We start from the raw sequence: 72089 nt of genomic DNA on the forward strand, positions 1-72089 counted from the left end.
TTGCATGATGTTAACAAAAAGAAAAGGTTTTGTATGTAAAATATCTTCTCAGACTGAGAGCATTTATTTTTCGAGTACCAATTAATTCAATTTCATATCTAGTTAGTAGCAGTTTTATTTTTATGATTCTCAAAGTGCAAGTTTATAGTTCTTTGAGATATGGAAGCCATTTATAAGCTTACTAGACTGCTCCTCTGAGAATACTGTGACTGCTCTATTAGAGTATATCAATCTTTTTGCCCGATTTTGTGCTAACAATGATTGTGGATGTTCCTTTACGAATTTTTCTGCGATACTACACGAAAAATGTGTGAATTCCAATTGATTATTCCTGAAGATCAATTATTCCGGAATTATTCCTGATTCTTTTTACCACCGATTATTCCAAAAATTATTCCGGCATAATGTACGCATGTCTACACAACACACATGCAAACTTTGTAGCTAGTCTATTAAACACTCTTAACTAGGTATGCCGAAGTGAATAGACAAACCGGGCACTTCCTTGCACCATGTGCGGACCACGTGGCCATTCTACGAAATAATACGCATGCAAAAAAATTACACGAGGAATTTCCGGAACACGAGGACGATCCTCGTCCTGTCAAAAAGCCGAGTTCGCGGTTCCTCCTTGGCATATGGGAATAGCTACTTGATTTAGTGGTGACTCGAATGATGATGAAAGAAAAAGAAGTGCTAAAGCTTACCTTTTCAAAGCTTTACGAAGAAATCGACGATGTCACTTACGACTGTGAGGACCTTCTCAAAAAAATTCATCAGAGTGGGTTGATAAGTGGAAAAAGCTATCAAGACATCACGAAGAAACACGAAACTTGTGAAAAGAATAGGTAGGCATATACTGAGACTCAGAGACCACAAGGTGTCGGGGGTGACTCAGTAGCTAATGCCACAGATAGCTATTATGCCAATACTGAGTAATACTGTGTCTGACTCCAAGAAAATATTCATTGTTTCCCATTTCCCGCCCGCATGCAGATTCTCTTCCCGCATGATTATTCATTATTGCTGTCAACTGAACATTAGGCCACTATGACTCCAATTGGCATAGCGGTTTCTGGTCCTATTCACTCTGAAAGGGGCATGCAGGCGGGCGAATTTTTTCATTATGTCATTCTTATTATATTGTTAAAATCACTATATTAAAACTCTACTAGATACCGCTACATGACTATAGTACATACACTAGCATGAATTATTTATATACATTCAACAAAGCAAAACCTGACATTTAGACACCAATCACAAAATATGAACTAAATGGCTTCTAAAAACAAACTTAAAAAGCCAAAAGCTATGTTACTAAGGTTCTCACCAACAATAACACTTACTAGAAAGCAATCATTATGCAACATGTGCAAACAAGCAGGATAAACATTAAGTAGAGTATGCGCATGCATGCGTAACGAGCATCAAAATTGTAATAATAGCAATAATGACTAATCTAGAGATTTCTGATATTCTGGTGCGGGGGGGACCAGAAACCGGTATACCAATTGGAGTGGCCTTATTTATCCTGTGATTGCATAGCAGTAACTAGTTTAGCCTAGCTTTTCACTGTTCAGGTTCTTAGTTTAAATATTTCTATTGTATTCTTACCTGTAAGTTAGTTATGAATTTCGAAAATTAGTGTATAATGAATAATGGATAATGAACCACCCACTCGCATGTATTTTTGAGGTCAATGAAATGGAAAACAAGGAAGTGACCTAATCTATGACTATATGTGTGTGTATTATAATATGCATGCAGGTATGAGGCTGTAGTTTGGCCAGTAACACGACCACATTGGCTATTGCATGGCAAGAACTGTGTTTGTAACTGCAGTTTCACATAAAGGAGGTCAAGATGTTTCAGTCTGGTTTTGAAGCCATTCAGGCACCAACCTATTTAACTACATTGGGCTATTACATCATGACTGCATTATTACACACAGGTACAAGGAATTTTAAGGATCATAAAAATAAAAAATGGTGAAGAAAGAAAAGATTACATGCCTGCACCTGAAGATATACTAGTGGACATTAAATCACTATATACCCACAGCTGAATTAGAGATTAAATTTATGTCCACTAGTTTATCTTCGATCAGGTATAGTCAACTTCCCTTATGTCACTACAAAAATCACCTCTGCAGTATACAGAAAACTCAAATGATTCCCATTGCAAATGTGTGGAAGCCATCACATAGTACTGTTAATCAGCACCTTGAGCTGTCTTCAATGAGAAATGGGACACAGAAGGACCATGATGCATTCATTGGAACGTATTGTGGTATGCCAAAATTACCTGTCAGGCTTAAGCGACATTGAAAAATCCTGTAGCGTTGGCCATTATTCAGTTATGCTTGTCTGAAAACATCAGTTAATCAGTCAGTAGAAAATTCCACTAAATAATTTTATAAGTTTCATATCAGCCAATAGGGGTGTACACTGAAAGTACTATTAGGCATTATTATACCTAACCAATAGTACCATGGTGCCATGAAGGTATTGTGAAGTTGTCAGTATATTTTGCAAACTTCAATGTATGATCCCTAATAGGCAATACTATCGTACTGTGTGACACTCTAAGTATCTGTGTTAAAGCAGTTGTGTTTTGTGCCAAAGATCATGAAAAAGAACAGATGTATTGCTGAGAAATCACATTATCTGATAGTGCAAGAATTGCACTATTATAATTGAAGCAGCACAACTCCAAGGAACTACAAATTAGTTGTATAATGAGATAAGTGCATGAGATAATGTGTGCCAGCCAACTTTTACTATAGTTACATTTTGTGACAAGTCATAGTGACATCATAATGACTTTGCAGAGTGTAGATCACCAACACAACCTTCCCCATGGTGTCCGGAGTGTTTATAGGTGTTATCATAATAATATGTATGTATACTATGAACTTTTGGAATCATGTAATCCTGTGCCAGGTATCCATGGGGCTTCAGCCATAAATTTGTGACCAGTTTGCAAAAAGTGGTTTCCATACATATCCAGTTTACCAACTTTTACAATTCATAACTTCAGATTGAATAAAGCTATTGCCTTGAATTATGGTCAGGAGTGAGCGCCAACATAAGCTTAATATGGATGGTGAAAATTTCAGATTTGTGTATATATGTCTTGGTAAGTTATGATCTTCCAAATTTGTAGAACTGGATGTGTTTGGAAGACCCCTTTTCCATCACATTAATGTTTGTTTGCTCCCTTGAAAGGATTCCTCTTAAACAAGTTCCGCTATATGAATGTATGGGAAAGTTTTTTTCATCAGCTCAGACATTTGAAGAGCTTATGCTGTCTTTGCTCAAAGGAAGTTTTCAATTAATAACATAAACCAACCAGTTTAGGTCATGGCTGTTGCATCACTGCTGGAGTACTACAATGCGTGGCAGATCTATTTTTGGCCTATGCTTTGCCACAAGCTTATTAAACTAGTTTATTAACACACTTATGGTCTGGGATAATTGATAAGGCCTTACCCATATCTTGTATGGGTGCACTCAGTGATAATGGTTTGTAAACATGCTTTATTACCATGATATGGGATTCTAAGGCACTCATTAATACTGTTTTACTAAAGTAAATCACTGAACATGTATATAGCAGTAATGTATTCATAGTGCTATGATCATTTTAATCTGAAAACCAGCCATTGAGTAGCTGTGTTCATATTGTGCAATGACTTTTGATAAACTTCAACCTATGAAAGCATCGCCATAGTAGACCACTCAGGTTCAGTGGAATTTCAGACCCAAACACACTACCTAGTAACAGATTGTGGTAAAGCAATCGACTGACCTTTACTACACTGTCATTAAGGCTTGATTCTGGTCACTTTACATTGTAAAACAAGATGCTAAAACCATTGTTTTCTATGACTTGCATTCTTATTCTTCACCATGGCATGTAAAAGATCCTTGAAGCCATATCTTTACCTATGAATATACTCTTTGTGCCATTCTTGATGATAGTGATGTTTACACATGTGAAAAACATGTAGTTTAAAAAAATACTGTGCTCCAAACATTGCCAATAAATTCCTCATGTCTATTAAAGTAACTGTTTAATGACACAAGTAAATGTTTGTGTGCCAACATGTGTTCATACCTTATGTGTGTTGGTAGCTTGTATTTTCCTGCTCAAGTAAAGAATAGCCTATTCATTGTGAGCAAAGTAAGGCCATACTTATACTCTACCTCGTATTGGAAATATTTCTAGCAAAAGTAAGCAACTCAATCACAAGAGGAGGTTTGTTATGTATCATAGCCCTATGACACTTGATTACACAACCAAGGATGGCACCAGATGTTAAATGTTTGTTATGTATCATAGTCCTATGACACTTGAATACATACACAACCAAGGATGTTATGCCTAGTTGGGGTTGTGCTGCAAGAAGCACCCCAGCAGATAGTTACTATCTTCTGCATATTCCTCACTCTTTGACTGCTTTTAATGTTATGATGCTAAAAAGTAGTTGGTTATGTTTCAATCAGTGTTGTAAGTTACATATCCTTATCTGGGTCGTTTGGGTCACATTTTGATCAAGTGTAGTGGGTCTTACCCACTTTTGTGAATATCTTGATCTAACCTGGATTAGATCATGTGTGATTATAAAAATATTAACAAGCATTGTACTGATAGAAAAGCAGTTCTACTGTATAGCCTTCTCACAGTTCCCTACTGGGATAACATTCACAGAGGTATAGAAACTTGAGTGGAGCTACTTACACTTATCAGGAATATGTACTATGTTACTGTCTGTAGGATACTGGAGCTACGTCCACCCATAAAGATTGTACAGTACTGTCTATAGACACATGTGCATGGTACCATGTTTACTTATTGGGATTTAGTGCTATGACATGCTTACAATTGTAGGTTGCTGAAGCTGTCTGCAGATTTATTTGTGACTAGCCTGCGAAAATAGGGCAAGTGGGCACATAACTTTTGCAAACTTCAGCTTTCACTCATAACGTTTTATACTATTATGCCATGGCCATGCAATTTTCAGTTCTTAGTAAGCATTTCCGTGGCATCATGATGCAAGTTACAGAATGCAAATAGTCTGATCCAATACTGAGATATGACCTGAAGTGTGATAAGATGTAGTCATGCCCTGTTTTTGCAGGCTCGGTCACATTTGTAGAACCACCCAATCTTTGATCATGTGTGTTTAAAAATACTCTTTGGTAGCTACTCTTTTGTTTTGCAGACAATCCTTCCTGTAATTTAACAATCTGTATAATCTGTGCCATAACTAGTGGAGCTTGGGACTTGCAGACAATTAGATTGTGCCCAAAAACACACTATCTCCTGTCTGTGGAAAATCTACGTAATTTTAATTTGCTTGTAGATGTCTCTTTTCCATGTTTTATGTACTGTTTCTCCCTTCAATTCTCTTGGACACCCAGTAGCACTTAACAAAGCAGTGGTGTAGCAAATGGGATTGCACATTTGTTCTAAATCAATGCCATATTTATACAAAGTGCTGGGATATTACCTTAAATAACACAGATCTCTTTTTTTGCAGATTCCACCTTGTTGACCGGTGGGTTTCAGGTGTCCGACTGCAAACATATTTGCGTACAGTATGTAAATTCATGAGTCCATTTTTTACTTTATGGACTTTTCCTTTCAAGATTGATACAGGTGCTAAGGTAACAGTAACATCTGAACAGACGTTATCTTCTACAGCACTATGCAAATTATCAAGGATTTACCAAGTATGGGCTTACAGTCAAGTTATACATGCATGTATAGCACATTCTAAAAAGCTGCAGTTCGTTTTTGTGCACATAAAATTTTTATTGTGTAAAAATAAGACGGGACTAGGTACTCTGTATTACGCTAGTTCTGCAACCATCAATACTAACTTGAAAAAAAGTAGAGCAGGGCGTATTGCATCTTTTGCAGGGCAGAAAGAGTGTGGGGATACGTACATGTCTATAGATCGGGTGCAAATTAACTTATACGATTTATGTTTTTATCTCATTCCATGTAAGTGACAGGAGAGCAATCGTGTCTTATATAGTAAAGCCTGTAAGTTTAGAAACAGACCAAAAGTATCCTGACTTTTAAGACATCCTGATTTTCTAGTTCAGTTTAGTGTTTACATGCTGCTAAGGGATACTTTTAAGACCATTGTCAAGTGTCCAGGTTATTCAGGTGTCTTCAGTTTTGATTAGCAAATTCCACTGTATAGACTTTTCTGTCAGGAATCGTTAGAGCTTTGCTTTGTTAGGGTCCACGGAAAAAAAAAGATATTCTCTAATTAACTACCTCAGTATACCTATCTTTTTTCATGTGTTTGGCTGAGTGTAACTTAAAAATTAATCACATAATTTTTTTAACTGCAGCATTTCGTAGCTTTCTTCCGATGCCTTGATATTCAGTCTACTTTGAAATATAAGTGCTTTGATTTTATTGGTCAGCTTCTAGTGACAGTACAATTATATTTTGTGTGGCTTCATAATAAATAACTACCAGCATTGCTTCATCAATGTAGCACCATCATAATGTAGCCAGCAGTATCAATGCAAGGATTCAGACATTCATGGTAAGTGTAACTGTAATCCTACTAGGGTAAAAGCAGGGATACAATGCAAAATTTTCATGGAGCTGAATATAGAGTCACCTATAAAAGCTAATAGCAGTAGTTATAAACTGAATTGTATTGCTGTGTAGTATGTTTCAAAAGAATCAAGGTGCATGAGGTCACAGGTGCAGTCGGACTACTTTCTGTGAGATATAAGAGCTTAATAGAATCTAATGACACAGAAATTGTACCAATTGCAAACTGAAAGAATGACTATTCACTTGGCTAGCCAACTAAAAACACCAAGTTCTTTTAAAATTATCTCACTGCTCTATTAGACTTTAGACTCTATTTAGGCTGTTTTGGGTGGGTAATAAATCTCATATACTCCACCTTGTTTTCTAACATACTTCATGCTTTCAGGCTTATTTATTTATTTATTATTACTGAGCAACCAGCTCTGCTGATGTGCTCAGGAAAAAAAAATCAGGCTCAATATAACATATGCTCAAAACTAGGTTTATCCAATCAGTACGCATTTTTCATGTGCAGTGATGTAACAAGTGCGGCTAATTTAACCACTTGAAACTTTGTTATACTGCACAAATACATATAATAACGGTGCTGCCTTTTTGTGCTGTGATCTTAGTACGACAGAGCAATGGCGCCTCTTGTTAATTCTACTGTACACATTTACAGGAAAATTAGCTACAGCATAGTAAACTACATGACATGTATAGTACTTACTGTATCGTGGCTCATGAAGTCTCTGCTGCACTAGTTTCTTGGGCTGCACATCACACTGCCACATAGCTATCTTGCAGCCAAGGAAGCCGGCATGCTACACCATGAGTATATTGACAGGAAGAAAGAAAACAATACTTTCATGTGTGCATAACTGGCCTACTTCACAGCATTGTACTGTCTGCCAGCTACGGTAGGCCACACAGCAAATTTGATTAAATTTGCACCAGCCGTGGGAATTCAAAGTTTCAATTTAGTTTCTTCATTTTTTCTTGGTGGGGGGTACAAGGGATTTTGACTTATTTAGTACACTTTGCAAAACTGCTATAAAACACAAGCATATAACTCGATTGTCTCGATCTTTGGCATAAAAATGAGGAGCGTGTAACGTTGAATTCATGTACCAAGTTTGCTATGAATCTGATGAATATCCAAGGTGTTAAGAGCAGTTATTCACATAAAAAAGATCAACTCACAGCTACAGGATAAACCGAGTATGGGAATAACTTAAAATTTGGTGTGTACATAGTCAGATTATCGTAGCAGAGCCTTTTGATTGTTTGAAAAGCAATAGAGTAAAAGGTTATACCAAACAAGACTAAAATAGAGCAGTCACCATGGGGTAAAATGGTGCACAAAATAGTCGAAAAAACTAACCAGAGCTTGAACCAGATACTCCATACCTAACACCTGCATCCTTAACCGCTGAACTGCTGCTATCATTACTGATCACCTCACTTAATTTCTGCTTTATAAATGAAACTTCTAACTTACATAATAAGGTTTATAATTTCATAGATCTACCAATATATAGAAGTACTAAATTTTCTAGAACATTGTATGAATGCTCCAGTAGATTCTGAAGTCCTCAAAAATGTGTATTCTACTACTAAGAGCATTACAATAATATTACCAAATATTGAAGTGAAGCAAACAATACATTTATAAGTCTTTCTTCAAATATCATTATTGTGTCTGTGTAGAAAAGAAGAAATATGAGCAAAACCAAACCATCAAGTCAGCCATATAGGCTGATTTTTGGGCTTTATAAAATACAAAAGAAGTGAAATCCACACAAAAACAACCAAGCTGGTGTGGCCTTAAAATGCCTGGGTGAAAAAGCTGTGAATAGGTGGCAGCCAACAAATGGCTGCAATGATAATATTGATGTGCACGGATTAGCATTAACATCATTGCAGCTGATTCTTGGCTGAAACCTTTGATTCACAACTTTTTTTCACCCTGGCTACACCATTTTTTCACAGCTTGGCTGCTTTTGTGTGAATATTTACCAAAATCCATTGTCTTACATATTATTATGGAATTTGTGTATCTTGCTGTTTAGGCTTATGGTTGATGCTTTATTGAAGGGAATACATAACACTGGTCATTTTGAAATGCTGCTTAAAATTTTATTTGCGGACAGAAATTTTTATGAGGTAGCTGAAAGTATCATGATGGTTTACTGTGTTTTTAAAAACAAGGAAACTATTATTAACACTCTCAACTTTGAAGACCTACTTGCATGTTTAAAGCAAAAACATTTCCTGACAGAAAAGGAAGAAAGAATCCTGTCTGAAAGAGGAAAGAATGTCAGTGATATTATAGAAATGTTAAAGGACAAGGATTTGGATTCTTTTAAAGTGTTCTCATTATCTCTCAAAGAGTTGAAGCAGGAAAGTGTGATCACTTTAGACGGGAGTTACTCAAATTGTTCACTCAATAATTTCCAATGCTCTTTACAAAAACAGTATACCAATCATTCCTTCACAGAAACTTCACATATTGATTTTAATCTTCCGATATCAGATGACCTTAATATTGCACTGATAGAGGTTAGTGAAGAGGATCACAAAAAAGAGTCTGCGTTCTTTGACTACTACAGTTTACTTCTCAATCATCAACCTAACTATACTAGAACAATGCTTTGCTCTTATTCTGATATAGTTGTTGAGAATTGCAGAGTGGTCTTAATTCAAGGATATCCTGGAAGTGGCAAGACTTTTTTAGCTAAACGTATGTGTACAAAATGGGCAAAACGAGAACTACTGCAACAATTTACCTGTGTTATCTTTTTGCAACTGAGAGATGAAGAAATTGCTAATGCCGACTCTTTAAAACGACTAGTAGAATTACATATTGGAACATTGACCAAAATGACTGTGGATGATATTCATGAATGCCGTGGTAAGAATTTACTGATTATTTTAGAGGGATGGGATGAACTACCAGAAGCCAAACAACGTAGCAGCTTATTCACTAGACTTATATCTGGTGTTCTTCTTCCTGAAGCAGTAATTGTGATCACGAGTCGTCCGTCTGCTCTTAGAAGCCTAGATTACAAGCATATTCAACGAAGAATTGAAATTCTTGGATTCACAGAACAGCAAGTTAAGCAAAACATAACACATTACTTTCATGAGCATAACAATGCTTCAGAACCTGTGGAAAAATTTTGTTCTGAATTAGAACGCCTTCCACTTTTAAAATGTTTTGTTTTTGTTCCTATAAACTTAAACATTTCTCTTTATATTTTTAACACATGTGGTTATAAACTACCTGAAACGTTTACAGGTATGTATAAAAATTTGGTGCTGATTCAGCTACGACGCTATCAAACTAGGACTTCATATGGCAGTGCATCTATCAGTGATCTAGACAGTTTACCTCCTGAAATTGATGACATGTTGCTTAGACTAAGTAAAATGGCTTATGACCACTTAAATAATGATATCACCTTAATTTTTTCTGAGGCTAAGATAAAAGAATACTGCTTTGATTCAACTGATAAAAGCCTTGACAATTTTGATGGGATGGGATTACTACAAGTTACCAACCACAGACATTTTGAGTCTATTAGCAAATCATATGAATTTATTCATCGCACTCTTCAGGAATTACTGGCAGCTTGGTACTTATCTCGACAAGAACCATCATTTCAGCAAAAACATTTACAAAGTATTTTTAACAAGAAAGAATTTGAAATGGTTTGGATATTCTTTGCAGGTTTGACAAAGTTTTCGAAGGTCTCCTTCAAAGAATTCTTTCCAGAGAATTGCATGTTTAGGATTAAAATGTCAAGCTACAGAGCACTCAGTTGGTATTTGAAGACTCTTGCAAGGAACGTTTTTATTAGACATCCTGATGTAAGTGAACTATGTGAAGATTTTTTCTATGGAAAACACTATTCCTATAATATGTCCAACTGCATTTCAACAGAGTTTCAGACTACATTAATTGCAGCAGTTATGGAAGCACAAAACCCTCAGTTGTGTAAAGAAATGTGCGACAGTTATCTGTTCTATGGTGAACCTTGTTGGTTTTCTGTTCCAGAATCTGCTTCAACACCTCAGATTTTATCTGCATTGTCTTACTGTATAGCTCACAGTGAAAAGAAGTGGATGGTTCAGTGCAAAGTATTTGATGAGAACAGGGCAGGCAATTTTCTGAAATATTTGACCAATCCTAATAATAACCACAGTGATAGTAGAATTTGTCTCTTTGATGTTGATTGCAGCCAAAATAAAATCAATGGCATACCAAGACTCGTGCGCACTCATAAACATCTTCAGTGGTTACTTTTGTCGTGTTGTAAACAAGCAGATGACAAACTGATAATTGAAGTTGCAGAAGCCCTAGAAAACAACACCTATTTAAAAATGCTTCATCTAGTTGGCTGCAATGTAACTAGTGTTGGCATTAAAGCTATTGCTCATATGTTGAAGAAAAACACTACTTTAAAATGGATCGGATTGAAAGATAATATGGCAACTTTGAAAGAGGAAGATATAGTAACACTGCTACAAATAGTACATGACCATAATGATACTATAGTTATGGTATTCCTAGACAATATACTATACACATCCCAGAAAATTCAAGAACAACTGAAAATTGTCAATGATAAAAGAAAATTGAGAGGAAAGCAAAAGTTGAACCTCTCTCTTTTTGGCAGTTTCAAGCATTATGAATTCTTTCAGCATTTATTTTCAAGTTTACCATTTGTTAGAAAAGACATAGTGAGTTGAATAATTGCTTTATTTGTTATGACTTGTTCTGTACTGTGAATCTTCACCAAAACTTCATAAATGCTAAGGCTAGTGGTTCAGTTTTTAATTATAGCATGTGCTCTAAAGAGATGAATCAATGGCAGTGTTTTAGAATTGGCTGCAATAGTGATAATGATTATACATGTAACCATGGTGTTTTTTATTTAGTGCATTCAAGGAAAGCATTTTGCCTCTAGTAAATTAAAATTATCTATTGCCCTCAGGTTATTGGGAAATTCTTAGCATCATACAGTACTACCGTACTATACAGTATATTAGGGATCATGTATGTTTTGGGCTTTTATGGCCAAAAATATCATCCTAAAACTAGCCTCACAATACCATCTTGGCAGTGTTGGTGGAGGTATAAGCAAGCCCAAAAGTGTCTACAGAGCAGTCAAAATTAAGTTGCTATTAAAAATCATTAAGCAGAATTTTCTACTCACTGACTGACTATCTGTTTAGCTGGCTAACTACCTGATTCCTTCAGACAAATGTAACTTGACAACTGCTATGGCTACGGGACTGATTGTTTCACTGTTAGACTGTGATTTTCACTGTGATTTTTTCCCATTTGTATTATTTTGTTAACAGCACAAGGTGTCGATTCGTGGTAGCGCCACCAGATGGCTTCCGTACATTTGTAATACGAGTTTCCGTTGTGACTGGATTGATTGGCGATTGCATTCTTCTCGTAGTGTTTCTTTGTTTGTAGTACATGTAACAGGCTGAAAACATAGCATGATAGCACTTTGCAGAAATTGTTGTTGTGGTGCACGCATTTAGATACAAAATTAATTTTGGTATGCCTGGCATAATCCTTCCTTTGATGCAGTATGCGTGGGTTCATTAGTCATGATTATGTTTAAACAAACCAGTAAGTAGATGCTACCTGCCACCAGGAAATAGATTGGCTATGCCTAATCATATTCATGTAAGGTCTATAGAGGACTAATTTTTTGACTACTACTATGTATCATTGACTCCTTTGGCCCTTAGGCAAGTTACAATGTACTCTAGTATCTGTGCAAAGGACATAAGCTATGTATATTTGCTCTACTTACCATAAAAGTGCTACTTACCACCTAGGGGTAGAAGGGAAGGGGTAACTGGAACAATTTTCCCTGCCCTGGGGCCTCAGTAAAAGTGAATTTGGTATACTGTAACTTATTTTCTACCCCTTGGCCCTGCTAGTGCTCTCAGACAGATGAAATAATCTCATGAAATAAATATGCCTAGTTGACTCCAACCTTATTCCACAAACCACGCTGGTAGGGCCACCAATACAAGAGGGTCCCTGTACAAATTATTACACCAAATACATTTTTACTGAAGCCCCAAACAGACCAGGCGAGGAAGGATTGCTTCAGTTTCCCCCACCCTTTTTAGGTGGTCCTGCACACTGGTAGTACTCTAATATAATTATGGTGAGTAGTTCAAATCTGCATAGCAGATATCCTTTACACAGATTCTATGATGCATTGTCATTTCTAAGGACCCAAGGACACAGAGTGAAGACTCTCAAAAATAGATGATCACTCTATAGACCTTACATGAATATGATTAAGCATAGCCAATTTATTAGTCAAATTCTTTTATCAAAGGAACATACCACCATTTCATTCCATTCCACATTCTATGTTTTACAACATCCCACTACTATCTGAACTAGTGTGTACAGGTGTAAGTGGTCTGTATAAATAGTACGGTGGGTGCTGAATGTAAGTGGATGGCCCTTGTGGTTCTATGAATATCATTATATTATTAGATCCATGATTGCTACAGGTCATGACCTCACTCATGAATATGATTGTGATGTGTATATGTGAGGGTATTAGTGGTCATGAATCTACAAAAAATGTTCACAAATAAGCAGCCACATGTAAAATTAGGAATTTTAAACTAGAGTAGGGTAGTGCCCCAATAAAAAGTACTTAAACAAGCTGGATCGGAGTAGTGTGTAATGGCTAAGAAGCAAATATCCCTAGTATGCATTAGAATCCCCACAGCACAGTGGGGATATTTGCTTCTGGTGTGTTTTACAGTAATTGGACACTACTGCAATCCAGCTTGTTTCAGTACTTTTATTGAGGTGCTACACTGTCCCTACTCTAGTTTAAAATTCTTTTTTTTTTGTATACAGGCCTGCGTAATATTCCAGCATAATTAATAAAAGCATAATAGGCTGGAGTGCTATGCCAGCATAATGCTAGCATATTAAGTGAATATTTCAAACTATGGAGCTTAATTTCATGAAAATAGATTGATACTCCCTAATAGAGCATTTAGTGGAAACTGCAAACCGCAATAGAGCACTCAAAAATAATGCATTGTAAATAGCTCCTTAGATTGATACTCTCTAATAGAACAGTCACTCTGTAGTGAAATACTCTAATAGATAATTCACTGATTAAAATATTCCAAGGTAATAGTAAGAAATGTTGCTAACCTAGGATCATAATTGCAAGCATAATGGGAACACTGAAGAGTATAATAGGTGAAACTTTAGGGAAATTCCTGAAAGTGTTTTGGACAAAATGTTTAGTATAACTCGGGCCTATTCATATAATTATGCTAACCTCTTTCTATTGTACTGACCGTTACACCTGTTACCACTTTGAACAATATGAATCACACATTAGTGACATTACGTAATATGCCAAAGTGTAATCACTTCCAATCTTTCCTTGGAGCACCCCTTTGACTCCTTGACATGATCATGTTTATTGCTTAATATTTTTGCTGCTGCATCAAAGTACCTTTTAATAGTTCACTCCAAAGTTTTATTTTTTCAATGACTGAACTTATGCCATGTTTTATACTGACAGGTGTGAACTAGCATTGCACTTGGTTACCATATACATACATACATACATACATACATAGTACATACATACTGACTACATACAGTATGTTATTAAACTATTCATGTAGTGATTTAAAACTACACATGATTATATTGTTGAAAATAATAGTGATACACCGATACCACTCTTTCACTGTCGATCCAATACCGTGGTAGAAATGGCCACACTGACCTGATACTGATGTACTTTGCCACAGTGATATTATGCACAAGAAACAGCTAGTAATTTCAAAAATATAATAAACTAGCTTACTAAGCACATTTGCTAATCTCATCAACTGTAGTTTGCTTGTTTGGTGGCGACCAACCACAAGAATGATAACTTTTATGGCTTCAATGATTCTTATTTTGTGGCTTATTGCCATTTCTACTGTACTAATAATGCTGGTGGTTGGCTTCCTGCAAAGAATTTATGGCTTATACGCATCAGCTCTTGCTCAACTCTATTCAATGCGCTTAGTATTCCACTATCTTGAAAAGCAATTTAATGACATATATTATACAAAGTATAGGTTGGTGTTAGGTATTTATAGCTTAGTCTGTTATGGCCAAAATAGGGCTAATGCTGATACTACTATTGTGCAGTGCTTCACTAGGCAATTATCATTAACCATGGTGATAAGAATAATTTTGAATTTTTTTTTGTAAAAAAACACAAGTTCTGTAATTTTTTATTGTGCCAATGCATTTAACAATACCTACAGTACAATTAATGCACAGTAAGAGCTACATATTGTATGTGACCAAATTTGACAAAACAAGGCTTCCACACACATTCAATTTTCTGACTTTAACTGTAACTTGACTACTCAGTAAGCTATTGATCTAAAATTTTCACGCTATTCTTCCTTAGCATTGTAAAACACCACTCAGTCCAGGTCAAAATTTGAAACATACTCTCTACATTGAGTTATGGTGCTTCAAATTCATAAAAGTGGATGTGTGTGGAAGTCTTGTTTTGTCAAATTTGGTCACATACCTTATGTACATACCTTAACATAGTCGAGACCTTGTATGTGCTCTCTAGCCAGTCATTAAGTATTTTCTGAGCATCAATCCAAAATAATGTATGCCAATACTCATTCCACAAGATCATGTAGTGGACATACCAATGTTCTGGTTCATTTCAAGGATTTTGATATTTGATGAAAATTAATTTGGGTAAATTCTTACCTACTGTATTTAGTGTTATGTAATAAACTAAATGATTCAAATGACAGCTGTTACAAATCATGTATATGTGACCAGGTTTATCAGTCCAAAACTGTACAAAACCAACCAACATCCCCAATGAGTAGCTACATTATCATACAGTAATTGGTATTAAGCCTCTTTAACAACACAAGGCTAGTTAGAGAGCTACTATTTCTACATGCTTGAATGGTGACTTCTGGCCTTGTTGTATGTGCCTGCAGCTGGCTTGATGGAAAGCTGGGTACAAAGGTCATTGGTCTTGTTCATGCACAGCTGGCCAAATTTTGTCTGTGTTAAATTTGCTGCGTATTAGCTTTTAAGACTCCAGAGCAGCCCTATAATATTGTCTCTAGCCTTCTATGTACTTGTCCATATTGCAATCTAGTTGGTACCCTCTCCACCAGCCACTTTATCATCCACCCCAATGTAATTGCTTATGATCTTACAAAGTTTTTATCTTAAGCTCAACAAGTACAGTGTAGTGATACTAGTACAGGGAATTCCCTGCTAAGTTGTACTGATTCAGAAGTGAAATTTTCATACACATACATGCTCACCATTGGTGAGTTACAATGGTACTTAAGACTGTTCATCTCAAAACTACTGATGTACAACTTGGATGGTATACTTATATCACATTTTTAGATGCATAACTGTAATACAAAGGTACACTGTGTTTTGTAATTTTTCAGTCACCATCGAGTGTAATCACCAGAGATATACAGTCACCACAACAGATAGTTGTTAACCTTGGAGAGTACCCCATAAGAATGGTGTGTCCGGAATGCCATGAAGAAATGGAAACTAAACTTGCAACCAAAATTGGGACATTTGCATGGATATTGGCTTTACTACTTTTCTTCTCTTTCTTTTTGTGGCTGTGAGTACATGCAACTTTATTATGTACATTGAATGAATATTATTTTATCTTTTTCTTTAGGATTTGCATATTGCCTCTTGCAATTCCCTTATGCAAAGATGTATCTCACTCATGCTCAAAATGTAAAGCTCATCTTGGGGTGTATCAGAGAATGTGAAGCAAAACTGACAGAAGGGAATTAACATTCAAATACGTACTGTGTAATGAGTAGCCTAAGGTGTATTATGTGTAAATCTATTCATGTTGTACTTCACTTAGCCCACCAAACTTTATACGGTGTGCTTTAAAGTTCAAGATAATAATAATTATTATGTACAGTAGCAGTGTAGTTGACTATGTAGTAAAATACTGTTATATGTGATACTTGAATGTATTGATTATACAGTTTTTATTTTCTTCACTGTGTGCACCAAACAGTTATGAATCACTTTTGGTGTATGAATCACTATTTGGTGGTCGATACATATTAACACTCAAGCGAAGTTTCCACCCTTAAAATGTGGTGATAATTAGCAGCATTCTCTGGACATAATACTTCAATGTTATCAAGAGACTGTGTAATAGTACACCTTTCTTTCGGTAATACTTTATGGAAATTTGAATAGCTGAAATTCTGATGATATGATTCACTTAAGCTTGGTGAATGTATGTGTAAGAATTAGGAGAAATATTGTTATAATTGCAGTTTTCTCCCATAAAATGAATGGCCAGATTATGCATTGCCATTATTGTGGTTGAATCGAAGTGCATTGATTTGTAATTCAGAGTGCATTTCAGCTTTAACCCTTTGTTTCCCACCAATAGTTTTTGCCATACATTTTTTGACTTCATGATAATGTTTATTTTTAGATGAATAGAAACAGCTTTAATAATAACATACATTTTTATTGTATCAATAACCTCTAAGCAAACTTTAGAAATAAAAATTTCCTTATAAGGATCTAGTACAACAAGGTATTGATATATATTCTTATATATTCCCGCATCTATGTCACGACAGTATTTTCTTTGTAAAACCATCATAGAATAATCTTTTGCGCTGAATTTTTTTCTGCTAGTGCCTAAATGGTGTAGCTACCCAGCAAACTTGTAAAAGTTGTAAATAAACAGAGTGAATCTATTGTAATAAATTCTTATACATTTATTTCCCCCTTTTGCAAATTTAATTACATCATTCTTCTGATTAGATTATTCAATCACCATCCCGGCCATTTACACCACTAGTGCATAATTATGTAGAGAAGTGCTACTAAAAATTTGGTGATGATACCTGCAACTATACAGGAGTTATAAGGTTATAAAGCAAGGAGTGTAATTGTTTGGTTACAGGAATTTGGGAAATGAAAGGTTAAATTAAACCAACGCAAAAGTACAAGGAAAATAGTGATATGAACTGATTTTTGTGATATACTGTGTAACATGTCACATGAAAATGGAATATTATTTAGACAGACAGGATTACTGATATGTCCAGGGGACCAAAATCACTGTTAAACAATAGTTACAGTACAGTAGACCCTCAGTTATCTCACCCTCGTTTATCCGCATCCTCGTTTACTCAAAATTGAAAATGACTATTCTATTAAAGTACTTTGAGTACACATGTATGTTCTATTAGAGTATTCTCTGTATATAAATGTATGGGCTTCAAACCGTTCACTTATCTGAACACGTTTTGAGATACATTGGGGTTCAGATAATCGAGGGTCCACTAAATCTGATCAACAGTGGGATTGGAGAAAAGCAGTTTTTACTGAAGGAGTGATGAAATGAAGTGGATGGTGGTGATATGTAGGATAGGAGGTGGTGAAGAAGTATGGAGGAATCTTCGAGGTCAAGAGAGCTAGATCATTAATAGAACTATATATACTAGAAAATTTTTAGTCTTGAAATCGTGATTCAATGTGATAAAGTGGACCACTGCAAGCATATAGTGTTACTATTCCAATCATAGATGTGGGACCATAGAGGTTCTTTACTTCTTTCTATTTTGATCATGAGTGGTTTTTGTTATTTTATATAAAGCCATACTTTATGTGATCAGTTACAGCGTAAACCATTATGCAGTATATTATAACAATGTGACTGCTCTATTAGAGTATTTCATATAGCTGAAGTCTAAATAAAATAAATTATACAATTATGTTTTTGCTATATAAAAGATTTACACTGTTAATTTTACTGAATCAGTAGTCAGTAGATGTCTAGTTACCCTGACATCATTAAATTATCTACTTACATACATGCCAGAGTCTTTGATTCCAGCCTTCCAATTGACCTTTACAGAGGAGAAAATTAAACAATGTGTGTGTGTTTGTGTGCGTGCGTGCATGCATGTGGGTGTGTGTGTGTGAAGAGGGTCAATGGTCTTAATGCATTCGTATTCTGAACAATGGCTATTAGCCAGCTAACAGGTCCAAATGATCTGGTACTGCAGGTCTGTAGCTATTAGGCCTATGCCAGCATAATAGGATGGAATGCTATGCCAGCACAATGCTAGCATATTTAATAGATGGATGTTTCAAACTATGGAGCTTAATTCCATGAATATAGATCAATATTCCCAATAGAGCACTGTGGTGGATCTAGAAATTTTCAGAGGGGGTTTCAGGTTGAGTAAGTTTTCAATAACTGTCAGGGCGAATCCAGACTTTTTGAAATTCGACTCTGGAATTGCAATTTCAGCCTAGCTTTAAGTCGAAGACCAAAAAAAAAAAAGGGTCAAGGCTTCCTGTTGAACGACGTAACGCTGATTCAAAGGCAAAAGTACGAAGTTTGACCAATAGAAAAAGTCCTAATATAATACATTATGTATAACTCTTGGCGACGTTATCACCCACGTAATTGAAAATAGGATTGTAAATAATTTTGGGGTGTGCGCTGTTTTTAGAGGGGGTTTCAGCTGAAACCATTGCAACCCCCCTGTATCTGCCACTGGAGCAGTCAGTGGAAACTGCAAACTGCAATAGAGCGCTGTACATAGCTCCTTAGATCAATATTCTAATATAGATCAGTCACTTTGCAGTGAAATACTCTATTCACTGATTAAAATGTTATTTGTTCAAAGATTATTATAAGAAACGTTGCTAACCTAGGAGCATAATGAGAACACTGAAGAGCATAATAAGTGAACATTTTGTGTAATTTCTGAAAGCACATGCATTTTGAGCATATTTGACTCAGGCCTAGTAGCTGTGTTGTTTAACCCAGTCACCTTTTCTGCCTTAGATTCATCTGAATGGACAAATTTCATAATAAGGTTTTATAGCATATAATAATAACTGTTGCCCGTAGCAACCTGAATTTCCCATTATTTTTAGGCGATAATGTCTAAAGTAACTTCTCCAAATTTTGAAAGATAGCATATATATGTCATAAGATATGACATTTTGAAATTTGTGATTTTCCCATACATTATCTATGTGTGAGGGCTACATTGCCCCTTCTGGGCAATCACAAAAATGAGGTATTTCAACATATGCAAAACCAAAAATTCAAAAGTACATATATCTCAATTTTACATAATTTGTAGGTGTGAATGTCAACAATAATCTCTCCAAGTTTTAAGTGGATAGCGTGTATAGGTCATAAGATATGACATTATTTGAATCCCATGATTTGTGTGATTACTGAGAAGGGGCAACTGTTGCCCCTCTCATTGACAATGTATGGGAAAATTGTAACTTCAAAATGTCATATCTCATGACTTATATATGCTATCCTTTCAAAACTTGGAGAGGTGACTTAAAACATTGACACCTACAAACAATGTAAAATTTAGGTTGCTAGGGGCAACAGTTGATTTTTTCGTTATTATGAAATTTGTCTATTATTGCTAACTCTGGGGGGAAAATTTGTACTATAAATTCAGTACATTTACCAAAACAAATAATGCCACATTTCACATCTGATACTGATCACGATAATATTTTGTCTTATGCCTATACAGGATTTGTTTATGAACAGACAAACAAAAATACTGGAACTGTAGCTAACCGATACCACACTTGCTTTGTTTTAACAATAAAAAAGTGCTACTAAGAAAGGTGTTCTTCATGTAATACAAGATGTAGAGCCCAAATTAAACCTCTGGATTCCAATCATCTTCTTGCTCCTTTTATTACTCTTATATTAAGCCCCTATTGCTACCAGCTGTGATTACCTGCACAAGAAAACCTGCACAAAAAAGGGCATATTTTGGGTATCAGAAACAATAAATAGATGAATAATTGGTGCAAATTTTGTTTACACAGCTTAGGCACTGTAAAGTTACTACACAATGGCTTGACATAGATTTGCTGGGTTTAACAAATTCAGTTGCATATATTAAATTGTACTGAATTGTAGTACAGGCAATGGTAATATAAAAATACTTGTGTGAATCCTGTATCTTGAATAGTTGGATATTGTGCGCCGGGGTGATCAGATGTGAGATGAATGGTGCATCGCATATAAACAGTGAACAAAAGTAAACCACAAGCTTACTTAAAACAACTTTTCTCGGCCTGTTTGGAGACTGTTCTTTAAATCATCATTTCAGACAGCATTTTAGCTATGTCGTATATAGGCGTGGTACCATAACAATAAAGCAGGGAATAGCCTCGAGCTCTTTTGAATGTAATTTAAGCACCTGCTGCCTGCACGAGCACCTGTGATGGATGGGAAACTAGCGGGTACATGGGCGCTTTTATTGATACTAGGCTTGAGTCTAATATGCTCCAAAATTTGCCTATTATGCTTTTTGGCATTTCCCCAATTTTCTACCTATTATGCTTGTTTTTATGCTTTTCAGAAATGCATTATGCTTTTATTTTCTAAGTTCTTCATACGATAGAACGTGAATGAAAAGTGTCACTTCAACTTCAACATACAAAAATTAGCAATAGTTTGTGCTCCAGAGTTTGTAGAGCAAGGGATCTGGGGCAAATCTATAGTCCCTTAGAAGCTATGGACATTTTATTGTCTAATATCTCTTTAGTTTTGTATGCAAATAATTATTGATAAAAATAATAATTATGATAGATCTTCTGAGTTTTAGCAATTGGTATTCAAAGGACAGCAACTGCTCAGTATAATATTATGCAACTTGCATTTGCACCATCATGCTAAGAACATATTAGCCTCCCGGGGTAAACACTTAATGGTTCTTATTCTTTCTGTTGCATGCAATGACTGTTCTATTAGAGTGCTTGACTGTTCTATTTTAGAGAATCTCAATCTTATTGAAATATTTTCCTGGTTTGATATTAACCTCAGCCTCACTGCAGACCTGAATGCAGATACTTCACTATTTTCAATGTCCAGACATTTACTAGCTACACTGACTCAGTGACTCATCACTAACCTTATTATCATCAGAGCTTCTATATGTAGCTATTGTCTTCCAATCGAGCTTCCAATAATCATAATCATCATATCACATGTTATTCAAAATCATATGATGAGACACGTTAGATGTAGGTATGCATATAAACTGCTTTTCCATGCCTTGGTACTAGTTGGCACATGGCTGCACGTGTGCTATAAAACTCAAGCACACAATGAAGAGCACTGAGTCGTTCCGTCGAGAGTAAGAAGACTGTAGTGCATTTTAGTACTCGTTGTCAGGAATTGTTTCAACATTCAAAACGGTTGACTTTGTGACTGTTATAGCAGAAGTTATACTTATGGTGGCAGAAATTTGCTCATTATGCTCCTGATTATGCTTCATTATTCCAGCATTTTGCTTTACCTATGCTTTTCATCCCCTATTATGCCAAAAATTATGCCGGCATAATCGACGCAAGCCCAGCCTAAACAATTATGTCAAGGGAGAAAAATTGACAGTGAAAATTTTATCCTTAGACCACTAGATATGTGGTGTAATACAGTTGAGTTTGTATGCAAATCTGCGAAATTTTAAATTAGGTAACATTGCTCAACTCCAATGCCCCACAAAATATTTAGGCTATAGCTACGGTATTATGGAAATTGTTTGCAAATCCGTTAATTTTATATTGCTCAAAGTCGAAAATATTGCCTCAGGAAATAATTTGGCCACAGCACAATTGAATAAGTGGAGAAAGAATTAAATTTTGTTAAAGAGCATTCTCTGGTTTGGCATCCTGGAACTTTGTGTGAAATCGTGGCCTTGAGTATGCGACTGGCATACCACACTCGGCATGGTGTGATGTGTCAGCTGTACGATACACTACTAATGTGTCTTGTTGCTAACAAACATTTGCAATGAACACATCACACAAGTAATACTATTACATGTTTGTGTGTAGAAGTTGTATTAAACAAACAATACCTATACAATTAGGTCATAACTTATAATGTCAAGTGGGAATAACTTGAAGACGGTGATTACCAAACTCTGCAACTAAAATAGTACCAACACTGTTGACTGCTATACCCTTGATGTTGTCGAATTGTCCTCTTTGACTTCCTTGTCGTCCAAACTTAGAAATCACCTGGTGGGTGGGGCTGAACACTGTGAGGCTATCATACTGACTAATTATTATATAATCATCACGAGTAAGACAAATGGCCCATGGATAGTTACAATTTATCTTCTTAACAAAGTGACCGTCTTTACTAAATACACTTATTCCTCCGCTATTACTATAGTCAGTCACATACGCTTGGTCACTGCTGTCCAGGGCAACGTAGCATGGATACTGAAACTGTCCTGGATTAGAACCTTCGGAGCCACATTTAAATAAATATTTGTTATTTTTATCAAATACTTGAACTCTCCTGTTATTATAGTCCACCACGTATAGTAAACCTTTACTATTAAATGCTAGTCCTTGAGGATTTTTGAACCGACCATTTCCACTGCCATAAGAGCCAAACTTTGATAGGTAGTCTCCTTGTGGAGTAAACGTCTTCACCAAATGATTATCATACTCACTGACAGCTATTACAGTGTCACATACAGCTATATCTACAGGATAGCACAGTTTACTATCTCCACTTCCTTGACCAAATGCACTGATCATATTCATATCTTTATCCATTACTACTATATCTTTATTAGTACTGTCTACCACAACAACATCATCATTAACGGTGATGGCAACATCATGAGGCCACTCAAACTTCTTCCTTCCATATTGCATGATCAGTTGACAATTTTCTACATTAACATTAACTGTAGTGTACTCTCTCGATGTTGCTGTCACTCTAAAACAGTACACAATTGTGATAGTCAATTAATGTTACAACTGTATGACCAGACCTACAAGAACCCCACAAATTTTTGAGATTCTATTTTATTACATTTCCTTTATATAGGTAGTTGAGGAATGATCAACTCAAATTTCAGCACTAATAGGTGAAGCTATAGCACTACTTATAGAACTTTGCATGGGCAAGATCAAAGGAAAAAGTGTACTTCAAATTTCATAAAGTACACTTTAGGACAAACTGTTTTATTGCCCACAAAGAGTGCTTTATATATATTGCACTGCAAAGTGTGCTTTATTATATAGTTATACAACGGCCATGAGTGCTCTGCCTGATATAAACGCACGAGCCTGAGGGCCGTTAGGCCCGAAGGCAAGTGCGTTTATACAGGCAGAGCACGAGTGAACGTTGTATAACTGTTATGTACCACTCACCTAATAGGTGGGGAGAGTCTCACAAGACAGCTGTAACACTTATAAAGGCCAGGTTTCTAACATCGATTGTGGGTAACCAAGCCGGACGTTGCGATGACGTTCCCCCTGCAGCCACCTGAGATATTGAAAACTAGTACGCTATGCGTTATATCACTAACCTGCATTCGCTGTTTGACTCTCATCATGTAGTGCTCAGCATGCCAGCGTGATCACTCAATCGCCATATAGACTAAGCGCCAGACTAATCGCCATAGTGATTCTCTCGAGCGAAAAAAAGCAGCTAAATAGACGGTTTAAGTAAACAAAACCTAACTACTAAACGATACTAGTCTAATTCTTACTATTCACACTGGCTAAACTCGAATCTGGTGGCATGACAAAACTGGTTACCACAATCGAACGTAAAGGTTAGTATTATTTAGAATATATTTGTTTTATTGAGTCATTGTCGAAGTGGACTACAGTTTAATCTGGGCTAAGATGGCACCAGACTAGTAAGGTGTATAAGTACGTTTATATATATGTAGACTAGAGTTGTGGCCACCCGTGTTGGCTTTTTCGATCGCCATTGGCTGCTTGTAAACATTATACGTATTGGTGACGTTATGGCCCACAATCGACCTTTACATGTCAGGCTATAAAAGAATTCCAGTGATCTGTGAAGTGTCTTTCCACCTATTAGGTGAGGTGTCGTAGTGGTCATCGCCACCGGCACTTGTGCTATGCTGCACAAAACCACAGCCAGTGCAATATCTGTATATTGCACTGCGGTCGGTGCATTATAACTTATAATGCACTCGTTGTGGTCTACAAAACCGCAACCAGTGTGTTATAAGTTATAATGCACTCGCTGCGGTCTGCAGCAGTGCAATATACAAATTATGGCACTGGCGGTGCCTTTGAACTGCCCACGCAGAGTGGTACATTACAATAATAAAGCACTTTTTGTGGGCAATAAGGCACAGTTTCCCACGTGCTTTAGTGCAGGTTAATAGCCTGCGGCACTCACGCCAGTACGACTAATCACCCAAACCGGTGAAGGCTGATAGCCCTCGCCACGCTGAGTGGTCAATCACCCAGCCAATACAAGCTCAACCACTGGATTGTTTTTATAGACATACCTAAATCCTTCGATGATGGGTGGGAGAAGGTAACATTGCTGATACGTTTGTTCATGTAAACAGACAAGTCCTGGAGATATCATGGAAATACTTCACCATGTGTCACATAGAATCAATTGTGAGTTGTTACCAAAATCTGCCAAAATACGCGATAAATGTCTACTATGCCAAACTATGGTGAACTACACGTGAGTTACTTTGTTACACTACATTTAGGCCGCTAATAATTCGTGCAATGCATGCTAATTACCAGTCCTAGTGTACGGTGAAGCTACACGACTAGAAAGGTCCATATATCATTTAAAGCATTGCCTTGCTCGTGCTATAAGAAAAACAAAGCGCTCAGTGCTTGGCCTCAATGCTAATAAAACACTTGGCTTCACCTCATGCTTTATTAGCATCTTGGCCACGCGCCTCGTGCTTTATTTTTCATATAGTACTTGCGGCAATGCTTTAACATAAACAAAGTGGTAACAGCAGAAAGATTCATTTGTATAGTGATAATAAAACTAAAGGCACTTCATTAATGTGTGTTAATCTTATACAGAGATATAATGCGCACAACCACATTCTCCATGAACAGACAATCCATTGCTTTGCAAGTTATGTCTAACAAGCCCTTTCTATGACCAGAAACTGTGAGAAATGATAAGAGTTAACTGCACTTTCAATAGGAGTTAAACAAACACTCATATCTTGGGAGCGCTAACATGAAAAAAAAATTTTCGATCTCTAGTTTTAGGAAATATGATGATACCTGCTGTTATCACCTTTCTTTATTGTAAAACAAGTTTTCAAAACTTTTATAGTTTGGAAATATTTCACCCCATTGTGTTTAATGCATTCTACTGTAAATCAGGCTTGTGTGAACTAGTTGTTGTTCCAGTATCAGCTAGTTATTACAGTTCTAGTTCCAGTTTTGGAACCATAATCTTTAAAATTACAGTTATAGTTCTGGAACCATAACCTTTAGAATTACAGTTCTAGTTCCAGTTCTGGAACCATAATCTTTAGAATCACGGTTCTAGTTCCAGTTCTGGAACCATAATTTTTAGAATTACAGTTCTAGTTCCAGTTCAGGAACCATGACATTTACTTGATATTCTAGAACAACACTTATTTTAACTTAAGTATTACCAAAAGCCCATAATGAAATATGGAGACTCACTATTAAGTTATATAAGCTAATATGCTACAGGTTTACTTGTTTCATATATGTAGCTAATACTGTATAGTATGTAGCCAATACTGTATAGTAGTTATCAGCATTATTACACTAACAACTATAACCCTAACACTCTATAGGGTGGAACTAAAAGACTTGTAGCTACATGTAATTATCAAACACTGAACCAGACATAGCATGTGACTGAGCCAGCATTTTTCATTCTGTTCTAATATTATAGCTAATCAGTTGTTTCAAGCACATTGATGTATACATAGTTGTAATACATACATCTTTTATGAAGTTATATACTACATTAAGTGCTTTTGTCTGCAGATAAATTCTGGTCTTATAAGAACATAAAATCTCATTGGCAAAAGCTGTATGGTTATGACCAATTCCAGTTCCAGTATTAGTTCCAGTACTTGATAAAATTTCTTTATAGTTCTAGTTCTAGTTCCAGCCTTGAAGAAAGTAAAATTATAGTTCTAGTTCCAGTTCCAGTCTTAAGAAAAGCAAACTTATTGTTCCAGTTCCAGTTCTAGTTCTAGAACTGGAACTGGAATAAAAAGGGCAGAAACTGGAATTATTTTAGTTCCAGTACTGAGAACTGGAACAACACTAGTGTGAACATGTGGGATTCTTGCTGATCTAGCCACATATGTGACCAGATTTGTGAATAGGGGTCTTTCACATACATTTACCAACTTTTGACGATTCATAACTTCAGATTGAAAAAGGGTATTGGCTTGAAATTTGACATAGTGTAATAGATGGAGAAAATTTCAGGAATTTCATGTTACTTGAACACTAAATTATGGCCACCCAAGTTCATAGAATAGGATGTCTGTGGAAGACCCTTTTTTGTAAATACGGTCACATACTACATTTCCACTAGTATATCTGCAGGTGTATAGGCAATCACCCTTATTTCACTTTAAATTCCTTGCACTTGAATCTTTTTCTGTAAAATAATTATAACTGGTGAACCCATGCATACCCCGCATCAAAAGAATTGTAATTATAATTAGTTTTGTGTCTGAATGTGTGCCCCAACCATCAATTAAAGAAAAGTGAGTGTTCATGATGCTTTTTAAGGTATGTTAATTCAGTGCATTACACAGCACTAAAGAAACACAGACTACAAGCAATCCAGTTACTATGAAATATAGTATAGTCAGCCACAGAGAAGCCATTTTGTGCTACCGCAAATTGATGATACCTTGGCCTTCCAATGGAATACAAAGGAGGACAAAGGTAAGTCTATGATGTGTGAATCATAGATTTGCAATGATACAGTATTTGGGCATATTGCTACGTATATTGTCTCCATGCATTACATTACAATACAGTGATATATCACACGATACAAAGTGGTGTTAACATAGGTGTTAGTTACTTTTTGGAAATGGAGGAATCCTTCAGAACACTAAAATTAATAATCATTTAGACGTGCAGTATTAACCTGGCAGTAAAAAATACAATAATTTGATTCATGAGAATGTATGGGCATTAGAAACGTACCACATTTTACATTTCTAATGTCCTTATACCTTGATACATCAACCAAATCACAATACATGATATATTAACTACATATTAACTTCGTATCAATATGTATCATGGCTTCAACGTATCACCGATTACTTCACTCTTCACATCTAGTTTAAACACAGTTCACGTCTGGCTCATCCACACTTTAAGCAAACTTCAAGCATAGCTTACTCAGCTCTCAAACAGTTAACCTACAGAGTTCACCCGTTTACAGGGCTGGAGGAGGGAAAATTGAGTTGATCAGGCCATTGTAAATGTTGAAATTGCTATTATATACATGGTGCTGCCAATGAAAGGAGTTGTTGCACAGTGTGTGAAACACACTTGCAAAGTGCGAAGCACACTCTGCGAAGTGCGAAGCACAAGCATTCTAGGGGAGTCTGGGGGCATGCCCCCACAGGAAACTTTTGAAAATTAGACACTCAGATATGCAATTTGATATTTTAATGCTAGCTAATTATATAAATATGCTCTAACCTATACCTTGTTGTTCTTTAGACTTTCTATACTACGTATAATAGGTAAGTAATTGTAGACTTGACATACAGGGGACACAGCATGAAACTTGCTATATGGCTGTACACTTAGTTATAGCAATTAGAAGTTCAAGGGGGTCTGGGGTGCAATTCCCAGGAACTGCTGAATTTTGTAATTCAAAGACTTGAAAATGCCTTAAAATTGATGCTAAATGACCAAGTAAAACTAGCAATGACTTACAACCTTTCCCCCAAATTTCACAGGGAGCTCGGAACCCATGCAGCATGGCCCCTTTATAGAATAGTCTATAATTAATGTATTATTTACGATTAGGCAGCTAGCTGTATACAGTGAATTCACACAGCTACAATAAAATGGCTGCACAGCTACAATGCTATACTGGTTTGTCTGCAAGAGTGTGAACGGATCATCATGTAAATATACGAGACCAATCACTATTCGAAAATGGCATGATGTGGGGTCAGACTGAGAGTTTGCTCAGTATCTCGACCGGACAAGTGGGTAGTTGAAGAGGACTGATTTCTACTCAAAATCTCACCCAGATGGCCGCCATGTAATGTATGGGTGTACAGCTTCCTGCCGTGGAATGAGGCATGCACCTAGCTTGTCACTGCCAGTAAAAGAAGCCAAGAGTGACAAGCCAATTAGTTGTGCCATGTATTTCCAACAACATCTGTAAAATGTACATGTAGATATGATCGTCCATACATTGCGTGCATAGTGCTGTGCATGAATTTCATAGATTGTGTTCAAGTTGGTCCAGCTCCATGCAGATTATTGGTTCGGCTCAGGCCGGACCAACCGGACTGTCTCCTCTGGCCTTGGTTCACCCGAAATTCATGCACAGCACAATACACACATTGTTGGCTTGCAGAACACCTAATAATTATATCAATATGTGACCCGATTTTGGAAATCAGTCTAAATGTCACATTTGACACCTCAAATGTTTCTGACCATTTCAAGATCCATTAGCTTTACAGTGATTACAATAATTAGTTAATAACCTTAATTACAACAAATTCTGTGAAATATTCCAGCAGGTGCATAACTGTTGTAATGGTGACGCAAGGTTCTACTTGTTTCTTGAGTGACATTAAGATCAGAATTTTCCTAAATCCATCTACTTTTTCCTACCCACACATACAAAAAGTAGTAGTCTGGCCGAGGGATGCAACACCTTCACAAATCTGTATGTGATTTGAAACTAACTGATTTGTGATTTGAAATTGGTTGAAACTTGATTTTGAAAAGTCACGCATGATTGCCATAGTGTGATTTGAATTGTTACTGGGTTCTGAAAGACATTAGTTCATGATTAAGAACTAGTATTGTATAACTGTGAGCTTGTATTGCTTATAAATAGGTATTCGAGACTTGTTTTCATGCAGTATTAATTACTTGCATAGGCGAATCGCTCGAGATTTGTTGATTTGTGGTTTTTATTTATTTATTTATTTTAGGCTTTATGGTGTAAAAAAAAAACCACCAAAAGTCTGTTGGTAGTGACCAACAGCCACAAAATACGTACAATTAAATACTAACTACTTAAGTAATTACATAGTTACATAATTAAGATTATAAGTGATTAAAATTGGTAGTTGGAGGTTTAGTTTGGTGACTTCTGAAGCATGGACACAAGTAATGTAGAGTGCAGTTGTTGTTCTCATCAAAGTTAGTCAGGAAATGGTCCCACAGATATGATTTCAGCAAACAAACTGACATGTTTAGGTCTAGAATTGGTATGGCATTCCACAAGGATGGTAAACGAAGAAAATATGAATGTCGCGATATGTTGTTAAGATGTTGAGGTAACAAGAGTTTGTTGCTGGAGCCTGATCTAGTATTGGTAGAGTTGCAAGTGATGTAATTATTGATGTTGAACTGATTAGTTGGTGATTTGATAGATTTATTAGCAAACAGTATGTCTTGAAGTTTAAATACATACATTAAAGGAAGGGGCCTCAGATTTATCAAACGGTCTTTGTAACAACTAGTGTAATCATTCAAGATGTATTTAGTGGCACGGCGTTGAATTCTTTCAAGGTTTAAAATGTCTTTCATTAAGTGAGGACGCTAAACTTGAGTACAGTAGAGTAACTGTGATCTTACCAATGCCGGATACATACAGTCCAACCAATGTAGAAGGTGAATGGGTGGGGGCAAAAGTACGGCGAATTAGTCCAACCATTTGTATGCACGAGCAGTGATGTTTTTGTAATGTTTAACTTAGGTCTTCAGACAATATTAATCCGAGATTTGGCAGCTGAAGGGCGTACGTGATTTGTAGGTGTTAGTCCGTGTTACTACTCCCCCCGGGTCTGTAAATTATGTTGTTGTATCTGGCACTAGTCAGGCTGAAGCAAGTACACTTCACGAATCCTATTGAGTTTAGTGCATCAGTGGGACACACGACTAAACTAGTATATAGTATCACATCAGTGGGACATCACATAGAGTAAGCGATCTATTGTCGGACACCTTTTCTCAGAAACTACCAGGCCGAATCTTCTGAATTTTGCCACGAATAAACTTCACACTTAGCCTAGCAATGTACCAAAATTTGGGCTGGAAAGCTTTTGTGGTTGCTTTGCTGCAGCCGATTAAAGTGACTGTCCGAAAACCTCTAATATCGGAAGTTTACCTCTTTTATCGGACACCGCCCAGCAATCCTCTACTAAAAGATGAAATTCCTCACAACCACCACTGACTGTTAGGGGAATACATGTACTTTCTAAGCAGCCATAGTTTGTTTCATTCCTCCACTCGTAAGCGGAGCTACAACCATTAATATTCGGGTGTGTCACGACCTCTATAATCGGACAGAGCAGAATTTCATTTCACGTGGTTTTATCAGTTCAGAGCTACCTTTTAGGTATAATTAGCCATGAAAATGAAAGGTGTGGTACAAAGTCTAATTGGATTTCCAAGGAGTCGTAAAATGTTACCATTTTAGCGATCAGTATGCTACTGTGGGACTCTACAAAATGACTTATGGACTGTTCCAAAGACCTTTTAGCACTGAAACGCATGGGTGTAGCACAAAGGGGAGGGGCTAAAGTCCTTCCACCCCTCCACTTCCAATTATCAAGATATACTCTAATAGAACAGTAAGCTACTCTAATAGAGCAGTCATGTGTCCAAACAAACATTTAGATTCAGGCATTAGTAAAATTCAGTCACCTTTGTTACCAAAATCAATTTTAGAAGACTAAACTCTTCAACTTTCCTGTTGGAGGTATTCCCCCAGACTCCCTTGATAGAGCATGCTTTGCATGGTAAGAATGCTTCTCACTCTCAACCAGCCATGCTACTTAAGCCCTTCATGCACCTAATTAACTTTTGCTATCTGCTCTTAAGGCCATGTATGTCACACATGCTTTGCAGCACGCTAAACAAAAGGTAGTTTGTATGAAATAAACAACTCACCCACTGTGATATAGCTATACAACTAGTAATTAGCTAGAAGATATTAGCTACAGATTTTTAAAATGAACCAAAGAAAGGTATGACATGTACACATATAGATATAGCTGTGACAAGTGTATAATGTAGGTTAAAAGCACACAATTAGCTCCAATCTGGATCATAATTAATTTAACTGCTGGAATGGTTGTTTGCAGAAATGGCAAATATAATTATAGTGATAATCATCCTTGCTGGTTGTTACTCCAGGACATGAACATGTGATGTCATTCTTTGCATCTCTTATATGTGACCCAATTTCTTGACTGGATGATAGGAGTTCTTAGCAATGTACAAGTTTTGTTTTCCACCTGCAAATTAGCTATATACACATGCATGCATGTCTTATTTTTAATTAAGTGAAATCATACCTTTCATTGAGCACATTGTATAGTATGTGTGACATGCATGGCTTAAGGGATATAGCAGAACATAAGGTGCATAAGGGATTTACAAGCTAGAATGGTAGCTGGTTCATACAGTTCGCAGTGTGATAAGTATACACTTATCATCATCTAAAGCATGCACTATCAAGAGGGTCTGGGAGCATGACTCCCCAAGAAAGCTTTGAAAATTAGCCTTCTGAATTCATTTTGATGTACCAAGGTTGAAATTTTATTCAAAAAATGCATCTAAATACTTATTTGAATACATGACTGTTTCTATTAGAGTAGCTGACTGCTCTATTAGAGTATATCTTGATAATTGGAAGTGAGGGTAGAAGGACTTTAGCCCTCCCCTTTGTGCTACACCCATGCATTTCAGTGCTAAAAGTTCTTCGGAACAGTCCATAAGTCATTTTGTGGAGTCCCACAGTAGCATACTAATCGCTAAATGGTGAAAATTTACGACTCCTTGGAAATCCAATTAGAATTTGTACCACACTTTTTATTTTCATGGCTAATTATACCTAAAAGGTAGCTTTGAACTGATAAAACCACGTGAAATGAAATTCTGCTCTGTCCGATTATAGAGGTCGCAAACACATCCGAATATTAATGGTTGTAGCTCCGCTTACGAGTGGAGGAATGAAACAAACTATGGCTGTTTAGAAGTACATGTATTCCCCTAACGGTCAGTGGTGGTTGTGAGGAATTTCATCTCTTAGTGGAGGATTGCTGGGGCGGTGTCCGATAAAAGAGGTAAACTTCCGATATTAGAGGTCTTCGGACAGTCACATTAATCGGCTGCAGCAAAGCAACCACAAAAGCTTTCCAGCCCAAATTTTGGTACATTGCTAGGCTAAGTGTGAAGTTTATTCGTGCAAACTTCAGAAGATTCGGCCTGGTAGTTTCTGAGAAAAAGTGTCCGATTATAGATGGTGTCCGATAATAGATCGCTTACTCTATGTACGCGCGCACTCACAGTATAGTCTCGCGTATTATAACACACACGACCGACTAAACTAGTACACTACTAAGTTAAACTTACGCTGCCATGGGTAGTCGATGAGTATATATCTTAGTACGCCCTGTTTTAAAATTTGCTCCGCCTCACCCTTTGTCCTTAAGCGCGTAATTAACCTAAAGATCGCGCATCTTCTTTGCAGGCGCTTACCAGAGGAGCTCGCAGAGAAGTATGGCGAGGACTTTTTTATTTATTTATTTATTTATTTTTTATTTATTTATTTTCCAAAAATGTGCAGCCTCAGTTTGAGGATTAACGCACATATGAAACATGCATACAAAATGTTTTACAATATGATTGATTATGGGATTACTGATTGGTAGGGGAAAGTAATAATAATTTCAGTTGGTACTTAAAAAATTGTAATGATTGTTGTTGGATTAGGTCAGGTGGGAGTGAATTCCACAGTCTAATTGATCTAGGGAAGAATGAATTACTGTACTGATTGGTCCTTGCATAGATATGATGAAATCTTTGGACTTGTAGCTTGTTTTCCGGGAAGAGGAGCGACAGCCGAATCCTGATGAGGAGCTACGTGCAGTTCAGTATTGATTGCAAGCGTGTGTGTGTGTGTGTGTGTGTGTGTGTGTGTGTGTGTGTGTGTGTTTCAAAGTAATTTTTTATGTAGCTATCTAGCCGGATATAAAAAGTAATCGTGTTGTGTCTGCTCATAGGGTCTATGATCAGCTAGATAGCTGCTAACTAGATAGCTAGCTAGTTTCGGTTGTTTTTACGTTGATTTGTCTATACTTATATGCATATGTATTGCTGATATGTTCCTCTGGGCAAGGAAGAATGGCTGTAGCGAATGTAACTGATTGCCTCAGTGGAGCTAGATCATATAAGTTAGCTAGCTATTATATGAAGAGATGCTTGGAGATAAGCATACAGTAGACAATTTTAATGGAACACACTTGACAAGTACAGAAATCTCAGCTTTTATTATAGCACATGTACAAAGGTGATTTTGATGCACTATACTACAATAAAATTACTTATTGTTCAAGCACTTCTTCTCAATTTGTGACTGAAATTAACAAAATAAGGCAAAATAAGGATTCCACATACATCCACTTTTATGACTTTGACTCACCATAAGTCAACGTAAGAATATGCCATTAGTTTCAAATTTTGATCTGGTATTTTACAATGCTATTTTGAATTGTTTAGGTTACTGAATAGCCAAGTTACAGTCAGAAAATTGGATGTGTGTGGAAGCCATCAAATTTTGTCACATTTAATGTGCATTGGTTTTTCTATGTACAGTATTTCTATACACATTGGCCTGATTTCAGGATAGTACCATAGACTGGCACAAGGTTATACTATACACAATGGTGGATCCAGGATGGGGCATTTAGGGCAAATGCCCCCCCCCCCCCTCAAGAAATTGCATACAAGATCGAGATACTCTAATAGAGCAGTCAATTACTCTAATAAAGCAGTCACAATGTTCATGAGCTTACCTATGAAGCTATAAATAAGGATTTTATTTCTCTTTCCAAACTCTGGATCCGCCCCTGATACATATTAAGTAAATTGGAGCCATTGCAGTTGTTCATAACAGTTAATTTGTTTATGTATTAGAGGTTTTAGATTAATGTATTAAAATTTTTAACAGTGCTGTTACAGTATTAAAATTAATTCAAGGCCAGTCAATGGAATACCCGGATACTAGTCATTCCAATTGATAGATTATCATGAAACGAAACAGTTGACGTAGGGCATTGTTTGTGTTAATTAAGTCTCTCCACATACAAGTGGTAAAAACAGGGCTGGCCTTAAGGTTACGGAATAGTTTTAAAATGCGTGGGCGGAACAAATTACAAAACCTGCTTTAACCCAAGCAGGGATAAATAATTTCAACAACTGTGTTGTGTTAGCAATACAACTAATTGTGCTTGTTTGTTTTTACTACAGAACAACGACTGTTCTTGGGTGTGTGGTCCACAGCAGAGCGATGTTTTATAAAAATGCGCCGCCAAAAACCAGACTAACAGATTACCGAATCCTTATAATTTCACCACAAGTGATTAAACAACTAAAATATCTAGGTCCTGTGGAAGCGATTTTTTAAGTTACTGGTTGTATAGACGTTTTATTGAAGTTTTAGTAGTTTTTCGAGTGAAACAAGCTCTTTGAAGGCTTGTATCTGAGTCACTGGGAAGAAACACACCAAAAACGCTTCCACAGGACCTAATAAATTTAATATACAGTATCACTATGCCCTAGAAATACCAATACAGCCTACAGCTTTTGCTGTATTTGGCGGCGGAAAAACATGGTAGTGACAGCTGGAACTGAGCGATGTACGGGCTGGCTTACTTGTGTTACTACAACAATTGTAGTGTTCCACCTGCCTCAAACTAAACTGTAGCACCATAAAAGCATTAAATATGAAGGGCTTCACCTTCATTTGAAACTTTTCATGCTGCTAGACTGGTTTTATGGTCTTCTCAAAAAGAATCGATAGGCATTCAAAATTTTGAATGATTGCCCGTGACTAGCTACAAAGAAACCATCATGTAGAGAATTCAGCCGCAAACAAATCATGTGTAGAGAGTTCAGCTACAAACAAATCTCCCTGTAGAGAGATCAGCTAGAAGAAGTTTCCTTGTAGAGAGTTCTGCTACAAACAAATCACCCTGTAGAAAGATCAGCTAGAAGAAATCACCTTGTAGAGAGTTCAGCTTCAAAGAAACAATCGTGTGAGAGTTCAGGTACAAACAAATTGTCCTGTAGAGAGATCAGCTAGAAGAAGTTACCTTGTAGAGAGTTCAGCTACAAAGAAACCATCATGTAGATAGTTCAGGTACAAACAAATCACCCTGTAGAAAGATCAGCTATAGAAGAAATCACCTTGTAGAGAGTTCAGCTACAAAGAAACTATCATGTAGAGAGTTCAACTACAAACAAATCACCCTGTAGAAAGATCAGCTATAGAAGAAATCACCTTGTAGAGAGTTCAGCTACAAAGAAACCATCATGTAGAGAGTTCAACTACAAACAAATCGGCCTGTAGAGAGATCAGCTAGAAGAAATTACCTTGTAGAGAGTTCAGCTACAAAGAAACCATCATGTAGAGAGTTCAGCTGCAAACAAATCACCTGTAGAGAGTTAAGCTACAAACAAATCTCCCTGTAGAGAGATCAGCCAGAAGAAGTCACCTTGCAGGGAGTTCAGTTACAAAGAAATATACCATGTAGAGAGTTCAGCTGCAAACAAATCACCTGTAGAGAGTTCAGCTAGAAACAAGTCACCCTGTAGAGAGATCAGCTAAAAACAAGTCACCTTGTAGAGAGTTCAGCTAGAAGAAGTCACATTGTAGAGCTACAAAGAAACTACCATGTAGAGTTCAGCTGCAAACAAATCACCCTGTAGAGAACTCAGCTACAAACAAATCGCCCTGTAGAAAGATTAACTAGAAGAAGTTACCTTATAGGGAGTTCAGCTACGAACAGATCACCCTGTAGAGAGTTCAGCTACAAACAAATCACCCTGTAGAGAGTTCAGTTACAAAGAAACCACCATGTAAAGAGTTCAGCTGCAAAAAAAATCAATCACTCTGTAGAGAGTTCAGCTGCAAATAAATCACCCTGCAGAGAATTCAGCTACAAACAAATCACCCTGTAGAAAGATCAGCTAGAAGAAGTTACCTTGTAGAGAGTTCAGCTACAAAGAAACCACCATGTAGAGAGTTCAGCTGCAAACAAATCACCTGTAGAGAGTTCAGCTAAAAACAAGTCACCCTGTAGAGAAATCAGCTAAAAACAAGTCACCCTGTAGAGAGTTCAGCTAGAAGAAGTCACATTATAGAGAGTTTAGCTACAAAGAAACTACCACGTAGAGAGTTCAGCTGCAAACAAATCATCCTGTAGAGAGTTCAGCTAGAAGAAGTCACCTTTTAGAGAGTTCAGCTACAAAGCAACCACCATGTAAAGAGTTCAGCTGCAAAAAACTCAATCACCTTGTAGAAAGATCGGCTAGAAGAAGTTACCTTGTAGAGAGTTCAGCTACAAATAAACCACCATGTAGAGAGTTCAGCTGCAAACAAATCACCTGTAGAGAGTTCAGCTAGAAACAAGTCACCCTGTAGAGAGTTCAGCTAGAAGAAGTCACATTGTAGAGAGTTCAGCTACAATGAAACTCCCATGTAGAGAGTTCAGCTGCAAACAAATCACCCTGTAGAGAACTCAGCTACAAATTAAACAAATATGCAGTGTAAAAAGATCAGCTAGAAGAAGTTACCTTGTAGAGAGTTCAGCTACAACGAAACCACCATGTAGAGAGTTCAGCTACAAACAAATCACCTGTAGAGAGTTCAGCTAGAAACAAGTCACCCTGTAGAGAGATCAGCTAGAAACAAGTCACCTTGTAGAGAGAGTTCAGCTAGAAGAAGTCACATTGTAGAGAGTTCAGCCACAAAGAAACCACCATTTAGAGAGTTCAGCTGCAAACAAATCACCCAGTAGAAAGTTCAGCTATGAACAGATCACCCTGTTGAGAGTTCAGTTAGAAACAAGGAATCCTGTAGAGAGATCACCTAGAAGTAACGCCTTGTAGAGAGTTCAGCTACAAACAAATCACCTATAGAGAGTTCAGTTACAAACAAATCACCCTGTAGAGAGATCAGCTAGAAGAAGTCACCTTGTAGAGAGTTCAGCTATAAAGAAACCACCATGTAGAGAATTCAGCTGCAAACAAACACCCTGTAGAGAACTCAGCTACAAACAAATCACCCTGTAGAAAGATCAGCTAGAAGAAGTTCCTTGTAGGGATTTCAGCTACAAACAAATCACCCTGTAGAGAGTTCAGCTACAAAGAAACCATTCTGTAAAGAGCTCAGCTGCAAACAAATCACCTGTACAGAATTCAGCTACAAACAAATCACCCTGTAGAGAGATCAGCTAGAAGAAATTACCTTGTAGATAGTTCAGCTACAAACAAATCACCCTGTAGAAAGATCAGTTAGAAGAAGTTACCTTGGAGAAAGTTCAGCTACAAAGAAACCATTTTGTAAAGAGCTCAGCTGCAAACAAATCACCTGTACAGAATTTAACTACGAACAAATCACCCTGTAGAGAGATCAGCTATAAGAAGTTACCTTGTAGATAGTTCAGCTACAAACAAATCTCCCTGTAGAGAGATCAGCTAGAAGAAATTACCTTGTAGAGAGTTCAGCTACAAAGAAACCACCATGTAGAGAGTTCAGCTGCAAAGAAATCACCCTGTAGAAAATTCTGCCAGAAACAAATTGCCCTGTAGAAAGATCAGTTAGAAGAAGTTACCTTTTAGAGAGTTCAGCTACAAAGAAACCATTCTGTAAAGAGCTCAGCTGCAAACAAATCACCTATACAGAATTCAGCCACAAACACATCACCCTGTAGAGAGATCAGCTAGAAGAAGTTACCTTGTAGATCGTTCAGCTACAAACAATTCACCCTGTAGAGAGAGCAATTAGAAGAAGTCACCTTGTAGAGTGTTCAGTTACAAAGAAACCACCATGGAGATTTCTGTAATCAATGTATGTGACCGGATTTGCGAAAAGGGGTCTTCCACACACATCCAATTCCGTAAACGTTGAAGACCATAACTCAGTGTTCAAGTAACATATTAATCTGAAAATTTCACCATGTATTCAGCTATAGTGGTGCTCACCACTGCCCAAATTGCAAGGCAATAGCTCTTTCCAATCTGAAGTTATCAATTGTCAAAGTTGGCAAATTGGATGTGTGTGGAAGACCCCTTTTCGCAAATCCGGTCACATATGTATTATATATATAATTTGTACATTTACTGATAAAATATTTAAAGTACATCTACTTCATCTTTTCTTCTTCCTGTAGTAAAGAAAAAAACATAGGTTAAAAAAGTCCCAAAGCTGGCCATAGGCCGGCTTTGGGGTATACAAATACAAAAAGAAATGAAATCTAATCCAAAACAGCCAAGCTGTAAAAAAAGTGTGTGCGGCCCTCAGAAAGGCTATGGTGAAAAAAGATGTGAAATCCAAGGAGGCGGCCAAGAAATGGCTATGATGGTAGGTTAATGGTAAAAATTTTAATAACGACAATTCAGGTAAATTTTGTGAAGCGGCAAAAAAATTCACCTGAATTGTCGTTATTAAAATTTTTACCATTAACCTACCATCACAGCCATTTCTTGGCCGCCACCTTGGATTTCACATCTTTTTTCACCCTAGCCTTTCTGAGGGCCGCACACTTTTTTTACAGCTTGGCTGTTTTGGATTAGATATATATATCAAGACACACGGTAGTGTGTCGTGCGGCCCAAGAAGCCGGCGCGTAACACCCGTGAGTATATTGACAGGAAGAAAGAAAACGCAATTTTCGCAACTCTGTAGCTCTGTGTTGCCTAAATGAAACAAGATGAATTTTGCTGTGGACACTCCCTCCACCTTCAGCACTCCACATTCCAAATTAGAGCGAAATCGCTTCAAGCGTTCCCGAGATATGCGACTTCAAAAATTGGCTTAGTTTCTTCGTTTTTTTCCCTTCTTATTTTTCTTCCTCTTTTCGCACACTTACAAAAACTGCTATAAAACGCGAACGCTATATCCGATTCCTTGAAATTTGGCACACAGAAGGGAGATATAAAGGCGCAGCTCTGTACCAACTTTGGCTAGGATACGATAAACAGGAAAAGAGTTATGATCGATTATTCACGACACATAACACCAATATGTTGTCACGCCTACAGGGTAAACCGCGTATGGGAAGACGCAGAAAATCGGTGGGTGAATAAGTTAACTATTGAACCTCAAACCTTTTGTGGTTTGAAAGAAATCTAGCTAAAAACCAGGAAGATATAACGAAAAAACCAACAGTGTGTAACAATTACGCAATCGAGATTAGCTAATAAAAAAGGGGGTGTCTATTTTACGGACCGGACCGGACCGTCGGACCGGAAGTTTCTGCTTAGCAAGCTAGGTGTTTAGCAGGTCTATTTTACGGACCAGACCTGAAGAGTTATAATTAAGGCATGCGTGCACGTGGATCGATATTTCCATGATCGTGCGTGTTTTTTAAATCCCGTGTGCAAAGCTCTAAAGGCTGAAAGCTTGTGAGAGCTGATGTTTTCGCGGGTTTTCGGGCCTCATCAGAGCTAGTGGAGTTCGGTAGCTATCTCAGCATAATGTAGTGTGTCATTGTTTCGAAGTAGACAAGAGTGAAGATTTAGCCGCACACGAAGTCGTAAGACTGGTTAATTTAAAGCTTTAGTGCAGGCGAGTGTAAGTGATTCGGGGACAGAGATTGCAGATTATAGCCATGTAGATTTAAGATCAGATAGCTACTGGAAAGTCAGCTCAGCTGGTTTTCCCAGGGGTGAAAATCCCCAAAAGGTACAATCACATGCATACTGTACATTCTATTAAACTAATAATTAAGATTAATTAAGTAAGTGTGCAAGGCCATGTGTGACTTCTCTGGGGAGGCATATTTTTTAAGCCTATAAGAGTGTAATCCACGAAAGTAAACTCCCACTGTAGTTATTTGTTGCTAGTTGTGTGTCACTGAGCTGCTGAGCAGTCTGAGGAAGAAATTTTTCAGAAGGACAGTTAGTTATTGCTGCATGCCAGAGCCAAAACATTGTTGCAGTGTGTAACCAATGGCAGACTGATCCAGCATTGATTAGCACTTTTTCTTCTGATACAGATCAAGGAAAATTGGTCAGTCAAAAATAATAGCTATGGCCTTTTTTATAATACTTGCAATTGTGTTTTACGTACGTAGCTATAGCATGCTAGCCTATAAAACACTGCTGTAATATTACACAGTAACCTATACTGCCGGTAACATTTTCATGTGACATTGATTTGTATAATTCTACACAGAGGACTGGAAATCTGACCATGCGGCATTGCATACTGGTATATCAAAATGAAACAAAAGAATTTTCTGGCAGAGCTCAAGATGGTTCACAATGTGCGTGTAACACCAGATGGAAAGGACATGTGTGCAAGTCTTTTAAATGTTTGACTTGTTAAATATTACCTAAGTCTGATTCATGCACAATACCACAGTGTACATACATATAATATCATTAATATAAGCATCAACACGGTTTCAGGCCTTCTCATTCCTGTCAAAGTCAGCTACTGCTACTAACCGATGACATTCTTAAAGCTATGGACGAAAAGAAACAAGTAGATCTGATCTTTTTAGATTTTTGCAAAGCCTTTGATAAAGTGCGGCTATTAAACAAACTAAAGCACTATGGAATTACTGGTAACCTTGTTAAATGGATAGAGCAATGGCTGACTAAAAGAAACTAACAAGTAACTCTAGAAAATGTCAAGTAAACTACCTGTAAAGCCTGAAGTTCCACAAGGAACCGTATTGGGACCTCTCATGGTTTTGTTGTACATGAATGACATTGATGAAAATATTTCCTCAACTGTTCGGCTATGTGCTGATGATTGCGTTATGTATAGGATAATTGATTCCTTAGAAGATTCACTGTGCCTTCAAAGAGACCTCAGTACCATTCTTAACTGGACTAAAAAGTGGCAGATGCAATTGAACATTGACAAATGTGTAGTATTAAGGTGTACAAGATCAACATCTCCCATTAATTATGACTATAATTTAAATGACGAAACTCTTCAAGTAACAGAACAACATCGATACCTGGGACTTATTTTTCATGAAAGCATGCAATGGTCGCATCATATTCAAGCTATGTGCATTAAAGCAAACAGATCCTTACATTTTCTTCGGCGCAACTTAAGTAAATGTAGTAGTAATGTCAAGCAAAATGCCTACATTACCGTTATAAGGCCATTGTTATAGAGTATGCAGCTTGTGTCTGGGACCCTTATCATGAATACTTAATATATGACATAGAAAAATCCAATGACGTGCTGCAAGATGGGTCCTTTCTGATTTTAGTTGGTACAGTAGTGTGACAGATATGTTGAACTTCCTTGAATGGTCAACCCTACAAGAGAGAAGACACATTAATAGGTTAAGCCAATTTCACAAAATTGTTCATCAGCTTACTCCTTCTATACAGCTACCATCTTATTTCTTACCAACTCAGTATCCAACTAGACAGCTTCATCAACATCGATTTATCATCCCAGTCAGTTCCACTGTATCATATCAGAAAAGTTTCTTTCCGAATACTTTAAGAGAATGGAACACTTTACCTAACAACTTTATTGAAGAGCAATCCACAGAAATTTTTACCAACCACCTTGTCATCACACAATAAATAATTTTATGTATGCATGTATGTGTTAAATGTTTTCTTTTGTTTGTAATTACCTGGGTCAATTATCAGCTATGCTGTCTCGACCCAGTATATAATCATAATCATAATCATAATCAGCAAAACGTTTGCTGCTGCCAGGTAGCTAAGGGCATTAGCTAGCAAGATTGCTAAGATAACCGTCGTCTCTGATATGAACGAGCAAGCTTCACCCGTGAACAGTTGCTATCGAGGTTGCTATTTACTGTAAGCTATAGTTACTGTAGTTAAAATGGCTTTTGCAGGACTATACAGGTAGCTAGCTATAGATACGTACACCCAGCACGAGAGTGACCAGACCAATGCAAAGCTACAATCATCCGGGCACGACAGAGCTGGCAAAATGCTCGTGGGCTGGCACACAGACTATTTCTAGTCTAGATCTGGTCCGTAAAATAGACTTGAACGTATTAAACACTTGGCTTGCTAAACAGGAACTTCCGGTCCGACGGTCCGGTCCGGTCCGTAAAATAGACACTCCCAATAATTAATTGCCACGCCTACCAGATAAACCGCTAAGGGGAATGCTTTGAAAATCGCTGTATAGAAGGAGTAATCATCTTAGAAAGGCTCTTCAATGTTGTAGAAGAATCAGATTTAAAGCCACGGAGTTATAACACGAAATCCAACTTGGTGCAGCAAGTGCGAGATCGAGATACTCTAACAGAGCAGTCATCCTAATAGAGCAGTCATCCTAATAGAGCAGTCACCCTGAAGAGAATTCAAGAGATCAGTTAGAAACAACCTGTATAGAGATCAGCTAGAAACAAGTCACCCTGTAGAGAGATCAGCTACAAACAATTCAACCTGTAGAGAGATCAGCTAGAAAAATTTACCTTATAGGGAGTTCATGCAACTATAGAAAGGGATAGTTCAGCTAGAAGAAATCACCTTGTAGAGTTCAGCTACAAAGAAACTACCATGTAGAGAGTTCAACTACAAATAAAAACGCCCTGTGGAGAGATCAATAGAAGAAGTTACCTTGTAGAGAGTTAGCTACAAAGAAACCATCATGTAGAGAGTTTAGCTTCAAACAAATCTCCCTGTAGAGAGATCAGCTAGAAGAAGTTACCTTGTGGAGAGTTCAGCTTCAAAGAAACCATCATGTAGAGAGTTCAGCTGCAAACAAATCACCTGTAGAGAGTTCAGTTACAAACAAATCTCCCTGTAGAAAGATCAGCTAGAAGAAGTCACCTTGTAGAGAGTTCAGTTACAAAGAAACTATCATGTAGAGAGTTCAGCTGCAAACAAATCACCTGTAGAGAGTTCAGCTACAAACAAATCTCCTGTAGAGAGATCAGCCAGAAGAAATTTCTTTGTAGAGAGTTCAGCTACAAACAAATCACCCTGTAGAGAGATCAGCTAGAAGAAGTCACCTTGCAGAGAGTTCAGTTACAAAGAAACCATCATGTAGAAAGTTCAGCTACAAACTAGTGACCTTGTAGACATCAGCTAAAAGAAGTTACCTTATAGAGAGTTCAGCTACAGAGAAACTATCATGTAGAGAGTTCATCTGCAAACAAATCACATGTAGAGAGTTCAGCTACAAGCAAATCTCCCTGAAGAGAGATCAGCTAGATGAAGTTTCCTTGTAGAGAGTTCAGCTACAAACAAATCACCCTGTAGAAAGATCAGCTAGAAGGAGTCACCTTGTAGAGAGTTCAGTTACAAAGAAACCATCATGTAGAGAATTCAGCTACAAACTAGTGACCTTGTAGAGACATCAGCTAAAAGAAGTTACCTTATAGAGAGTTCAGCTACAGAGAAACTATCATGTAGACAGTTCAGCTGCAAACAAATCTCCCTGTAGAGAGATCAGCTAGACGAAGTTTCCTTGTAGAGAGTTCAGCTACAAACAAATCACCCTGTAGAAAGATCAGCTAGAAGAAATTACCTTGTAGAGAGTTCAGCTGCAAACAAAACACCTGTAGAGAGTTCAGCTACAAACAAATCTCCCTGTAGAGAGATCAGCTAGAAGAAGTTTCCTTTTAGAGAGTTCAGCTACAAACAAATCACCCTGTAGAAAGATCAGCTAGAAGAAGTTACCTTGTGGAGAGTTCAGCTACAAAGAAACCATATTGTAGAGAGTTCAGCTGCAAACAAATCTCCCTGTAGAGAGATCAGCTAACCTTGTAGAGAGTTCAGCTACAAAGAAACCATCATGTAGAGAGTTCAGCTGCAAACAAATCACCTGTAGAGAGTTCAGCTACAAACAAATCTCCCTGTAGAGAGATCAGTTAGAAGAAGTTTCCTTGTAGAGAGTTCAGCTACAAACAAATCACCCTGTAGAAAGATCAGCCAGAAGGAGTCAGCTTGTAGAGAGTTAAGTTACACAGAAACCATCATGTAGAGAGTTCAGCTACAAACTAGTGACCTTGTAGAGACATCAGTTAAAAGAAATTACCTTGTACAAAGTTCAGCTACAAAGAAACCATCATGTAGAGAGTTCAGCTGCAAACAAATCTCCCTGTAGAGAGATCAGCTAGAAGAAGTTTCCTTTTAGAGAGTTCAGCTACAAACAAATCACCCTGTAGAAAGATCAGCTAGAAGAAGTTACCTTGTGGAGAGTTCAGCTACAAAGAAACCATATTGTAGAGAGTTCAGCTGCAAACAAATCTCCCTGTAGAGAGATCAGCTAACCTTGTAGAGAGTTCAGCTACAAAGAAACCATCATGTAGAGAGTTCAGCTGCAAACAAATCACCTGTAGAGAGTTCAGCTACAAACAAATCTCCCTGTAGAGAGATCAGTTAGAAGAAGTTTCCTTGTAGAGAGTTCAGCTACAAACAAATCACCCTGTAGAAAGATCAGCCAGAAGGAGTCAGCTTGTAGAGAGTTAAGTTACACAGAAACCATCATGTAGAGAGTTCAGCTACAAACTAGTGACCTTGTAGAGACATCAGTTAAAAGAAATTACCTTGTACAAAGTTCAGCTACAAAGAAACCATCATGTAGAGAGTTCAGCTGCAAACAAATCACCTGTAGAGAGTTCAGCTACAAACAAATCTCCATGTAGAGAGATCAGCTAGAAGAAGTTACCTTGTGGAGAGTTCAGCTTCAAAGAAACCATCATGTAGAGAGTTTAGCTGCAAACAAATCACTTGTAGAGAGTTCAGTTACAAACAAATCTCCGTGTAGAGAGATCAGCTAGAAGAAGTTTCCTTGTAGAGAGTTCAGCTACAAACAAATCACCCTCTAGAAAGATCAGCTAGAAGAAGTCACCTTGTAGAGAGCTCAGTTACAAAGAAACCACCATATAGAGAGTTCAGCTACAAACTAGTGACCTTGTAGAGACATCAGTTACCTTGTAGAGAGTTCTGCTACAAAGAAACCATCATGTAGAGAGTTCAGCTGCAAACAAATCACCTGTAGAGAGTTCAGCTACAAACAAATCTCTCTGTAGAGAGCTCAGCTAGAAGAAGTTTCCTTGTAGAGGGTTCAGCTACAAACAAATCACCCTGTAGAAAGATCAGCTAGAAGAAGTTTCCTTGTAGAGGGTTCAGCTACAAACAAATCACCCTGTAGAAAGATCAGCTAGAAGAAGTTACCTTGTGGAGAGTTCAGTTACAAAGAAACCATCATGTAGAGAGTCCAGCTGCAAACAAATCACCTGTAGAGAGTTCAGCTGCAAACAAATCACCTGTAGAGAGTTCAGCTACAAACAAATCTCCCTGTAGAGAGATCAGCTAGAAGAAGTTTCCTTGTAGAGGGTTCAGCTACAAACAAATCTCCCTGTAGAGAGATCAGCTAGAAGAAATTACCTTGTAGAGAGTTCAGTTACAAAGAAACCACCATGTAGAGAGTTCAGCTTCAAAGAAATCACCCTGTAGAAAATTCAGCCACAAACAAATTGCCATGTAGAAAGATCAGTTAGAAGAAGTTACCTTGTAGAGAGTTCAGCTACAAAGAAACCATTCTGTAAAGAGCTCAGCTGCAAACAAATCACCTGCACAGAATTCATCTACAAACAAATCACCCTGTAGAGAGATCAGCTAGAAGAAGTTACAGTACCTTGTAGATTGTTCAGCTACTAACAATTCACCCTGTAGAGAGGGCAGCAAGAAGAAGTCACCTTGTAGAGTGTTCAGTTACAAAGAAACCACCATGGAGAGTTCTGTAATAAATATATGAATTATATATATAATTTGTACATTTACTGATAAAATCAGAAATATTTACGGTACATCTGCTTCATCTTTTCTTCTTCCTGTGGTAAAGAAAAAAAAGACAGGTTAAAAAAGTCCCAAAGCCGGCCATAGGCCGGCTTTGTGGTATACAAATACAAAAAGAAATGAAATCTAATCCAAAACAGCCAAGCTGTAAAAAAACAGTGCGGCCCTCAAAATGGCTATGGTGAAAAAAGATGTGAAATCCAAGGTGGCGGCCAAGAAATGGCTGTGATGGTAGGTTAATGGTAAAAATTTTAATAACGGGCGGGCAATTTAGGTAAATTTTTTGCAAAGACCAAGCAGCACAAAAATTCACCTGAATTGTCGTAATTAAAATTTTTACCATTAATCTACTATCACAGCCATTTTTTGGCCGCCACCTTGGATTTCACATCTTTTTTCACCATAGCCATTTTGAGGGCCACACTGTTTTTTTACAGCTTGGCTGTTTTGGATTAGATATATTTATTCCGGACCTAATGGCACTCCCATCCTCCCCGATCTCTAACTATAAACCTAATTTAACTTATAAAAGACAAAAAGCAGCTAAAAATGACCTACAGAGCCTACACAATACAATGTTGACTAAGACTGGCCGATATTGATACTTTTCGATGCGATATTGTAGTTCTAGTTTTGTTACATAATCAAGTTTTAAACAACTCATATGTCTTTAGATAGTTCAAGGCTGTGGGACTTATCACACCAAGTATCAGCTTTCTTGGCTCCTTTGTCTGGTGGTAGCCGCCCTGCAAAGTCATTTCCAATTAAGATTCACGGACACCCACCATATACAAATCAGACTTACATCCAATCAACAGCTTTATATCTTCAATCAGTTTCAGTATCACATGTGAATTACAATTCACTGTGTTACTGTTATGCACTTGCTGGACAAATTATTAGAATCCAAGGTACTGACTCATGATCTCAATCACTGTTACTGGTTCATTACAAATGCCCTAATTTAGTCACAGTTTAGTTGTCAAATGTGACACTTGGTGACATAATGTACAACAGTAAGGCTGATGTCATTCTACACAATTTCTTATTTTCAATGCAATTACATACAACATACATACACAGTTATAGTCAATGATTTGTGTTTCTTTCTATAAGTTAGTTTCACATTCTCCGATAAACTCCAAGATGAGCGTTGCACTTTGAGCAATAATGGGACACATCTTTACAAAATGGCATTAAAAGTGGCCACAAACAAGGACAAAACCTAAATGAAATATATATATATATAAATAACAGTTTGATTTTGAAGATATACATACATAGTACACTAATTACTTGATTATATAAGTAAAATACTTTAGTGCATTACAAAATATGTAACTTACAGTGGAGTGAGCCATGGAAATGCAAAAAACAGCAGTAAAACCATTATCCATGTAAATGGACCAATTTTGGCTGCAGTCTTAGTTTGCATCTTTTCATGACATTCTGGGCACTCAATTTTAAGCGGATACTCACCAAAGGTAAAGACCATTTTCTCTGATGTTTGTTTATTTGTGGTGATGACACTAGATGGCGACTGATAAGAGCAAAATATCATTATTAACACATAGTTAATAGTTATTCACAAGACATTACATTCATGATCACATACGGGGCTGCCCACGGGGGGAGGGGCAACTGGGACATTTTGCCCCAGGCCTCTGCCTGAAAGACCACCCCTCCCCCATCAAGGGCCTCTTAAATACTGTTTAAAAGATCAATATGCTCAAATAAAGCAGTCAGGATCTAGATTCTCTAATAGAGCAGTCACAGTATTCTTCAGTGTAGCAAGCTTATAAATAAGGCCATACTTATTTGACCTTATGTTGCATGGGCCCGACCGACTGCAATTTTCTTCAAATGAAATAATTTTGAAAATCACGTATGCGGATCACGTGTACTTGTCATTGTCAACACATAATGACTTTTTTTTTTGGTCTTCAACTTACAGTTAAGCTGAAGTTATGATTCAGAGTTGAATCCTCCTTGCCCCTGGGGTCCCTCTTTAACCCTTTACCCCCTGGGACCCCTAATTTCTCTCGGCGGCCCTGATCAGATATGTAACTAGGGATGAGCCTATTGTTCCCTTTTCCCACCCATTTTCCTCTCAGCAATTTTTTTTCTGATCTATAGTGTAACTTCAGTTATCCAGACCCCACTTATCTGGATTCTCAGTCACACAAACTACTGCTCTATTTGTGTAGTGACTGTTCTATTAGGATAGTTGATAATACTGGAAATTTTAAAAGGTTCCTTATGTTGTAGTTTACACACAGTTCAGAGATATGGACTTTTCAGACTTATGGACCACTCCTGGTGCCAAGGGGTTCAGATAACTGAGGTTCCACTGTATTATACTCACATTGCAGGGCATTAATAAATGTTCATTGCAGCATCTTGATCAAGCTCAGAAATATGTGCCTGTTCTATTAGAATATTGGCTTCAGAAATAGGATATCGTATCAGCAAAGAATGACTTATTGATATATGTGGGTCATTACAAAATTGTCATTGCAGCCATGATATTTCTTGACTGCCATCTTTGATATAACATCTTTTTCATACTAAGCATTATTAGAGGTACCCACTCTTTAACAGATAATTATCATGTATCCATTTATTATGCTTCAGTGATTTCATTGTTAATGTTGAATGCTTTATGGCTGCTTAATTAGAGTTTTCAATGAAATTTCTGTGTATGCACAATTTGCTCCACATAAACAAAATAATATGTATGCACGTATCTATAGGCATCAGTGGCGTAACTAAACCCGGACCAAATGGGCCTAGGCCCGGGTGTCAGCAAATTATTAGATTGAAAACAGACATTTTGTATACCGCGACGCCAAGATAGGCTCGGCCAACCGTCACGGACCGTGGGCGATTTATCAAAACAGCGAAGAAGATTTACTGGTCTTAGGTCTACACCCAAGAGTATCTCTTAGTGAACAATAGTGGACCATTGGTCGCTTTGATCGAGGCACAAACTACCACGCCCCTTAAATTAAATTTCACATGCATAAATAAGGCAACTGTGGCATTTAGCTAGACCATGTAAACAATTTTGAGCACGTGTCCTAGCATATGGTAACAGTCGTGCTAAATGGCCAGCTTCCTCAATGCTATTCTCTTCAACACTTCCACTCACTCCATTTAGCGACGTGTGATGTAATATATAGTTAGCAAAAGGATCGTCCATGCTTGAGATAACAAGTAACGAAAATATTAGTTACTCACGGCTAATTATTGTTCTATTTTTAGACTAGCTTACTCAAGTGATATTGCGTTTAAACAAAAGCGGTTGACCTTCTGCAATTGAGGTTTGAGATAACAGTCATGGTAAACTGCTCTATGAGGCTATGAATTGTTGAGAGAGTTGGTCTGCTATATATTAAAGTAGAGGGGATTACTTGGAAATAGAGATAAGGAGTCAAACTGGAATCTGGAGTGGTGATTCATTAAATTCAGTGTACGAAATCAGTGTTACCAGGAGTGTTAAGCTATAACGCATTATAATATGTAATTCTATACTACCAGTGATGTATAGCTCTACTTGATCATGGACGAATATGTTGGAGTACAGTTGAGACACGTGATAGTGGAATGAGACTCGATCTGCGGTGGTTATAATATACTTGCATAGATAGTAATTTATAATAAAGTAGCTACTTTGATATGATATAAGTTAGTTAATACTACACCGTATTTTGGCTAGCCCATCATTGGGTCATTAGCCTTTTTGTACGATCATGACATTAAGTGTTCTGTTGGGGGTGTGTCACCCCATCGCCTTCCGATTAGCTACGCCACTGATTGCACTAGGCCCTGGTGTCAGTCTGGTTCTAGTTACGCCACTGATAGGCATACAAAGTCGCCTGATTCAGTCTTAGCTTCAAACAAAAGAGTTCATAGTGTTACTGCTGTGAGAAGTTCTTGCAGGTGAATGCAAACCATTACCCTACCCCAAAAATAAACTGGTAAAGGCAAGTCTTGGATATGGCATAAGCTACAAAAGCAAATGTCAAATATCTCAGATGTACTTTTACTACAATACAGTCCACCAATTATGCCTTTGCTTTACTTATTGTGTTTATGCTGCAGTGCTAAAAATTGTTACCTCACTATGTATGCCTCAGTTCTCATGTTTGCTAATAAACGTGCACTTTATTGGTAATAATAAGTGGCTGAAGCACAAACTATATATTCGTGCTTGTCAAAATTCTTTTCACAGAAAAAATCAACATACTATATTAGACTAGTCAGCTACATGATCGTTCTATTAGAGTTACCGACATACTAGAATTAATTTTTCTGCGCTACGTATTACAAGGAAGGATTTATAGTATGGCATGAGTATTCTGCCTATTATGTAGTGCTATAAGTCAGTGCTTTTAGGCACCCATTATGCTCATACGTTATGCAGCATAATTAACAGGCCCTTAGTCATTTATCAATCCCACACCTTTTTAAAATTCTTTAACTGCTGTGGTCTGGATACATATCAGTGACATTATAAACACTGTATGCAGCAAGCAACAGAAAATACTGTAAATGTGACTGGGCCTGTGACAGTACCGTATGTGGGCACATAAAATTTGCCTACTTTTTCAAACGTTCATGGCTCATAACATTTACTAGCACCATGCTATGGCCATGCAATTTTCAGCCCTTATTAAATATGTAATTGGACAAGTTAAAGATTGCAAATAGTGTATTGTAATACTGAGATATGCCTAATTGTGTGGCAAGGTGTAGTTTGTGCCCACATGCCCTATTTTTGCAGGCCCAGTCACAAATTATGAATAAACCTACGTACTTCATCTTCCTTTATAAATGGTATTCTTGAGATAAATTGCTGACATATTTCATAATGCTTGAAACAACTAAGAAGAGAAAGATTCAACTTTTCTTTTCCTCTCTTTTGTCTTTGAACATTAATAACTCTTAAATGATCTTGAACTTTGTCAGAAGAGTGAAAAATGTTGTCAAGGTGTATCAGAAGTACAGTATCATTATGATCACATATTTTTTGAAGTAGTAGAACTATATCCTCCTCCTTCAAAGTTGCCATGTTATCTTTCAACCCGATCCATTGTAAAGTTTTGTTTTTCTTCAACATGTCTGCAATAGATTCAATGCCATTACTAGTTACATTACAGCCATGTAAATTAAAAATTATTAAGCAGGTATTGTCTTTAAGGGCTTCTGCAATCTCAGCTAAAATTTTATCGTTTACTCGATTACTGTATGACAACATCAAGAACTGAAGGTGTTTCAGAGTATGCACAAGTTCTGTTATTCCACTGATTTGATATTGGCTACATCTGATATCGAAGATGGAAATGCTGCTGTTGGTGCTACAACTATGCTTTTCATATTTTTTGAATTCACTATTGCTACATGTCATTGACAAATACTTTAGCAAACATTCTGCCCCATATTTATCAAATGTATTGCACTGAACTATCCATCGTTTTCCACTGTGTGCTATGCAGTAGGACAGTGCTGATAAAATGTGAGGTGTTACAGCAGATTCAGGAACAAAGAACCAACATGTCTCACCATAGAACAAGTAGCTGTTGCATACGTCCTTACACAACTGAGGATTTTGTGCCTCCATAACTGCTGCTATTAGTGTAGTCTGAAACTCTCTTGAAATGCAGCGAGACAAGTTATAAGAATACTGCTTTCCAAATTGAAAGTCGTCAGCTAATTTACTCACATCGGGAAACCTTATAAATGCATTCCTTGCAAAAGTATTCTGCATCCAGCTGAATGCTCTATAGCTTGAAATTTTAATTCTCAGACTGTAACTTTCTGGAAGACATTCTTTGAAGGAAACTGAATGAAACCTTGTGAGACCTGCATAGAATATCCAAACCATTTCTAGTTCTTTCTTGTTGAAGATGCTTTGTAGTTGCTTTTTCTGTATTGGTGCATCTTGTCGAGATAAATACCAAGCTGCAAGTAACTCCTGAAGAGTGCGATGGATAAATTCATATGTTTTGTTAATAGACTCAAAATGTCTGTGGTTGGTTATTTGCAGTAGTCCCATCCCATCAAAATTATCTAGATTTTTATCAGTTGAATCAAAGCAGTATTCTTTTATCTTAGCCTCTGAAAAAATTAAGGTGATATCATTATGTAAGTGGTCATAAGCCATTTTACTTAGTCTAAGCAACATGTCATCAATTTCAGGAGGTAGACTGTCTAGATCACTGATAGATGCGCTGCCATATGAAGTCCTAGTTTGATAACGTCGTAACTGAATCAGCACCAAATTTTTATACATGCCTGTGAAAGTTTCAGGTAGTTTATAACCATTTGTGTAGAAAATGTAAAGAGAAATGCTTAGATTTATGGGAACAAACACAAAAGACTTTAAGAGTGGAAGACGTTTCAATTCAGAATCAAATTGCTCCATTAATTCTGAACCATTACTACAGTTTAGAAAATAATGTGTTATGTTTTGTGTAACTTGCTGATCAGTAAATCCAAGTATTTCAATTCTACGTTGAATGTGTTTAAGTTGTAGACTTCTAACAGCAGAAGGACGACTTGTGATTACAATTTTTGCCTCAGAAAGAAGGGCACCAGATATAAGTCGAGTAAATAAGCTACTACGTTGCCTTTTTTCTGGTAGCTCATCCCAACCTTCTAAAATAATCAATATGCCTTTACCATTTTTTTTGGAAATATCAACAGTTCCTCTTGTTAGTGGGCCAATTTGTAATTCTATTAATTCATTTAAAGTGACAGCATTGGCAACTTCTTCATCTCTCAGTTGCAAAAAGATAACGCATGCAAATGTTTGCAGTAGTTCTCCTTTTGCCCATTTTGTACACATTCGTTTAGCCAAAAATGTCTTGCCACTTCCAGGATATCCTTGTATTAAGACTACCCTACAGTTTTCAACAACTATGTCAGAATAAGAATTAAGAACTTGTCTAGTATAGGCCACTTTATTTTTAAGTAGTAAACTGTAGTAGTCAAAGAAAGTGGATTCTTTTTTATGATCCTCTTCACTAATCTCAATTAGTGCTATGTTAATATCATCGGATATTGGAAGATTAAAATTAATATCTGAAGTTTCAATGAAGGAAAAATTGGCATATTGCTTTTGTAGATAGCACTGGAATTTATATAGGCAATAGTTTGGAAAACTTTCATCTAAAGTGACAACATCCTCCTGGTTTAGCTCTATGAGAGATAATAAAAATGCTTTAAAATAATCCAATTCTTTGCCTTTCAGTATTTCTACAATATTGCTGACTTTCTTTCCTTTCTCCGAAAGGGCTGTCTCTTCATTTCTTGTAAAAAATCTTCTTTGTTTAAGACATGTAAATAAATCTTCAAAATTAATAGTTCTGATGATAGTTTCTGTGTTTGTAAGAATGCGATAGACTGCCATCATGTTTTCAGCTAAGTCATAAAAGTTGTTGTCTGAATAAAAGATGTCAAGCAGTGTCCTGAACTGGTAAGCATTGTGTACCCCCTTTACTAATGCAATCACCATAAACCTGCAACATCACATAACACATATAATATGCTGTACATTATTATAGATGCTCAATATTACAATGTACGTATGCATAATAAAATGTGTTGTCATACAATATAATATACAGTAGTACTGTATAGTAGGAATCATGGAGGTTTGGGCTTTCTTGCTCTAAAAGTATCAGTCAAAAAAGCATCCTCCCATTTTATTCTTAAGTATTGATCGGGCATAACCAAACCCATGCATAGCAACTTCATGCCCTTCAACAAGTTTTAGTGACATTTTGTTTTAACTGAATTATTTGTAACTGACTGCCAGATGCATCCAGCAAGATAATTCAACTATGGATGAGGCTACTGTGAGATCACTGTGGCCTGAGATGCATGTGAAAAGAATAATCTATGTCCTCATAAACCCTTAAGAAGAAAAAAACAACCTCATGAATGGCTGAAGAGAATATTGTCATCAAATTAACTGTGTGACCTACCATACCTGACAGACAACTATAATGCAAAAATGGTGTGCTTATCAAAATGGACCATAGGGCTATATACAAGTTTGACCATCACATGGTATAGGTATAGGTACAGTAAGAGAATGGGATTGAAAACCATATGATTTGACACATTCACTCCTCACCTAACTACAGTGTTTGTTTTTTTCTGAATCAAGAACTCCACTACATTTCAATATAAAAGTCAATGTTACTGGTGTCATATAGTAGTGGCAGTGTGTGAGTAGGTGTATGTCTGACAAGGGAGTAGTCTAGTATGTCTTTCCATCCATCTTAGCAATTACAAGATGGTAGCGGGTGTAGTATCCTAAATGATGAGTCATAAAATTTGAGCTTTCAGCTCTCAGACCATAGATGGTATACAGACTGTGGACCAATCAGATTCCTGTATGTGTCTCACATACGATGCTGTTGAAAGTTGCTGATTTGATCCCATGACCACAGGAACTATAATGGTACAAGTTATGCCTATCCTATTTTTCTAATTAGTTAAGTACAGTAGTCCAACACATACAATCAGGCAGTTTGCTGCTTATTTTATCAAAAGTTTGAACAGTACTATAAATGGAGCAGATGGAAAAAAATTTTATTGGTCCTCCAATTATCTAAGGAATCTGTTTTGAAATGGTGGCAACATCTATATAGCACACCTACAATTTGAAGCAGAACCATATGTTACACTAGCCATTATTATGCACTCAGTTTAGTTCTTCAAAATAAAATCATCAGCATTTGAGACATCCCGGATATGTAGTACAGTAAGTCATTACTATCACGACCATGCAAACACAACTATTTCATCATCACATTATATAGCCCAATGTTATTTTAAAGGATAAAAAATTTACATCAAGAGGAGGCTGAGCTACAGTGGTAAGTGAAAAGAATACAGTAATTATTATTTTTCTATTGCAAACTTTAAGTCTCCAGATTATAATGCAAGAAATACTCACCTAAAATATTGAGAGGTTGGAATTCTTTATTGAACTGTTTCAGTACTCAATCAGCTACAGTATATACTCAAAAAAAAAGTTGCTGTCCATTCACCCTTTGGGTGACATTGCTTATCTTGTATCTGGAACTTGTCCATTCATTCATAGTTCAAAGCATTTATAATTACCCTTAAAATTATCATTGGTGGTACCAGCATTAGCACAGGCTAAGACTGTGATCTGCTCCTTGCTCCCGCAATGTCATTCATAACCTTTTTATATAACCCTTTTCAGTGCAAGAGGGAGTTGGTTGCTAATTGAGTGTGCTAATGAACTGTGGAGTAAGTGGATGAACAGCCAGTGCTAACAATGACCTACACATGTGTGGAATTTGTAAATATAGAATTCATTATTTTAATGAATTCTTTAGGTGTATTTACTTTATTAAATTAACAACCCATTTTCCAATAAATGCACTTTTTGGCTTCTTGTGTTTCCAGTTTCCCTTTTCAACAATGCTAAAGTATAAGTAGTGCCCTTTTTTGGTTTCTTTTCTAAAAGCCTGCTTTGCTTTACGTAAACTTCAATATTTGTCTTAGTTTAGCTGTTGATCTCATATACTTTGTTGGATACAGAATTTCAGAATCTTCTGGAACTACTCTATTAATGAATAGCATTGGGACTACTAATGAAGATATTGTAATTTCAGTGCAACACTATTGATGACCTACAGTGTCAGTTATGACATTTTGTGTGCAAGGAGTTAAAACAACTATAACAATAGCTCTTTTTGTGAGGAAATCGCTTTGTGGTGAGCTTTTTATGATTTAGCCATTAGCAAGCACTGTTACTTCTTTGCCATCTACAGTAAGTAAACCTAGTTTTTAAATGTGATAGCATTGATAGTTGTGATGGAGGCATTTCTAATCTAACCATTAAGTCATAAAGTTTAATGGGTGTAATTAGGGATGCGCCAATTTTGCCGGAAAATTTTTTGGAAAACTACGTTGGTAAAAGCAAAGAGCAAAATGCTGGAAAAATAGGTGGAAAATTGGAAAAATGGGCACCAAGGAATGGCAACTTGGCACATTTTGTATGATAAAGATCGAGATACTCTAATAGAGCAGTCACTATGTACGAAATATTCTAATAGAGCAGTCACACATACTTGTAAGCTAGAGATACTGCAATTAATTTTTACTGATGCTCAGCAAAATAGAAAAATTTAGAGCAAAATAGGTAAAAAATAAAAGAATTGCTGGAAAGAAAAATAGGTGGGAAAAAAAGCAAAATAGGCTCATCCCTAGGTGTAATTGATGTTTTCCTTTTACTATTGTTTCTGGTAGGGTTGTTTGCTGTTCTAGCCTTTGTCTTTCCTGCTTTCTGGATTATACAAACAAATGATGTCATTATGTGGACCATTATTTCTATTATAATTGCATATTTATCATACTTCACAATATGAACTACCAATATGGACTATTTTACAGAGCAGTCTTTGAAGTGTATAAAGCTCCATAGCAACTTCCAATACAGCTCAACCTACTGGAGTAACATGCATAGAAATGGATGGCTAAATCACATTGTAGCCATTGGAAAATATGGCCCACAGAAGCCTTAAACTGATTGCATATCTTGGTTATATAAGGCCACTGCAATGAGATAACTTGTTTTTCATCAACCGCCCGCATCAAATTTTTAGTTATGCACATGCGCACCCATTATCGCACGTGATAAGGTTGGTATTAACAGCATGGCTCTCTTGTGTGTGACGGTAGTGGATTTATCTCGTAGAAAATCGCTGCTTCCTTGGGAAATCGTTCAATCCCATTCGGATACAGCTACCTTTCGTGAATTTTTCAATTCTGTGTTGGTTCCAAAGCTGTCTAGCTCATCCACCACCACTGAAGCACCACAGGTGAGTTCTAGCTAGCTAGCTACATGTATATTGTTTTAAAAATATGAGCGTATTTTGGAATTGAAATGATCATATGCATGGTCGCCACTGTTGAAGTTTAATAATTGACTGCATGCAATCATTATAAAGAGCCTATAAAAGCTTCAGTAGCCGTATTGTCTATAGGTGGCCCTTTTATACAGTGTCGATCTATGGTTGCTTCTTCTTACTTCTTATCTACTTTACCAGTTAGGCACTGGAGGGTGGACACAGAAGGCAGAGCCTGTTTGAGGTGTTTACCCATAGCCAAGGAGCCTAAAAGCTATATTGTATGATATTAAAGGACACTGGAGCTAAGATGGAGAATATGGTATAGGGAAAGTATACAGTGTATATTGTATTAGGTTACAAATATGGTCTTTGTAGCTATTCTCAAAGCCACAAAATCCAGGTGGGGTTTAGTTTATGGGATATTGAAATCACTTGAATACATGGCATTTTATTGATCCACCCAGCCATGTCTAGCCAACCCAGTGGCCTCAAAAGAACCCAAAACATGCCAGGGGCGCTTATACTGAAAAGGGCATACATTATGGCTGCCATGATGCATAAGCAGACTTGATTATTTGATGCTTTTATACTATAATGGCCATATAGAATGAAAATCTTTTACTGCATGGCATTAATAAAACTTTTTGCTCTGGTTAGGTGGATTTTGTTGAATATGGGCATAAATATATATTGCAAATTAGCTACTTTTTTATTAAGATTTTCAATTCACAGATTGCAGAAGTATTTGTTGGCAACAGCAAGGAATCCTTATCTTTAAAGCCTAACCCCGATTTAGCAGTAAATTCAGTAGCAAAAGAGTTTGGAAAGTTTATCAAGTTTTTTGTTGATACTTCAGAAGATGTATGTGTGGTGGAAGTTCAACGACCATCTCTCCATGTCAAGACACCTAAAAAAACACTACCATTTTCTGCAAGTGTGCAACATGTAAAGAATGTTGACATGATGATGTTGTGTGAGGAATGTGATATGTGGCGTCTGTTGTACTGTAAAACAAAGTTAAAGAAAACACAACGCACATCACTGGAGTCATTGCTTGACAACTATTCTTATACATGTGGCTCTTCATTACAGGATATGGAACTTCCAGAGCCCTTTTCAGAAGTATATGTGCGCAATATCAATTGCTATGACCCTATTGAGAAGCTGTACTATTCAGCAGGCTATACTCCAATATGTATTTACTGTGCTGAAGAAGTTGAAGTTGATGTGGACTCAGCGTTTTACCCTCAATGTGCACACTGCCAAAAACCTAAAATAAAAAAATAGATCATACTGCTTTTGTAATAGTGTATTATACAATTTTTCTTTATGTGTCAGCTACTGTATGAAGTTTTTATGTGACTTACAAATAATGAGATAACCCGCCCGCCCGCATCTGTTATTCTATGAGAAGCTGATGAGAAACAAGTTATCTCATTGCAGTGGCCTAATATGTTTAGTCCATACTAATTGTAGCAACCAAGGTATAAAATTAGGTAATTTATATTCAGTGGCGTAGCCAAGGGTGGGCATGGGCGGGCATTTGCCCAACCATCACAGTTTCTTGCCCAACCATCACAAACTTTTGCCCAACCATCACAAGTAGCTTAAGATTCACGCGAGGATTCACAGCAGCACACAAAACAATCCTACTTTAATACTGTAAAGCGTAAACGTGTACCTCCATGACTTCGAAGAAGGGATCGTGATAGATGGTGTATCACGTGATCCATTACGCGGGAAAATCCCTTGGGAAGTCCCTATAATTACGCTCCTTGGCGCGATTTAAATTCGAAATTTAAAATGGAGTTGAAGCGTGGTACACTATAGTCGTGGTACCGTATCTCTAAGCCACAGTGAGTGATAATCGTCAGTAGGATTCAGTGTGGATGGTGCTGGCAGCAAAAGATTTCGTTTCAGTGGACTTGTCAAGCGTATTTTTTTTGATAAGGAAAGTACCGTATAACCTAACTTACTGCTGATGAAAGAAAACGGGAAAACCTACTCTTCTAGGTAACAATAATGGCAGATGACTGGAAATGGAGAAAAGGTCAAGTCATTATAAAGTGTCACGTGCACAATTTGTACTGATTAACCGAGTTGTGGTTGGCACCAGATTCATCGCAAAATGTACATTGGCTGCTATAAGTCTGGGACGAAACATTCTTGGCATGCTGATATTTGTGATAAGACTCATTATAGTTCATAAATTAGCACCCCCGGCCTTAATTTGGGGCCATGTGGCGTTTACTTTAAAATGTATTACATATCGTTGTGGTGGTTGGTCTGTAAGCTATACTGCCAGTTGATTGTAGTAAATATGTGATGAACTGTTTATATTGTTGGTTCTTGTAGATTCAGCAGTTTGATGTCACGTGATGCTCGGCTACGATGATCGTCGGTGGATGCCTGCCCTACAAGTTTAATAGAATAGCATATAGCTAGCTAGTAAATGTTTGCATGCATGCAAGCAGCATTTGTTTACACTAGCATTGGTAGCTGTAGGCCTTGTGTGCATACACTTTTCAATTTTTTCTTTGATAATGTCTCACATGAAAGTGGGCGTGTTTCTTGTGTGTGTAGTTATGCCCAACCATCAAATATTGGCTGGCTACGCCCCTGTTTATATTTACATGTAAGTGGACATTATGGCTGGCTGATTTATGATTTGCCAAACTGTTTGCTGATTTAGAACTTTATGCTTGCAGTCTGTGGTGTTCCATCAAATGACATCGCTGGTGTGTTCATTACTGTACATATAACATCCACATAATAATAATGTGTAATAAACATTACTGATGTCATTTGATGTAACACCACAGTCTGGAAGCCAACTTGAGTGACCATGGAAATATCAGTTATTCACTAGTGTTTACTATGGCCACTTGATAAAAATCATACATCCTGTTGACTAAAAAGCCCCTCTGTAGGGTGCTCGCGGCTATTTGAAGCCATACAACATGCATTTTTTGTATTGTTGCTAATACTCACATAATGTATGAAATGAATCCATATGCTACTTACGTTGGAAGTGCTTCTCTCTCTTCAACACAAACCAAACAGGATTCTTCTAGCCTATACCATTTTATAACTATGCGTAGTTCTTTATGAAGCGCTTAAATCGAAACTAGTCCTCCATTTTTCGCAGTAGCGCACTGGAAACCACGTTGAACAAACTTCAGCTTATAACTCACAACTCTATGTTTAGTATTAGTACACAGCGTACATAGAACTTAAGTTAGTACTAAAAGTGTGCTACACCATTCAAAACCTCATGTTCTCGGTGCCGTAACTCATGAAGCCATAACGCTACGGACAAAATCTAAACATAGACCTCTGGAGAATTTATCAGCGAATCTCCCTACAAACTTTGAAGCCTTCACGGGTATCACTCAAAAACTAGTTTTATTTTTAGTAAACATGTGTAAAGATTGCGTGCGCCCAACATTATTGATACAATAACCACACAAATTCCTATTGACCGCAATCACCAACTTTTCAAAATAACATGTCATAAACGCTGTTCTAAACACAGAAAGCTCTGTTTTCTCTTCTTCACACACAGGAACAGCTTCTTGCTCCGCCTGGAGTCTCCAAGTCGCTCTTGGATAGGTTACGCTAGGCACGCCATCATCAGCAGCTTGTAACGCCTTGTGATTCCAGCTGGTAACATTGTCCCCTACATAAGCAGCTTACAATTACAATACTAACTACCAGCATACCCTATTACTCGAGAAAACAAGGCACGAACGCATGTTGCCTACAAGCGAAAAGTGCGTTCACACTTGTTGCCTTAAATAACACTTACTTTTAGATTAATTCATAACTGTTGATCCATCAGACGATCATTTGCTAACACTTCAGTGACGATTCTAAAGCGAAAAAACATGCTATTCTTCGAGCTATTCTTCCTCGTGTTCTCTGGCGCAAAACATGTCCACTTAACACGGATACTACAAGTATGCGTAGTAATGCCAATTATGATGTAATAGCCGCATGTGGTTTCTGGGCTGGCACTTAAACGGCTTCAAATATCAGCGAGCACCCTTAATTAAGTTCAATTTGTTTGCCCACATGCCCTATTTTCGTAGGTCCAGTCACATGCTCATATCACAGTTGCATAGGTATATACCCTGTACCTTGTTATCCCAAAGTTTGACATTCATGTATTATGACTCAGCATATTCAGGTACCTAAATTTGGTATTGTTTATCATAGGATAACTATTGTTTATCATGGGATAACTATGTACTCTTTACAAAGTTACCCCTAAAATATCCTATAGAGCTGCTGCACCAAATTTGGTGCCTGAATCTGCAGAGTCATGATAATGCCAAATATTTGACACTAGTAGGCATACCCGATACACTCTCAGTTTTTTTTGAACTCAAGCAGCTATTAAATAGTTTTATTGACAGTTAATTATGTGTTGACAAGTGCATTCGTAAGTGTACAGAGTAACCACCACAACCATGATGTGGTCATATTTCCTTATTAGCCAACTTACTATTGAAAAAGGTCACAGAAATAGCTAGCAAGCCATCTGTCACTACAAGTATTATCAAATGCTTACACTTTACCACCTTTCCGGGACAGAGGAAACATTTTCTTAGCTCTAAATGATAGCTAGTCTATCTTAATATCAAAACACTTGTGCATGAGATCAATCATACCAAAAATGAATTTCAAAACTGCAGAGTGGAAAGTTATGTGGGCGGGTGATGAGAAACTGGGAGTCAACCTTTCCAGCCTTGTACTGTTCATCATTATTGCTTTTAACTTTTTGTAGCTGTGTGTAGTATAATATTATAGGTACTTGTTTGTTATAGTGTTCTATGATACAGTGCATTTTGTGTATCATGTATCACCATCAATAAACTGTTCGATATGATACTGTATCACGATACTATTATAATGAAGTGGTCATGGCTAGTTATGATTGGCATATTAGCTAATAGTTGTAACAATATCCGATTTATCTGTATCTTAAAGAGTCGACACTGATTCTACATTCACTGTGTATACAAATTTGTTTATTCAGTGAATGCTGATAAACTGCAGTTTTATACTGATGTGACAAATAGCTAGTGTGTTCTGATATGATTTTTAGTATGGAAACACAAAGTTGCTGTTAAAAAGCACATCTCTACCTGGATGCCTGCCTACCCAGACAATTAGCTACCACAAACATTTTAATGCATGCTCCCACAAAATTTTGTCCAGATTACTCCACATTTTGATGAGTTGCCAAGATCGCTGCACCACTAAGCGCATTTCTTTATAGTTTAAGTGTAACAGCTACTATTTTTAGAAGACCCGGGTAAGAATATTTTAGCCATAACAGCATCAGTTATACATGCATATTCATATGGCTTCTCGAAAATGTTGCATTTATAGCACCAGTAAATAGAGAGACTTTCTATATGAGTGTCTAGATCAATGTTACAGTAATAGAGCAACCACTGACTATTCTACTAGAAACTTCAATGTATCGATATTATTTTCTAAGTACAGTATTGTATTGTGATACTTATTTGCTGTCAGTATCGATATATTGCTGTATCGATATGTATTGCAGATCCCTAGTTTATTACATGCACCTGCTTGGAACATTGCACTATAGCTAGTTACCACGTGCATGTGTCTGTGATGATCGTAATTGTAGAATCTACAAGTATATCTGTACAAAACCTCATGTACGCTTCTATAATGCAAACTTCATGATGCAGTGTACAGTGACATAAATATCTAGCGAAGACCCAAAACAGCTAGCTATTGGAGTACCACTTAGGATGGCCTGGCTGAAACTAGCTATACCCAGCTGCAGGAAAATATAGTGGACCATTAACGTTAACTACTGAGTACAAAGTAGCTACTTAGATACATAACTTTTATTTTTTAAGACTTTACAGCACAAGTGCTGAAGGTCTGTAGGACACCTGATCCTACAGCCTATTTAAGGTTGTTACATAAGGCCAGGCAAACTTGACTGCCTGTTTCTCATCCACAAAAATTTGGATTTCCATGTGGGCGGGAAGTCATGTTCACTATTCATTATTAAAGAAAATGCTCCATATCAAACTGTCATGCAGTTACTGTAAACGTTAGTAAAGCCTTTTAAGAACTAGTGCTTACATTTTACCACCATTTCTGAGGTGCAAGTGACATTTGCTGTGCTATAAAATGATAGCCAGCCTTTTTAGTATCAAAATACATGTACATGTGATTGATAACAGCAATAATGAAATTAGAGGCGGTGGAGTAAAAAGAGATGCGGGCGAGTATGAGAAACAATTAATCAAGTTTGCCTGGTCTAAATGTGCTTGAAAAGGTGGAGAAAGGAGAAAAAATCCATGACTGGACCTGGGCAGCCTCAAACCTGCAGCCATCTGATTAACACTCAAATGCTTACAGGAGTTTGCCAGGCGGTCGGACATTTTCTATCAAAAGTATCCATGAAATGCCAATGAAAAGTATTTTCCTCCTGTGAAAAGTCATTGACAAGTTTTCATTGGGTGGCCCAATGAAATTGCAATTTTCATAGGGTAAACCTGAAATTTCAGTAAAAAAATTGCTAATGAAAACCCCATGAATAAACGTGATCATAAGAACATTCAAGTTTCACTGGAATTTCACAGGTTTATAAAATTTTATTGGGCCACCCAATTTGACTTTTTATAGAAGGGCGGCTAGCTATGGTAGCAAATTGATCGGATACTTCAATTTGTAGCTATGGCTACTCACCTATTTTTCTCTGATTCGTGTTCAATACCAATGTCCCGATATCTCTTGTCATTTATCAACCCATTCTCATGTAGTCTGTTGAGAATTTTGTCACAGTCGTACTTGAAATTGTCGATTTCTCCGTACAATTTCGCGAAAGTAAGTTCCAACACTTCCATCCGGCTCTGAATCAAACACTAAGCGAGACCGATATACTGAGAAGAACTGAAAAGGGCAAGCTATTGATTCTGATACCCGATGGCGATGTACAGAAGTGTCTTTGCAACAACTCCAGTGCCTAACTGGTAAAGTAGATAATAACAACATTTCCCTACTTAGGTGGCCTCCCGAAAGTTGGCTCCGAGCGTGGCGCTTGGCCGGAATCTGGGTGGCCTGCGGATCAAGTCACGATGCAGGGCCGGAGGAGGGAAAATTGAGTTGGTCAGGCCATTGACTATAATGTTGAAATTGCTACTATACACATGCCAATGAGAGAGGAGCTGTTGCACAGTGTGCAAAGCACACTCTGCGAAGTGCGAAGCACGAGCATTCTAGGGGGGTCTGGGAGCATGCCCCCACAGGAAATTTTTGAAATTAGACACTCAGATATGCAATTTTAGTGATATTTTACTGCTAGCTAGCTATATAAATATGCTCAAGCCTATCTGTTGTTCTGCAGACTTTCTATACTATGTATAATTGTAGACCTGACATACACCACCCCTTCCATTTTGAGATTCCGTTTGCTAGAACAGATCATTATAAATTCAGCTATTACCCCAAATCTATCCGCGATTGGAACAATTTACCAACTGGCACAATAGAATCCCAATCTCTACAAGTATTTTTAGATAAATTATAACTGACTCTCATCTATGTGATTTGTAATGTTTTTTCCTTACCTGAACATATCAGTTTGTAACTGTGTTTTCAGTAATCATAATCATACAGGGGACACAGCATGAAACTTGCTGTATGATTCATTTAATTACAATTAGCAATTAGAAGTTTAAGGGGGGTCTGGGGGTGCAACCCCCAGGAGCTGCAGAATTTTTACAATTTAAAGGCTTGAAAATGCCTTAAAATTTAAAATTGATACTAAACTTTAAAAGTACAGCTAGCTAGCAATTTGCAACTTTCCCCCCAAATTTCATTTCACAGGAACCCTTGCAGCATGGCCCCCTTTAGCTAGGATATAAGTACTATACAGTGAATTCACACACAGCTACAATAAAAAGCTACACAGCTACAAAAATACAGTATACTACTATACTGGTTTGTATGAAATGAACGGATCATCGCGTAAATATACTGGTGGACAGTCACGAGACCAATCAGTATTCGAAAATGGCGCGATGTGGGTGAAACTGAGATTTTGCTCAGTATCTCGACAGGAGTGGGTAGTTGAAGAGGAGTGATTTCTACTCAACATCTCATCCAGATGGCCACCATGTAATGCATGGGTGTACAGCTTCTTGCCGCGGAATGAGTCATCTGGTTTGTCACTGCCAGCCCTTCGCCCAGTAAAAGAAGCCAAGAAAGACAAGCCAAGGAATGCTAATGATTATTTTATGAAGATTGAATTGTGATATAAGTGTGCTGGTTTAGAATCAAAGAAAACACCTGCCTTACACGTGATAAATGCCAACTGTCAACACACGTGATACGTACTGTACGTATAACCCACAATCATTTCTGTACAAAACCATACGAATGCTATGCTCTATTGTAAGGTAATTGGAGGTACTATACATGTAGTTCTGTGCTTTAGTTAGGCTGAGAAACTAGGTAACTACTCGTGTCATGCATTTTCAATAACATCTGTAAAATGTACGTAGCTACATGTGAAGTGATCGTCCAAAGATTGCATGAGAGTGATATAGTTCGAGCTAGTCAGCTAGTTGGTTCAACTCCAGATTATTGGTCCGGCTCAGGCCTGACCAACCGGACCGTCTCCTCCGGCCTTGCGATGAGGTTGCCTTTTTTTCAGCCCTTCTAGGTATTTGTCCCGTTTCAATTCAGGATATTTAGCTCAAAGATTTTCGCTTAGGCTCCTAGGCTATGGGTAAACACCTCGAACAGGTTCTGCCTTCTGTGTACACCCTCCAGTGCCTAACTGGTAAAGTAGATAATAACAACAACATTTCCCTACTTAGGTGGTCTCCCTAAAGTTGGCTCCGAGCGTGGCGCTTGGCCGGAATCTGGGTGGCCTGCGGATCAAGTCACGATGGGGTTGCCTTTTTTTCAGCCCTTCTAGGTATTTGTCCCGTTTCACTTCAGGATATTTAGCTCAAAGATTTTCGCTTAGGCTCCTAGGCTATGGGTAAACACCTCGAACAGGCTCTGCCTTCTGTGTACACCCTCCAGTGTCTAACTGGTAAAGTAGATAATAATAACAATAATAATAATAACAACCGGCCATGCGCGGTTTGAGCATGCGCGTGTTTTGAATAATAAAACGCGCGCAATACCGGGTATGGTATCGAAGCCGTTCAATTCCCCGTCAGTTAAATCATTGCATAACCGGAATTATACACACTTTTACAGCAAGTATACCAGGAATGGCAGGATCATCACTAGTTAGCAAATACCAAAACCCTGTATTGCACGAATTTTATTATTCAAAACACGCGCATGCTCAAACTGCGCATGGCCGGTAGTTGCATGAGGAAGCGAAAACTATATTCATGGATGCGAACAAGTCGGATGCGAATGAACACTAATAATGTATTATGGGATATCCGGAACCTCCCCGGAATAGGAAATCGCGATTGTTACCGGTATGTAATCGTGTGCAAGTGATTGTTATCACATTTTCAGTTGGTGAGTTAATTCGTTCTTCGATAAATCTATTACTATATTAGCCTAGAAGGCACTCCTATACATCGATGGAGGAAATCCTCGACATGGTGAGGCTGAGTACGTAAATACGCATGCGGAATACCGAAAAGGGGAATTGACACCAGCTGTGAAACAGATAAGCTATTGTCTTTCTCTACTACGCTAGGGTTTCCAACTCAAAATAGGAAGGTGCTTCTTTTTGTAGTTTCTGGTGATTTTCACACAGACTGACCTTTAAGATAAAGCAAACAAGTGCTAATTTATTATTGGATTGCTGGTAGCATTGAGTATCAGCATAAGTTTAATACAAAACATACAAACAGTGGTCACGTGACCAAAAATATTATAATAGTTAAGTTGGGCAGCTTATAGAAAATCTTTATATTGTAGGGTTACTGATGTCACTGCATTTTCTTGCCTTATAATGAAGACTTCTACATCTTGTAGTGTTATAGTACATCCTTTATAGCTGTAATGTGATTGTTGACCATGTGACCACTTTTTGGGTATTTACAGTTAAAACTGCACTGATACTGAAAGTAATAGACAGTTTAATGATATATTAGCACTTGTTTATTTTATCTTAAGGTCAGCCTGCGTGAAAATCATCAGAAACAATGAAAAAGGCTGAGGCATTATCTTATTTTGCAGTAGAAATCCTATATGAAGGGATTTTTGGTCATATGACTACTTTTCTGATATTTACACATGTTAAAATTGATAGCGACTGCTGCAAACATTCCAATAACAAATTAGCACTTGTTTGCTTTAACTTGAAGATAAATCTGTGTGAAAATCTCCAGAAACAACAAAATGAAGCACCTTCCTATTTTGAGTGGAAACCCTAACTATGCTCTGCAATTAGATGTCTACGTGGTTCCTGTTCTTCTGCTGGCAGATTCATTCGTGGTAATCCAGTTGCTGCTGTCGATTTGATCCAAGCAGAGACTGGGTTCTCTCCATAATTGTTAATTGCAATGGTTGTTATTAAAAAATTTTAAAAAGGTATGAGATCACACTATCAGTGAACCTATTAAGTTGGCAGAGCACACTGAGCCAAAAGTCAGTCTAATTATTGAACTGACATTAAAATTTCCTATAATAATTAATTAAATTAATGGAAGTGGTTACTGAATCAAAAGGTTTTTATTTTCACGTCTAGTGGTTGCCATGAGCATTCGACTTTAGGGGATGCGAAAAGTACCGTTAGGGTTAGGATCAGGTTCAGCTTTGGTTTATTCTTCACCTTTAGGTTATGTTCTTCTTACTATGTAGCTATAGTGAGACTACTACGTGAGTAACATTTGGGTAGAAAAGTAGGGGTAGTGTGCCTGTGGGTAGCTAGCAGTGGTAGCACAGTGGTTAGCACACAGCCTCAGGCAGGGCCGGTGTAAGCACTACGGCCACTGCTGTAGCAGATTTTCACATCCCTAGCCAGTCATGTGAGTACATGCCTAGCTAAACTAATATAGCTACATACTAATAAGGTAGCTCTGTATAGTAGTTACGTCGTCATGACATACAATAATTTATATGTTTCTAGACAGACACCAACCATTCTAACTTTTAATGCAGTAAAAGGATGTGCAACCGACTTCACGTTACCACTTGCTTATCCTCTATTATATTCGTGCGTCCAATGATCGAAGCACATGATGACCAGTGCGGTGGACGTTCTTCCAGCTCTGCTGAAAGGTAGGTTATTATTATTATTATTGGGGGTACAGGTAAGAAGGCAAAGCCTGTAAAAACCAGATCAATTGTATAAACGATATTAGACTTTACAACATATAGAAAGGTAGTGTGACAGCTAGGGAAGTTACAAAAGTCAGTGTATGTATGAAGCAATATCTTAAAATCAACTCTTGTAAAGTGCTAAAATTACTTCAGAATGTGGTTTATAAACACTAAAAATTCAAAATTTTCCTGAGGGCGGGGGAGGGGATGCCCCCAGACCCCCCTAGAGGGGCATGCTTCCTTCGCGGCACAGTCACTCATCGTGCTTCACACACTCATCACAATCCCTGAATCAAAACCTGGCTTGTTGCCTGAGCAGCCACTAAGAGCTTCCACCGACCCTGTCAGGGGCGGATCCAGACTTTTAAAAAGGGGGGTTTCACTTTGGAATTGCAACTTCAGCTTAGCTGTAGGTTGAAGACCAAAAAAAAAAAAGTCATTACCTACTGACAATAGCTGTCCCTCACAATAAATTCCTCATCAACTATATCTCCTTATTTACAACTAGATACATAGCTTGCTACACTGCTATCTTGAGTAAGAGAGGCTCTCTCAAAGGGGGGGGGGGGTTACCATGGAACCCTTTGAACCCCCCCCCCTAGATCCACCCCAGAGCCTACAGTTTATGATTATGATTAAATACGGGTAAAGGCAAAGCCTGTATACCCAATCAATGCATTATACAAAACCCGTAAATCTAAAATCTATAAAAATAATTATCTAACAGTGATTTGAAAGTGTTAATTGAAGTACTTTCTACAACAGAGGTAGGTAAACTGTTCCAATCATTAATCACTCTGTTCATAGAATAATTAGATCTGCATAACAATCTTGAATGTTGCTTGAACAATTTAAACTGGTGTCCCCTGGTAGAAGTAGTGGAGTAGGTGTATAGATTAGTAAAGTCAGAGCTGAAGTAGTTGTTAAGAATTTTGTGAAGAAAAATTAAATCACCCCTCTGGCGTCTATACAACAGTGATGGTAGGGATAGTATTGACAGCTTCTCAGTATAGGATTTGTCATGTAATGATGGGTAGCTCGACGTTGTACCTTTCTCTGATCAAGGGTAAATAGTCATGGCATTACAGTTCCAGTAGTCCATGCAGGGTTCGAGTACTGGTTGAGTTTTCTGGGTTTTTCAAACCAGGCGCGTGCCCACTCGGCCGGCTGTGGGCGCTCGCCTGGTTTACTGAATTTGTTTTCCGAAAAGTGTATTTGTATGTTTATATGTTTCTATAATTGTTTGTCTTTCAGCACCCACGTCAGCAAAATTTTGTTGGCTAAAAACAGCCTTTATCCTTTAATAATATATGATAATATGTGATAAGCAAAGGCCATATAGAGCCTGTATTAAACTTCTGGGCAGGTAAGCTTTGATTTAAGATGGTTAGCTACTATGTGCCGATTTGAAATACAAGTGAAACGAGTTTATATGGGTGCGGTGAAGGCCTTACCCAAAGGGCTCTAAGGACGTCAAACAGCCAAAAAAAGAACACAGCTGGCTTCTTAGGCTACTGGGCATAACGAATTCCTTCGAGTTGAAAAGGGGTGTGCCCTTATAACATACGCGAATGAAAATGAAGAGCAAAGTTAAGGCTTTTGCCTGGAGAATTTGCGTAAGAAAATGTTATAGACCTATAAAACAGTTAAGAAGATACTTCTGTATATTATTAGTAGGTTAAAGCATTTTGTTCGAGGTACGCCTCCTTAGCAGTGCTTAGCAACGTAATTACAGGTTTACAAAATATTTCATCGATTATGAAATACAAATTGCTATGATTCAATTGTGCATGCAGCAACAAAGCAAAACCCAATATAAATATTAATAGTTTAGTAAACTGTTAATTAATTCCACTTAGGTTTGTTTGCTGCATGGCACCTGGTTTTTAAGTAGCACAACAGCAACTTGTTTCATTTAGTGACTTAATTGTCTAAGTTTTACTGTCAGTTCAATAGCGAGTCCGGCTTGTTGAACTGACTTTCGGTTCAGTATCCACTTCCTTAATTAATGAATTAGCAATCGCAGCCTGGATGTTAGCTAACGCTAATGTGTACAAAAGTGGGAGTTGTGCTTATTGCAGCTGCAGCTGGGTAACTAGTTTCAGCCAGGCCATCCTAAGTGGTACTCCAATAGCTAGCTGTTTTGGGTCTTTGCTAGATATTTATGTCACTATACACTGCATAATCAAGTTTACATTATAGAAGTGTTTCAAGATCAGTGTTGGAGTGCATATCTGGACTGTTTCATTGGAAATAAAGAAATAATTAATAGAAATAATTGGTCTCGATCCAGGGTGAGGCATGTACACATGAGCACATATACGCATGTGCAAGAGACTACTAAAAACGAGAAGAAACTAGCTGTGAAATTGGATTGCATTGTAAAAGTGAACTATTTTATATGTTTGGCAGAATACTGAGCCGAAAGTCGGTTCAATAACATAACTTCCTGTGTTCCACTGTTTATTCTAGGATGGGGGAAGGGGATCAGGAAGTTTGGGGCTGACCAGGTGAAAGTGTATATTTATAATGTACAGTTGTCCAAGTTCACAACTGTGTAAAACAGTTGAAATAGTTGCCAAACTGGTTGGTCATTTAAGGCTGTGTCATGAGTGTTGAATTTGATTTTTGTGCTTGGGTGAAGTCTGATTCTATGGTTAGTAGAACTTGATGCATGAGCATAGTAGTGATGACATGATGATGTAATATCTAGCACAACCATGTGCATCTTGTGTACACAATTATTCTATTAGTAGTGCAATGTCACATGTTCAATCTGTTAAATAAAAGATATTGTATTAACTATCGTTGTATGAAGCAAAATTAAAAGCTTTGCATGGGTGGATGTCTTCCAAGAAATAGAATATTGGGGTATTTTAGTTCATGGTAAAGCAAGAAAATGTTTACTTGAAATCAGGCTTTTTGAGATTAAATCTGGGGGTATTTTTGCTGGCTGTGCATGCCATTTTAAATTGGCTAGAATGTTTTACAAAATTACACTATCTGAGATTGAATTTAAGGGCAAGTTAAGTATACTATTTAGGAAACGAGTAAGGAGCAAAAACTTGGAATCTCAGATGTTGAATAGCCATCACTTTATGTATAGGAATTTTTGATATCATATAGCCGGAAAGTTTGGCGGGAGAAAAGTTTGGCAAATTTGGCGAGCAAGCAGCACCCCAAACTAAAATCCACCAAATCCTTTAATACAAATCTGGTGTATTAGCTCTACTAAATTTGCCAAACTTTTTCTCGCCAAAATCCTATAGTGGCAAATTTGCCAAAGTTTCCTCCCGCCAAACTTTCCAGCTATACATTATCTGTATACTGTACAACTACAGGAAATC

At 37.4% G+C, this 72089-nt stretch overlaps 4 protein-coding genes and 2 long non-coding RNA genes across 11 annotated transcripts in view; 3 read left to right on the forward strand and 3 right to left on the reverse strand.

Moving 5' to 3' along the window:
• The first annotated feature begins 594 nt into the window (after positions 1–594).
• On the forward strand, positions 595–16728 carry LOC136258606 (protein NLRC3-like). The gene is made up of 4 exons (XM_066051949.1): positions 595–848; positions 8643–11316; positions 16099–16286; positions 16347–16728. The coding sequence occupies exons 1-4, from the start codon at positions 673–675 to the stop codon at positions 16441–16443; spliced, it is 3135 nt and encodes a 1044-aa protein (XP_065908021.1). The 5' UTR covers positions 595–672; the 3' UTR covers positions 16444–16728.
• Positions 16729–22487: 5759 nt separating this feature from the next.
• On the reverse strand, positions 22488–33232 carry LOC136257773 (RING finger protein nhl-1-like). The gene is made up of 2 exons (XM_066051082.1): positions 33128–33232; positions 22488–23456 (listed from the first exon to the last, which is right to left on the reverse strand). Exons 1-2 carry the CDS (start codon positions 33133–33135, stop codon positions 22607–22609), a joined length of 858 nt encoding a protein of 285 aa, XP_065907154.1. The 5' UTR covers positions 33136–33232; the 3' UTR covers positions 22488–22606.
• Positions 33233–47160: 13928 nt separating this feature from the next.
• On the reverse strand, positions 47161–64522 carry LOC136257528 (protein NLRC3-like). Of its 5 annotated transcripts, none has more exons than XR_010702054.1 (5): positions 64186–64522; positions 51363–54066; positions 48023–48083; positions 47349–47768; positions 47161–47289 (listed from the first exon to the last, which is right to left on the reverse strand). XR_010702054.1 is itself a non-coding variant. In XM_066050756.1 (4 exons), exons 1-4 carry the CDS (start codon positions 64341–64343, stop codon positions 47666–47668), a joined length of 3159 nt encoding a protein of 1052 aa, XP_065906828.1. In that variant the 5' UTR covers positions 64344–64519; the 3' UTR covers positions 47161–47665. The 5 variants fall into 5 exon arrangements, 1 of the variants encoding a protein (XP_065906828.1); XR_010702051.1 differs by having other exon boundaries at positions 47890–48083; positions 64186–64519; XR_010702052.1 differs by lacking the exon at positions 64186–64522 and adding an exon at positions 55515–56201 and having other exon boundaries at positions 47890–48083.
• Positions 57163–58853, forward strand: LOC136257530 (uncharacterized). Of its 2 annotated transcripts, XM_066050759.1 has the most exons (3): positions 57239–57411; positions 57640–57760; positions 58174–58852. In XM_066050759.1, the coding sequence occupies exons 2-3, from the start codon at positions 57722–57724 to the stop codon at positions 58726–58728; spliced, it is 594 nt and encodes a 197-aa protein (XP_065906831.1). In that variant the 5' UTR covers positions 57239–57411; positions 57640–57721; the 3' UTR covers positions 58729–58852. The 2 variants fall into 2 exon arrangements, with proteins under 2 accessions (XP_065906830.1, XP_065906831.1); XM_066050758.1 differs by lacking the exon at positions 57640–57760 and having other exon boundaries at positions 57163–57411; positions 58174–58853.
• LOC136257531 (uncharacterized) lies at positions 58697–61470 on the reverse strand. The gene is made up of 4 exons (XR_010702055.1): positions 61250–61470; positions 60466–61120; positions 59123–59855; positions 58697–58711 (listed from the first exon to the last, which is right to left on the reverse strand). It is a non-coding gene; the product is annotated as an uncharacterized lncRNA (long non-coding RNA).
• Positions 59182–72089, forward strand: part of LOC136257532 (uncharacterized) — a 188694-nt gene continuing 175786 nt past the window's right edge. Inside the window, exons 1-2 of the long non-coding RNA XR_010702057.1 lie at positions 59182–59491; positions 59797–59999. This is a non-coding gene — a long non-coding RNA (uncharacterized lncRNA). The remainder of the gene's footprint in view (positions 59492–59796; positions 60000–72089) is intronic.

The sequence above is a fragment of the Dysidea avara genome, chromosome 6, assembly GCF_963678975.1.
Source record: "Dysidea avara chromosome 6, odDysAvar1.4, whole genome shotgun sequence".
NCBI lineage: Eukaryota > Metazoa > Porifera > Demospongiae > Dictyoceratida > Dysideidae > Dysidea > Dysidea avara.

Bases quoted from the DNA above. Each gene is read 5' to 3' on its own strand.
- LOC136258606 (XM_066051949.1), top strand. From the start codon at position 673: ATGATGATGAAAGAAAAAGAAGTGCTAAAGCTTACCTTTTCAAAGCTT. The intron at 849-8,642 runs GTAGGCATATAC...CTTGCTGTTTAG, and splicing joins GAAACTTGTGAAAAGAATAG to GCTTATGGTTGATGCTTTAT. The intron at 11,317-16,098 runs GTGAGTTGAATA...GTAATTTTTCAG, and splicing joins CATTTGTTAGAAAAGACATA to TCACCATCGAGTGTAATCAC.
- LOC136257530 (XM_066050758.1), top strand. From the start codon at position 57,247: ATGGCTCTCTTGTGTGTGACGGTAGTGGATTTATCTCGTAGAAAATCG. The intron at 57,412-58,173 runs GTGAGTTCTAGC...TTCAATTCACAG, and splicing joins CCACCACTGAAGCACCACAG to ATTGCAGAAGTATTTGTTGG.
- LOC136257528 (XM_066050756.1), bottom strand. From the start codon at position 64,343: ATGGAAGTGTTGGAACTTACTTTCGCGAAATTGTACGGAGAAATCGAC. The intron at 54,067-64,185 runs GTGAGTAGCCAT...GTGATGTTGCAG, and splicing joins CACGAATCAGAGAAAAATAG to GTTTATGGTGATTGCATTAG. The intron at 47,769-47,889 runs GTAAGTTACATA...TATTTCATTTAG, and splicing joins TTTCCATGGCTCACTCCACT to GTTTTGTCCTTGTTTGTGGC.